Source organism: Micrasema longulum, unplaced genomic scaffold, assembly GCF_059751315.1.
Source record: "Micrasema longulum isolate JH-2025_06_02 unplaced genomic scaffold, ASM5975131v1 h1tg000415l, whole genome shotgun sequence".
NCBI lineage: Eukaryota > Metazoa > Arthropoda > Insecta > Trichoptera > Brachycentridae > Micrasema > Micrasema longulum.
In genome coordinates, this window is record NW_028277615.1 from 917,546 (window position 1) to 989,634 (window position 72,089).

The window sequence follows — 72,089 nt, forward strand, 5'->3', positions numbered from 1 at the left end:
TTTCCTTCCTAGGGAGTCAGGTTGGATTTACTCCCTAGGGAGGTCTACAAACTGTCTACAAACATTTGGACATACTCAAAACATTTATGATTAATTTTGTTGCGTTTGCCAGTATCAAATTACCGAATCATATAATATTTGTATACTTCCAGTTAATATAAATAAATATTTAAATTATTTATTTACTATGTATATTTGTCACATCTCTTATTTTCCAAATGATGTTAATTCCTTTTTTTTTAATGGTAAAGAATTCAAATTTAGAATGTCAAATCGAACGATGCTCTAAATTTAAATGAAGGTGCCCTTAACATTATGACTAAAAACTCTCATGTCTAGTAAACTGTCATGTCTTCTTATGGCGAACTGGATTTCGTCTATACTATTATACACACATAGGTTATCATTAACGTTTTTTAATACTCTTAAATTCTTGCAATGTTTTCATTTATGTTATTTTATAGCGAGTAACGTTGACTTATAAATTAATACCGACGGCGACGCTGGAAAGTAAAAAATTACTAAGCGACATGTAGCAACTTTACAGAAAAGCCAATGAAAAAAAACGTTTTTTTTTTATTATTAAAAAAATCTCATACAAACGTTTTATGTTTGCATGATTTCTACATAGTAAAAATATAAAAATAAAATACGAGATTCTTTATTATTTTTCCTAAAACTACTTTAATATGCTCTTCAGTAAAGTTATTATATTGGTAACATTTTCCTTTCCAGCGTCAATATATTTTTTTAATTAAACCAAACAGTTTAAAAGCACATAATTGTAATAACATTATGGTTTTATAGCAAAAGCGGTTAGAATATTTTAGTATGTTTAACATTTGTCTACTTTATTTTTTATCTTTCTTTTTATAGATTTTATTTTTTTTATTTGACATAATTTTAATTGCAGAGTTTAGGATAATTTATATTTTAATATGCCTATCAATCCCATAATACTGAGATATATTATTAATATTCAAAGCATTAACTTTATGGTCAAATATTTTACTAAATGTTAGTAAACAATTGTATATAGCATATTTTGTGCAACTACTACTATGGTAAACGCGTACCATGGGAATTGCAGGTTAGTGTAATCGGTGTCCTGATGAAGAGACGGGTACGTCTCGAAGCCAGTAAACATAGAAAAGTCAGTAAGTGGTTATAAACAATTATTTACTAACATTCAACATAAAATATTTTATGTTTATTATTTTATGACACATGTATGTTTCACCGCAAAACAGTTAAATCAGCCACTCAACTGAGATGAAACGCCGGCATTCAACCGAACGGCTAGGCCTAAGACTTATAAGTTGAGGATTAATCATTAAGTTAAGTTAAACAAATAACCTTTTTTATTATTTTATTTAAATTTAATCCAACGTTTCGTAAACAAACCTAACTTCACATAACAAAATAAATTTGAAAATAAAACAATTATTATTGTTGTACTAAAATGAAAGAGGCTAAGCAACGTTCAACTCTTTCATTACACGTTCATTCAACAAACAGCCTAGCCATTCAGCTGAATGGCGGCGTTTGATGAACAGCCTAGCCGCTCAATTGAGTGGGTGATTCAACTATTTAGCGGCGACATATATAATATTATCTCTACCTACATTCTTATTTTCATATTCTTTAACACTAATGATTGAGCAACAGAAGACAAACTATTTGATAGAACTGTTCTTGATATTGCTCTGAATTATGCTTGATGTAATTTTATATTGTGTTTATGAAAAACGTTTTATTTTTCTTGCAGAACAGACCTCATTTATTTTTTCATTTTTATTATTTTTTTTTAGTAAACATGTATTTCTTTTTTTTTAAAGAAAAAATACTTTTATCGTGTTACTATAGTTTTAAGTCATTATTTTTGTATTTGTATTTTTGTGTAAATTGGATTTTCAAAATCAATATGGATATTTCGTAGAAATGTTTTCATATATAACTTTAAAAAAGAAAATATAAAAAATATGTCACTAGAAAAACGCAACATTTTGGGGATTGATAGTTGTGACGTCAAGATTCGTGACGATATTAAAAAAATAAATTAATGGTGGGAGCAAAGTTGAAAATGAACATGAATCGTGACGTATTAGGGGCGTGGCAAATGCACTACCCGTTTTTGTGGGAATTCAAAGTTACAAATTAACAAATATTTTTTATTCTACTAATAAGTAGCAAAAATTTATTTGTTTTACTGGACAGTATTTCATAGACCCTTATTACTTTAAAAATATTTTTTAAAAACGTGATATTTCCCTATTGTGACAGAATAAGCCCGCTAAGCAGACATGATTACGTAAAAACAGCATAGTAATATATACAAACGCTATCATCTTTAAAAATCTTCTGAAATCTGAAGATAAAATGTACTCGTATATTTAAAATTATATAAACTCTTATAAATAAACAATTACAACAGTGTAAGTCACTCTGCGAGCACAAGAGTTAATCTCTTTTTTTGGAGAGTTACAGTGATAACATTAACTAGATGTATAAAGTAGATCTGTGTAGAATTTTTTAAAAACATGTACCTTTTATAAAATTTATTGATAAAAAATATGTTTTTATAAAATCATATTTTTTAATATTCGTAAAGCTTGAATCCCTTCATTAATTATGATCTCAGTGGAACCATAATTCAACAAGCTAGCTACCAGCAATTTCTGAAAATAATAGTTTGAATAATGGTCTGACTTCTGACTACAAAAGTTTTATAATTTTTTTTTCAATCATACAAGAAACTAAATAAGCAATGATGTCAATAATCCAAGAGACTGAATAAGCAATGATGTCACCAAGAATCTACTGAATCCTCTACTGTTTTTATTTTAATTATATTTCCTCTTTTTTAAATATACCGAAAGGACCCGAAATAGTGTACCAGGTTAAATATTATTACTATGGTGTAATTATTTATCACAATTTTAAAACAATAATTTCTTAACGTTGTAAATTAATGCACATCACTTTTGTAAAGGACCCTTGAGTTTAAAAGCTATCATATTACAAAAACAGTGTAATATAAGTTATCCGTAAAAAAAATCCCTGTAATTATCACTAAGGTATAATTAATTCATATTTTTTTTTTTTTTATTAAATTGAAAACATATAAAACATAATTAAATACAATATTCCCAGGGAGTTTTTAAAAAAAAACTCATTTAGGGACATACAAATAACAAATTTATTTAAAGACATTTTTATATTTTAAACTATAATATTATTTACAAAAGCAGAAAAATTAAAATTATGATATACTACAAATTAAAAAGGGTATGAAAAATACTTGAAAATAACAAAATAAACAGAATACTAGGCATGGAAATAAATTCAAAATAATGTTTACATTATGCAATCTGGGAAAGAAAATTAAAAAAGTTTAAAAATTACTTTTAGCAATATAATGCGAGCAACAAAATGAACGGAGCAATAAGCACAGTAAATGATAATAAAAATATGTCAATCGAAGCTAAACTGGCAGTGCACAACCGAGTTTTAGTCCCAACACTTATGTATGGAAGTGAAACATGGAACTGGCAGAGGAAGGATGAAAGCCGAGTGAACCCGGTCGAAGTGCGATCTCTTAGACGAATGTGTTGAAAAATCAATGTATAACAGGGTTACGAATGATGAAATCAGACGAGAGTGTAAATCTGAGTCGAGTATAATTGATAAGATTGAGAAAGGGTCTCTGAGATGGTTTGGTCACGTAGAACGAATGGACGACAAAAGAATGGTAAAACAAGTATATATGGCGAAAATGAACGGTAACGTGAGACGAGGACGACCAAGGAAGACGTGGCATGATCAGATAAACCAAAATCTTAAGTCTGGTCATGTCGAAAGCAGACAGAACCGAAGGGCGTGTATGACAAGATGTAGGAATGTGGAAGAAGCTAGGAATGTATACCAGGATAGACGTGTGTGGCGGTCCATTCTCTCTGCCTATCCCTACGGGGAAATGGCGTGATGGTAGTAGTAGTAGTGATTATCTTAATTCTATGAGTAATTATTTATTTACATAACCAGTAGCATGGTTTTTAGTTGATCTACATCGTAAATTTTGTCACAAAAACCCCGACATGGTTAAAACCACATAAAAATCACGTAAGAAAAATAATTAAACATTTAATGCATTACATAAAGAGTTAATTACATAATACATTTTCGTTTGCGTATTTTCGTAGTTAAAAGAATGCTGAGGTGTATAAATCAATGGTTAAGAATATTTTCTCATGTAGTTTGAGCAGAAAACAAAACATTGTCAAAAACTCAATGACGTTTTCTCAGGTTGAGTTTTTGTATTTCGAATGTTTATTTACATTGAACACTCAGACATTGATATTATGTAAGTATGCGTAATACAAGTATTAAATTATAATATTATCACGACGCTTAAATACAAACACAATAAACAACATTAAACCATTACCGCAAAATAATACCACATAGATAAAGTGTGACCTGCGTGGTCAGGTTGTATTAGTAATGGAATGGGCAGGGTCGAGGGGAAAGGGGGAGTAAACAGCTGATCAAATCCCGCCCAGACCGTCTCACTGAGATAGTAAATCTACAAACTGGAGCCATCTCCCTCCCACCCGTAGATGAATAGAGATAAAAGACGAGCTTTTCAGGTCACCGACACATTCGAATAATTTGTATATAAAATGTTTGTATGCGTGTCAACAAGTTTGTTTAGACCTTTTATGGGCAGATTTCTAGAGATATTTTAATTTTGTATTTGGCTTACTAGAGTATTCTGAATATGTCTTATCGCGTATGCATATGGATATTTTTGTATGATATTATTAATATCAACACTTTCTTTTTTGTCCAATTATTATTTTTAGACTGTTGTGTAATGAATAAGAAAGCTCTTAAATATTTAGATTTGCTGCGCGGTAATATTTCTTATAAAGGAACTACGAGTACTTATTTTATGTTTTTGAATTGTGCGGTTTGTTTAGGCGGCTTAAATTTTGAACAGGCGCGTCTTGGCGCCGGCCATTTGATTCATAACAAACTCATTGTTCTCCTATATAAAAGGGGGACACGTCGAAATCTCAGTTTGATTAATCAGACGGTCAAACAGTCAGTTAGATAAGTGGACAGTGTAACTCGCGCCGTTCCGTAATCCATAGGCGGAGAGAACAGAACGCCGTATCACTCTGTCTTTGCATACGGACCTCGCTTCCTCTACGTTTATACGTTTTATCTTCGCACTTTACTCTTAATTACATTATTCTACGCTAATCTAAAGAAATTACTGTTGTGGGGGAGACCGAGGAGAGTTGAAACAGTTTTTACATTACCTGGTATATCTCAGCCTTAAATAAATCTACCTCAATGGAATGTGTATCTAATTGTAGCTAATTTTATACACTACAGAGGTCAGGGTTAGTTGTAACAGTTTGGTATTTGGGGGTTATAATTATTTTTTTAATAAAAACTGTTTTTAAAAATAAGAAAATTTATTTAGAAAAATACGCGTGAAACAAATTGAACTGCTGTGATCAACCATTGGTATGTTCACAAAAAAATAGTTAGGCTTCATCGTGCAGTAATCATAAATTATAGTAATAGTCTTTCGTACATATTGATTCGGCATTCTGAAACATGAAAAAATAACAATTCGGTGTTCGAATTCACATCACAAAATAATATAGTAATAAAATAAATAAAAGAGGAGAGTTGAAACAAGCTGTTCCAACTCTCCTAGCACCAAAAAATTAGGCCTTGTTCAGAATAATGACTTTTACCTGTAAACTATAGACGATCTTTAAAAAACAATATCACGCTTTGAAACTTGAATAGTCAGTGTACATTGGGAATATTAACACGTCAGCGTTCACGTAATACGTATCAAATAACAGGTTATCAAAATACTGGCTAAAAATTTACTTTTGGTATTTTTTTTCCATCTAGATGTCGTGTACACACAATTACTCTGTCTAGACTGCTGTTGCCGACTCCATCAAGTGGCACGTCAAAAAACATTAAATGTGCGATGTTGGCGAACTCGCCACCGATCATAGATTTCTCGAAATCGCCATTGTTTCAACTCTCCTCTGTTGCAACTCTCCTCGGTCTCCCCTACCTACTACTAAATTTTTCAGAAAAATAACTAAAATTTAATTTAAGTTTTTTTTTTCTTTCAGACTTACACGACTGCCAAGTTCCAGAAACAAAAATATTATACAAACTTTTATACCGTGAAAGAGAACAATGACCATTTTATAAAAAGAAGACTGTATCGGACATCGCCGCTCGTATGGCAAAAAGACGGAATGCGGCGGCAAGTGCCGATCGTTTAAAACATCATCAAACCTAGCGGCCCCTGTTGGGGCTCACAGGCGGAGGACCGCTCTACACGAGAAAAAATGTTCGACTGAGCGCTGATAAATCCTTAGACCTCGATGGCAGCTGAAGCTTCGCGAATCGTCGCCAGGGCTACGCGCAGCGCTTCAACCAGAGCGGCCGGCACCGGTGTTTTTGCAAGTTTTTCCATATGTTAGTTTTCTTGCTTATTTCGGCTAGTAGTCTCGATTTTGTAATCTAATAAGCTGCCCCTTTAATAAAGACGGTTAATTTTGTCACTTGCGAGGGCAGACGTTAGATTATCGAGACTCTAGCCATAAATATGTATAGGATTATGAGGTACTAGGCCTCACTGAATCCCACTAAAACGTGTTGCATGCTTTTAATCGGTGTCAAGGATCTTTTCCCGTGTTCTTTATGTATTAATTGGGACACGGGTATGATGCCTAAATACTTAATTTTTTTGTAAAATATATACAGAGGGTGTTATATGACTTTAAAAGTACTGATGTAAAAATAAAATATAAAAATTTCCAGTCAATGAGAGAGCGTCCTACGCGTTAATCCGGGGCAGCCCGACCCCCTCTCGCTCTCTCCTGCGGCTTAGGTATACTGTCCGGCACCCTGTCCGACAGCGACACGGTGCAAATAATTTAATAAAACCTATGTGTTTTTTAAGAATGAAGTTGTGTAGAAATCAAGCCTTAGCGTGTTTTATTGGAAGTACGCCCTCTCCGCCTTCGACTCCTCCGCCTGCCCTTCTTGGAGGATATCACCGCCGACCCAGCCAGAGATGCCTATCTCATCCGAGATAGCCGGCCTACAGCAGCTACAGAGCCATCCCTATCTACAGTTCAACTATACATACGGCGAGGTGTCGTGTATAAAGACTTTATTAAAGAAGGTATTAGAAGAGTAGAAACGTTATTACTAATTATATATATATACAAACCTTGGTAATTCTATACTTACTTTATTTCATCCCCAATTTTTTTAAATACATAAAAAATATGCTTTTTTGTCTTTGTTTTCGTGTCACTTATTATGAATGTGCACCTACGATTTTGGAACAGATGAAAAATTAGTATTCTTATGAGTAAAAATGGAGTGTAAATGCCCAAACTTATTATTTTTGTGCTTAGCACGTTTGTGAAGGCAAGGCAAACGCATTAGTCAAAACAGCCAAATATCAGCATTACGACGATTAAGATTTCTTTTGAGGGCCAAATTTATTTTCGTTTTAAACTGTTTCCTCTTCAAAGTCAACAAACCTTATTATGTAGTGAAGATCCCTGTATTTACTCTCTGTCATTGAGTAAACATTATTTTAATTGGCGATGTAAAGGAGATTTAACGACAATCGTGTTGACAATATTGATATACGTAACAGTTAAAAATTTTCATCTCTTGATGAATGATGCAATGTTAAACGAGTATCTTGTTTAAATTTATTTCAACAGAGAGGGAAAACATTTTTGAGAAGGGAATATGGAAGTCTAGGCATTTACAGGGCTTATTACCTATCATTGGCTGGTTTAAGTGGCCACTTTACACACTGTGTAACATTCACCGTTCTGCCCATGTTTGAACATCCACATTTCATCAACTCTTCTATCTGTTGACTTTTGTGAAGTAAAAGAGCTGAAACCTTTATCAATGCCTAGACTTCCATATTCCCTTTTCAAAAATGTTTTCCCTCTCTGTTGAAATAAATGTAAATATGAATAACTCTTTAGGGAGGAAATCCAGCCAGTCTGCAAGCATTTGGACAGACTCAAACATTGTTGAGTATCTTGTGATTAATTTTTTCTTCAAAAATAGAGAAAACCTTCTCTCACTTTGGTCATACTTTTAGCTCCATGTTATGTTGAAATTTTAATATTTTCATCAAGTTTAATATGATGCTTCTCAATGCATTCGATTACAGTATTTGCAATATCCTCAATAATCCAAAAGGCAATAGTCCTAGGAGTTCTTCTATAGAACCCGTAGACTATATAAATTGAACAAAAAGTGTAACTTGCGCTGTGTGAGCCGCACTCGAGTGGCTAAAGAGCCGCATGTAACTCGCGAGCCGCGGTTTGCCGACCACTGTTCTAGATAGATAGATGTATAATATTTATTTAAGGTAACGTTTGTGTTTAGACCTCTGTTTAAGTAAGATTTTAATTTGATTTGACTGATTTTAATACTCGCATTTATTTTTAAATATTAATTTGACAAAATTGTGACTCTTGTCGAACTATTCTCACTGAGGAAATTCAGCGCTACGAGAAATTGTATAGAAAAATGGTTTTAAAAACGCGGTAAATATTAAAGCATTTGATTGTGAGGCGAAGTTTCTAAAAAATGTATTAATAAAATTACGTTTTGAAAAAAAAAGGTTCTGATGTGGTCAACAGCTGTTTAGAAGAGCCAATTAATTGTGTATTGTGATGAATTTACGGTTTCCGGGAAGCCATGATGAGCGTGTTTTTATACGTAGGGGGTTCTCTTTTTAAATGTCAGCTCAACCCACCGATGACAATTCGTGACGTAACGGGCGGAGTAATAACAAAACTTTAAAAAATCATAGCGATGATAATATGATACATAAAAAGCGAAAAAATTTTTAGCTGGGTTTGATAGTTAATTTAAAAAGTAAAAAAAAAACGCGGAGCTTCCTCTTTGTTTTGCCTCATGGGGCCATGAAAACGTCTTAATAAGGTGAAACAGGCGAAACATTAATGGTCTGATTTTATCAAAAACTAAAAAAAATACTTATCCTAAAATCAGTGTTTCATTTAATACTTATTTTAAGTTGTCTTGAAGTATGTTTAATAGGAATGGAAAGACTAAGATATAATATTGAAAGGAGGATGAGTGCCCGGAACAGGGTGAGCGTTGCAATTAAATAAAGTAAAGTTTTGAAGGTACAGAATATGATATACTATCGCCTGGTAACAGAGGACTTCATGCATTTCTACAAAACGCCAATATCACATAAGCATGAAACGCGCCAAAAAGTGAGAGGAAATTTCATAGAAAGAAGAGCTATAAATGCGTATGGAGAGAGGACCAGAGCGTATATACTCCCTCGCATAGTAAAGAGACTCCCGGACGAAATGAAGAATAGTGATATAAATAAAAACAAAGTAAAATTGGTTTTAAAAATCTTTTTCTTAAATTCTAAGTTTAGTGTGTAAAAAAACAAAAATTAAAAAAAATGGGGAAACCAAACAATTTAAAACAGTGTCAAAAAAAGTGTTTGTTATTTTTTTTATATTTCGTTATCAAAAAAGACTTGATTTACTTGTATTTTTATTTTTTTAAACTTTTATTTTATTGATATATTTAAGATTGTTTATATTTTATGTAAACATTATTATATTGTGTTACCAAAATGTATAAAGAGAGAAATCCCTGCAAAAAAAACTTCATGGATTTTGCAGTTTGGCGGGAATTAAAAAAAATTGTTTAGAAGAATGCTTTTGTGAAAAAAAAATCAATAAAAAAAAAAACAAACCATGCAAATAACTATTTGTAGCAGGAGGAATTCAATGGAAAATCATTTGTTTTTAATTTTGTTGATTTGCCTTCGCGTTGCTGCGAATATCCTAATAAATCTTTTTAACACATTCTGTGGTATTGTCCCTTTCCCCCTCTCTATGAATACCAAATGAAGCTTCTCGCTACTATCCGTAATTCTTTTATAGATCATGTCGGATAACAGATCTGGTGGCTTCCAAAAGAAATTTCAAGACATTTTCGAATTAATCATGTCCAATCAATTCAATCCAAATTAATGAAGAATTCACATCCCTCTTTTCATCAATCCAATAAACTACATATTTTGTTATGTTTTTCTGGACGATGCCAAGACTACCAAATTACAGAGAGCTCCTTCGGGCAAAACGCAATTTTTGCGCCAAGGAGACAAATCCTCAGATGCCGTGTGCGGTATGTGGTGGGCAAGCTGTCGCAGGAGGCAAAACTAGCCGTTCGCAATGCGTCCTGGTGCCTTCCAAAGTATGAAATTGGAAACACAAGGATGAAAATTGTCTGAATGCTGACTAAATGCGATCTTTTAGGTAAATGTGTGATAAAACTAAGCATGGTAGGTGCACAAACCTCCAGGGCCGTACATTACGTAAAACTGAGACAAGCATTATAGACAAAATCAAAAAAGGAGTTCTGCGTTGGTTTGGACATGTAAAAAATGGTCAGTGAAAGAACGTCTAAAATGATTTACTATGCGAATTTTGATGGATGCAGAAAACGAGGAAACCAAGAAAGACATAGCATGACCAAATTCAACAAACAACGAAAACGGACATGTCAGGCGACCGTCTGTATGCAATAACAGACGAAATTGGCGTTCTATTCTCTCTGCCTACACCTATAAGAAAAGGCATAGTGGTTGGTTTTTTAAACTTTTTGATTTCCGCTTTATTTCCATTATATTACTGTGTATTAATGGTGTCATTTATGTTTGTAGATTATGTAAAGCAATGGTCCCGAAATAGACCCCTGTGGTACCCCAAATTCCCTCGGTTTGTTCTACCGACTTGTCATCTCGACGTCATATGATCGAATAGATCCAATGAATGACCCCGAAAATTTAATCCGCGTTCCTTACTTCATTAACATTTAAAATAGTTCTCACTTATATTTTAATTATGCTTCTGTGATAAAAAGGGCCCTACTTCAAAGCGATTATAAACTCCAATAAATCCTAATTCAAGCTAAAAATGCTTACTGGAAGATTTTTTTTGTGACTTGACAATTACCAAGACGGTATGCTTAACGATCGTCTGTATTTATCTACTAAGCGATTACGAGGCCAGTTCCTTTAACGTCTCGATACGTACACTAAAAAAAAAAGTAAAACAGATGGAAAAAATATAATAACTAAATATATTTTTTACAGTGGCAGCATTTTACGGCTAGATGCTATTGTATATTAATAGGACAGCATCTAGCCACTGCATCTAGCCGCTCGTTTTCAAAACTAACAGTTATGTCGGAATTTAATTCGACTTCAAAATTTACTTATTTCTGTCTCATATTTTTAATAGGCTTTTAAGAAAAAAAGTGCTAACCTCAGAACGATTAAAAATTTCAATAAATCGTAATACCTACCCAAATCTTGAAGGTGGTCGGCGGTGTATCTTCATAATCGCTCGAGAGAATTTATCTTCGACTATACCATCATGGTGAAGGTATGATGTCCTTATCTTCTCATCATAATCGAGGCCCTGCTATCGGGTGGCGCAGCTTGTTATTCTTATTTTATGACTAAATAAAATATACATACCCAATCCGCATACAATCGTGTATAGAGAATGCATTGGCACTCCAATTGTAGCGTATTTAGATCATTTTTATTACATAAAAGATAAGGTGATCAGTCTAACGCTTTAGGTGCCAGTCCAGTAATAATGAAATGTTGCAGTTTAAAACCACATTTAAATTGACCAATATCTCAACAGAGACGAAGCATATAACTTTTCGGAAGATATCTCAACCGAGAAGAAGAAGTTATTGGAGAATGTGGAAATCTGGGCATCTTTAAAACCAATATTTCACGTCCATCATGCCAGGTATCGAACCCAGGACCTCAAAAATAGTTGGCGAACTCATCAATTACTACACAATGAGGTGGACTTATCTCTGTTTCTGCCTCTTCAGTCTTCATCGACCTGGGCACAAAATACAAAACATTTATCTTATTTTTCATTGTGATTGAACATTTCAGACTGTCAAAAGTTATTTTTATCAAACAACCTACATACCGTACGGAAATCGGTACAAGGTACAGTCCATTCAAACTGTTGCTCCATGTAGGTAGCAAAAAGTTTAAATATAAATATACTAAGAAGGGAATATGTAATATGTTACACAGTGTGTAAAGTGGCCACTTTAACCAGCCAATGATAGGTCATAAGCCCTGTAAATGGCTAGACTTCCATAATCCCATCTCAAAAATGTTTTCCCTCTCTGTTGCAACAAATTTAGGACTACTGTTAAAAATTGCCTGAATTAGTGAATTGCAAAAAAATATAATAATATGTCATGAACACTGTCCTAATTACGTAATAAAACCAATAAGAAAGTTTCTGTAATTCATAGTTTTTCTTAGTAGATTTTTGTCTCTGATTTTTGATTCTGAGTTCAAAGAATAGATGTCTCAGAAGAATCTTGGGTGTGCGGTGGTTTGACTTTGTAAGGAATAAAATAATAAGAGAACGGACGCAGAAAACTCCAGTGACAGGTGTCATCAAGCGGAGACGATACAGTTAGCTTGGCCATGTATTGCGGATGCCTCCTGAGAGCCTTAACCACGCTAGTCTACTTTACAAAGCATCAGGTTCTCAATGTCCTGGACGTTCATTGCGGACTGTCCATCGGCAGTTCATGTCAGAACTACAGGACGCTAACTTGACTTGGTAGGAGGCATAGGAGCTGACAGCCGACAGATATTCCTGGAGGATCTTCGTGAACACCATATGCTGTAATTAAGGAGCGGACACAGAATGATGACGATGATTTTTGATAAATGTTTGTGTTTATTTCATTATGAAAATCATATAGTCTTTTTAACAAAATCAAATAAAATATTTTACTATGTTTATATACGGTGGCCTCCGTGGTATTTGACTTACGCGAGTTTTGAGTTTGTTTCCCAGTGAGAACACAAAAAAATTAATTAAATGTGATTTTTCTCAAGAATGGGCGTACTGTGTTGTAATTCACCAATGTAATTTGGCCTCAAGGTTTGTGTGATGCATAAAAAAATTAAAAATATATAAACATATGTATATTTATAATTATTGTTTATTTATCTTTTTATTTTATTTATTTATTTATTTTATTTATTTAATTTTACAATACGCCCAAGGGGCATTTTTGTCCTATATTTGAAATATTTAAGAATATGAAAAACAATAAACACCTAATTATTTAACTCGGTGAGGATCCTAGGGGTGCTATTCTGAACCACTCTCGCGGGACGAGAAAACAGTTTATCGAGTGTATTTTGTATGCAAATACACGAGATAATACGGCCGCGAGAGCGATTGTAATACCAGCCCTGAAGTCTTAAAAAAACTGACTATTATTATTTGTACGTCAGTGGTTAGGGTTGTGTTTTTATTGTGTGTAAATTATGATTAATAAAAATATTTTTTTAAAGAAATTTTATTTATATATCTTTAAAAATATAACCAGTATTCAAACAATACAAATAATATTTTTCTTAAGTTGATACATACTTCTAATTGTAAGCAATTAGTGATTAATAGGATTATAATACCTGGCTTTAAAAACTTACAAATAATTGACACTGCCAAATGCAAAGAATCAGATTCAATTTGGCACCAAAAATTTATGTAAACAATCAGGTATTAGATATTTTTATTATTACAAAGACTTTTTTAACTAAATAATTGTTTATAATATATTTCTTTCTGCGAAAACCGTAAATAGCATGCCTTATTTAAAATAATAAAAATTGTATAAAAATATTTTGTGTAAAAAAGGTAAATTCTAAACACAATTTATAGATATGTGAAATCATAGGAAGAATTATCAGTGATGGAATAACCTAATATTAGTATGAGCCATGGTAATTTTGTGTTCATCGCAGGCCTTTATAACAGCTTCATCATTAGTAGAACCCGATGGACTTCCAATGTATTGGACACCATACTAAAATGTAATATAAAGAAACTTATTCAAATTAACGAGGAATATACAAAATAAGAATCTTTTTTAGAAATATATTCTAATAATTTATCATTATTATTCCACTTTCGACGCATAAGACACTGCATTGGTAAACCAAATGCAGCATAGTCGATCTGTTACATGAAGGTAAGGTGATCAGCCTTATGTTTCAAGTGCTAGTCCAGAAACAATAAAATATTGCAGTTAAAAAAACATTTAAATCAATATTTCACATCCACTCTTCCAGGAATCGAACCCAGGACCTCAAGAATGGTAGGCGAAAGAGGCGAACTTATCACCATTCACTTCTTCAGGATTTTTACTTGAGAGCAGTCATTGAGTCGACAACACTCGTTCGGGGTTCCGATTCTATTTCATACACAGAACGGTATTCTTCATCAGCAGACACAGCGAAAATATAAATAACAACATACCTAGTCCTGCCATAAATACTGTTACACGAGATCAAAATTTCATAAAATGTAAACAATATCAGGTAGAGACCTGTAACCTATTTTCAGGTAAAGTATCAACCCTTATGCTATTGCTATAATCAGTCAGTTGTTGAACGTCAACGAGTAAAAATGGACTGGGGTGTTAAAGAAAACCGAATCGCAGTAATCACGTTACACAAAGTTGGTAAGGAGCCGGGAGACATTTTTAACACCCTAAAACTTTTAGGTATAAGTCGCCAGTTTGTGTATCGAACTATTAATCGGTTCAAGAATATTCAAAGTGCTGAAGACTAACAAAGATCTGGACGTCCTCAAATTGTGCTCCAGGAGCTACTAAGGCTGTCAGAAGCAGAAATCATAGAAATCCGCTCCATAAACAAAAAATCTTGCCCAGGGAGATAAATATATCGACTCGAAGTATGTCTGACCTAAAAATGGGGGCTTACTGAAGAGGCACTGGTCATTTGCTTACTCCACCTTTAAGGGACATTAGGAAAACCAGAGCAAAAAAACTTATTTCACGATACGCGAATAATTTGCATCGCAAAATTCTGTTTTCTGATGAAAAAATATTTAACATCGAAGAAAACAACTTCAACAAGCAAAATGATCGAGTGTATGCTCATAGCTCTCGAGAAGCCGCTCAAGTCATTACTAAAGTTCAAAGAGGTCATCATCCAGCAGCAGTGATGATTTGGTGGGGTGTCTCTTACAAAGGGGTTTTCTGAGCTTCATTTTTGTGCGCAGGGTGTGAAGACAAGTGCGAAATCGTACCAAAATGACCTTCTAGAGAAGGTTGTTAAGCCTCTCAATGACACAATGTTCAAGTCGAAACATTGGATCTTCCAGCAAGATTCTGCTCCAGCTCATAAGGCAAAATGCAGCAAAGGCTGAAGATTGGCCTTCTGGAAACACCAGATTTAAATCCGCTGGACAACAAATTGTGGTCAGTGTTGGAGACCATGGTCCGTAGCAGACGACATCTAAATTTGGAGAGCTTGAAACGGTCTTTGAAAAAACAGGGGCCTATTTTCCCACAGATATCGTGCGTGCTGCCATTGACAATTGGCCGTCACGTTTACAGGCCTGTGTAAAGGCAAGAGGAAGACATTTTGAATATAAAAAAAAAAATTAATTAATGGAATATGCATGTTGGCCTAGTAATAAAAAAAAACTTTTGCAAAATTAATTGCTTTTTTATTATAATAAAAACATTTTGTTACAGTATTTATGGCAGGGCTAGGTACATACCTATGTGTGATATTATTTATATCTCAAATGGAGTGTTATGTATTTTTTTTATATTTTATTTTAATTTGCAAATTTAACTGTTTCTTATTCTAAGTTAGTCATAGTCAAAAGAAAAAACAAATAAATTATCTTTACAGAAAATGAAATAAGCAAGCAAAAAAAACATCTTAAAAGAATCACTTTAATTTTACTTTTTTTGGGTCCTAACATTTTTTTAAACTTTAAAAAAGTCATTGATGATGATTTAAGATTATGCCTACGAAGTTATTTATCATCACAAAAAAAATTGAGTTGTTTAAGTACCTGAACTGCACGATCAACATTGTCTCTGAATGGGAAGAAAGCATCGGAAGCTAACGCAACTTTATCCAACTTAGAAACCCACTGAGTTTTCTCTTCTTCTGTCAATTGGGGAGGAATCACTTCATACATGGACTCCCAATCTGATACTGGCATATCAACACCTAAAAGCAACATTAGAAAAAATATATAACAAATCTCTTAGCGGCGAGATTAACAAAACTACGAGCTTAGTGTTTCCCTTTGCATAGTTTACTAAGGTTCTACGGTTCCGTCCATCTTACCAGCAATTCCAGTTTACTCTTCTTTTTTGATGAGGATATGGAAATATTTAGTGTTTTCACAAGTAATGGCCTCTTTGGCGAGGGAGTCAACAGATTCATTCCCCGGAATGCCGTGGGTGACTTGGAATCCAAGCTAACTTTACTTGTATTTCTTTACAGTTTAAGTTGAAAAAGAGACTTTTGATTTCCAGCACAAGAAAATCTTCGGGATGATTAAAGGGAATTGATTGAATTTTAAAAAGGGAGCTCAGGATATTAAAATTAGCAAGTAATTAAATGAGAAAGAAATGTCGCTCACAAAATTTTCACTGTTAATTTTGACCTGTTTCTTATATTTCTTTGATTTTAACGAGGACGTGTGGGTAATTCTTGAAACAGGGGCAAAAAACTCATTTTTAACTTATAAACCTCATTTTTAATTTTTCATTCTTGACTATAAACTGCATCTTGATTTGATAAATAATTTTTTCTTGTAAATTAAAACTTTCATTATTCTCAAAATTTTTAATAATTAAAAAAAAAACTGCCTGTAATACTTGTAGAGTTTTTTCATATTGCATAAATAAAATTCTTAATTGTAATTGAACTTTCTTTGTGAGTGTCACACCAAGGTATTGTTACCTTGGGTGGGTAGGCGCTAACACAATACATCCTCTGCCTGTGCAAAGCAAAAGAAACTTAAAATCAAAAGTGCACTAAATGGGAAAACGATTATTTTGTGACTATGTAAAAGCTTCAATCTTGATTTGCCAACAAACGAGAATTCTGACTTGGCCAGTTTTCCTTGTATGCCCACAATATATTTATTTACACGTCATTGCTATGGATTATAATAATGTCCTGTCATTGTTTGTACGTACTGCCCAGTGATACGATTTTCTCATTTCGTTTTACTTCATACGTAGGTTTTATTGCCTTGACTTCCTTACCGACAGTACCGCTCACATAATTGTCAATAGCATTGGACATATTGGCTCGCATGACTCCATGCTTGAACTTCATTCCCTGAACATTGGGATGCTGACGCAGCCACCAGTTAGCCACCTTTAGGCCAGCAAGGCGAGTGCAGTGGATGCGAGATTGTTGACCCGCACCAATACCAATTACCTGAAGGTAATAAAATAATCAAGAAACTCATTGAATTAGAAAAACCAAAAGCAAAATATTTTTTTCAAATATATTAAATCACTTTTAAAAGCCACAAAAAACACTGAGAGTTATATTGACATTATAAATGTATTAATTTTTAAAGTATTTACAATACATATTTTATATGGTCAAAGGGCTTTTACATTAAAATATGGTACATGCATGCACATGTACATAAAAACATTTATGTTTTAATTTCAGCTTATTCCATAATTTTGATACTTTATTTAGCTAAAAATAATAGTAACAAAACAAATAAACAATGTGTACTAAGAAACAAATGGTGCTAGCAACACTCATTTTTACTTATTTTTAACAATACTGTTTCTTAGTACCATAAGGCAGTGCGATTCCGAACGCTCTATAGAAGTTAAAGGAAGCATTGCTAGCACGTAATTAATACGTAAATTACAAACAAGCAATGCTTTCTCTACCCCCTAGATAGTGTTCTGAATCGCACTGCTGAACTGTAATTATAAATATTTATTTTTTACAGAATTTAAATTTTAAAAATAATTGCAACAAAAAATAATGTGCAGCTTTATTTGTGCATTCTCGCATGTTTATTTAATACTTATTATTGACTGAATAACAACCAAAGACAAAATTATAAAAGACATAGTTAGATTCGTAGGAAATATTAACATTATTGCATACATAAAAAGAGCATAAGGAAAAGAAATAATGAAACATAAGAATAGTAAATAAATAATTACCTGTCCATCTCTTGCATAACAAACGGAGTTACTCTGTGTGTACTTAAGAGCAATGGTCGCCACAACTAGGTCCCTCAAAGCTGACTCTGGCAATGATTTATTCTTGGTCACAATTTGAGTGAAAAGTGAAGAGTCTATCGTTACGTTGTTACGCTTTTGTTCCAAAGTCAGCCCAAACAAAGTTTTGCGCTCAGTCGGAGTTGGAATATATGCTTCATCCATCTGTGAATTTTAATAAAACCACAATAATATTCCCAATTTATAAGCACCCTTTTTATTCCCATCGATAATTTCTCCTCTTTACAAGCTCATATCATCACTGATAAAACCCTCTAAATGACAAAGTTTGAGAAAACAAATTAAATATTAAATGTGGATTTATGTCATTTGTCAAGCTTCATCAACTGATAAAATCCTCTTAATCTTCCGAGGCTTAGTTTCAAAGTTAGCATGTGTGAAAACCCACTAAAAATACATTTTTCAAAGGCGTTTTCTGGTTTGATTGGTTTAATTTTTAATTGGTTGGTTGGAAAAAATTGCCATTTGGCAATAAGCCCGCCAATGTTCAAATAACATTATGTACAAAAAGTTAAATAAATAAAAAAACATTAGATTGGATTTTTCTCAGTAAAAGCAATAATGCATTTAAAGGAAAAATAACATTTTACTTAAACTTTTGCCTTATATTTTGCACTGATTTCATAAAATTTTTCAATGTTGTGGTATTTACAACTTGTAAATAAGTCAATATAAATAAATTACTGTGCTATTGCGGGGTTTCAAACTTGGATTTATAACTCTTAGGCCCATAAGCACACTTTTACAAATAATGTAAATTGCCAAGAGGTATTATAACAGTCCGCTTTGTGAATTAGTGTTCATGTTTGGTTACTATGTATGAACAATATTTTGAGTTTGTCCAAATTTTTGTAGACAAGGACTGGATTTAACTCCCTGAGGAGCTGTTTATATTAACATATTACAACAGAGATGAAGAACATTTAAGAGAAGGTTATTTAGCATTCTAGGCATCTACAGGGCTTATGACCTGTCAATGGCTGGTTTAAGTGGCCACTATACACACTGTAACATTCACCATTCTGCCTATATTTGAACATCTATATTCCTTACTATGTATGATGTTCTGAGTGAAATTCTCGACAAGGTAATCATGAAATCTATTTGAAGGTGTTTTTTACTTCATTCTCTTTCTAATGTAATAATATCCATACTTTTGTCAATTATCAATTTACCTGCAGTACACAATATTTTCCTCCCTTCTTTTTCTTCAGTATGGCAAGTGCCTCCTCTGTGTATCCAGGAGCAATGACTCCATCAGATACTTCTCTTGACAAAATCTTGGCTGTAATGGCGTCACACTCGTCAGATAGAGCGACAAAGTCCCCAAAGGAGCTCATACGATCTGCCCCCCGAGCCCTTGCGTACGCAGTAGCTAGTGGAGTCAACAGTTCACTCAAGTCTGATACCATGCAGAGAGAAGCCTAAAATAAAACAAGTACAGCTTAAATCAAGTTTTGTTGAAAAAATCACATTCTCAAATATAAATGTATGCACATTGAATTTTACTTGTCCCAATAATGATGGAACATCGATACTATTTAGTATGCAGAACATATATATGGAATCAACTCTTATTAATAAAAGGAAATGGGCAGATCATTTTTATTTAAAATGATTACAGACTTTTAGATACTGATGGTGCTGGGTTGTTTTCCGTAATTTATACACCATAAAGACAGAAAAGTGCTACGGGCAATTTGCTTGTCTCTGCTGATTTCCATTATTATTTAGACCTTAATATTTACCTGAACTTTATCAAGTGGTAATCCAACAGCAGCTCCGGCTGGTGAGACATGCTTAAAACTAGCAGCAGCAGGAAGTCCAAGGGCACTCTTCAGTTCCCGCACCAGTTGCCAAGCATTTAGTGCATCGCACAAGTTGATGAAGCCAGGTGAACCATTTAGGGGAACTAGAGGTAGCTGAGATGAGGTGGTGAATAATTGTGCAGGTGTCTGGTGAGGATTCATACCTTCAAACAAAATTTAAAATACTTAAATAGAACTTAAATTTAACATGTCAATTAAATTAAAGCATATAGGATGGTGACTTTTACTAACATCATAAATATATTACGTACATAAAAAAACATCAGTCAAAGATCAATACTATAAAAGGCACCTTTTTATTGTGCAAGAATTTCAATGTGCAAGAAAATCTCAGATATTGGAGCCTTCAAATATTTAATCAATATTTTCTTTCAGCCAGCCTCTAAAATTGTTTGATTCTGAGAATGCCATGGAAGCATCATTAACATACATAGTATAAAAATAGAGAAGTGTGCTTCTCAATTCTTCAAGTTGCAGGTTATGTGCAGTTCTGTATGTAAGCACATAATAAATGTACACTGTATGGTCAACTATAGTTGTATTATATATTATAATGTGCAACTGTGTGACCAATATTTAAAAGTAGATATATTTTTAATAATATGTATTACATTTACATTTTTAGTCATATTATAAGTTTTGTATGATTAGTTATTTTATGTTATGTATAATTTTTATGTGACAACATTTACAATAACAATATTATGTGGAAGCCTCTTATTGGACTTTATGATATGTATTAATAATATAATTGTAACCATTAAATGTCTGTTGGCTTTCCAATGAAATAAAAAAAATAAGACACTTAAAAGGTATCTACGTTTTTTTTATTTTATTTCATACTTTTGTGAAGAACAATAATAGTGATTACACTGTAGAAATATTGATTATTCTCTATATAAACCAATATTTCATGATTTCAAAAAAAAGTTGTGATTAAAAAACAAAAAAAATCAAATTTACCATATCTCAATGTAAGTTGTGACTTTCCAGCAGAAAACTGTTTCCGGAAATAATCCGATATGGCGAGGTCATATTCAGAAGTATGTGTAAATGCTTTAAGGGCCAATTCTTGCCTTGAATAAATTAATAAATTTATGAGAAAAATAAACATGCAGTACACTAAAAAAAGATACTTTAATAATACTATTAAATTCATGGTGAAATGTGCAGAAAAGTATTTTACTGTGGGGATTTTTGCATTCAAAGCTGAGTTTAAAAATCTCTTTGTGATTTTAATACATACCTCGTATCTTTGGAAGTTTTTTTATCAGGAGAAGTGTTCATCTCCTCAATCACTCTTTTATAATCATTAGGATCACAAATAACTGTGACTCTTTCATGATTCTTAGCTGCTGCTCTTAGTAAAGTTACTCCTCCTATGTCGATATTTTCTACAGCGTCATCAACAGTAACATTTGCTTTGGAGACAGTATCCACAAATGGGTACAGATTACAGACCACAACACTTATCAAAGAAAAGTTTTGCTTTTTCATATCTTCCTCATCTGAAGGGATTAATCTGTAATGAAAAAGAGTACATTAATACACAGTAATATTCCAAATTTAGATTTAGTCTTTAGAGACATGAAAGCTTTAAATAAAGTGAAAGAAAAATATCCTGAAAGGCCATTAATTATGATTTTTCTTATATAATTTAGAGACACAGGATTGAAGTCAGAGGAGGCGAGAATGCTGGCTAGCGATAGAGTCTCCTGAAGGCATCTGATGATGTCCACATGAAACACTTAGGAGCGGATGTGAAAATCCAACCAATCAAATGGAAAAATCTAGTAACCAGCAATCCACCAAAGTGGTTAGTAACTACTTGAGATAAATTATATTCAGTTAACACCATTAGTTTTTTTTTTAAAATACATAAACGTTTTTTTTCTTTCCATTTCATGTTTAGTTATTATTCCATCAGTAAAAGAACTCATTGGTAATAAAAATAATAATAAAAAATACTATGTGACATTTTAGAAAATTTAAAATTTATATTATATCTGCAAATAAAAAAATCACATTGTAAATAATTATTTCTAAGATAATATATTAATTACATATATTTATTTAATAACAAAAAAATACATAATTCATTTATATGATAATTCTGTACTTCAGATTTTTTATTCATTGTGGTTTGATTCATAGTCTGCATCCGGTTGGATGAAGAATACAGTTCTCTGAGTGAAATAGAACTAGAATACTGGACATTGTTTTCGACTTGATGACTACTCTCAGGTAAAAATCTTGAAAAGGGATATTGAGTAAATAAAAATCTGCCTCATAGTTAAGTGGTTGACGTGTTCGCATACCATGCTTGAGGTCTCGGGATCGATTCCCGTGAGACTCAACATGAAATATTTATTTACATGGAGGTTTACACTGCAATATTTTACTGTCCCTGGATATGCACCTAAAGCATAAAACCAATCACCTTATCTTTCTGGAACAAATGATCGAAATACACAGCATATACTTTTTCAATGCAGTGTCTTATGCACCATCAGGTGCAGGTTAGGGATTAATGATGATGATGATATTTCTTCATATTTTTAATAGTTTGTAAAATCAAAATTACTGGTTCACTTTTCTTGTGTTTCTTAGACAAATTAGTAAAAACAGTCATGGGGCATTACAAGATATAATATCATACAAACCTCGAGAGAATTCCACCATGAACTGCAGGATGGAGAGTTTTTACGCGTCCGCCGAGCATCTCAGGTGCGCCAGTAATGTCGGAGACATCCATCACAGCAAGTCCGGCTTGGCGAATGGATGTCGCAGTTCCTCCACTCGCTACAAGCTTCAGGCCGCATTGTGTAAGATGCTTTGCTAACGGGATCAGCCCCGTCTTATCGGAGACGCTCAATAATGCTACAGTTGAACAGACAAATGATAAGGAGAAAAGATACAAATATCATAACTTTTAATGTGACTTATTTACAATTTCTATATTGAAGAGAAATATTGAACATATTGAGTGCAATATTGCATTACAGCTACACAGGAGTAAAACCATTCTTAATACTTATGTAAAATATTATAAACCCTTTCCTTGACAATGTACCCTATATGATATAATCTGATTTTTTTTTAATGAACTAAAACATGAGTAAAACAACACACAGTTAAACTACTTTGCCATATTTTTCATTTTTAACTGTATAATCACAATTTGTAATGAACATTGATTAAAACAAAAAAACATATTTGGGATTCTGAAGCCTTTACAACTCATTATATTTTTACTCACATATTTTTTCATTCAGCCAAGAAAAAGGTTACTAAAAACGTTAGCAGACACTGTTTATCTCGTGGGATCAACTTCAAGTTTTTATTGGAATGTGGATGGTTGGAAGTAAATCTGATTTGACTAACATACTGAGACACTTTTGTTGCTGACCGATTTTTATAGGGACACAATATCTCTTCCTACCATAGGACTATTTCAGTTTCACGTAAGCTATAAACATCCTTCACTACCTATGCCTTTTGGACTGACGGCTATACTGCCATCCTTACGAAGAGTACTGTATGAAGCATTTTTTATGACATTTTGTTAAATACAGAGTCGTTATCACGAAGAAAAGATCTTGATTTTAGTCTTAATTGCGTATCAATATTCCTTCAGGAACCATGAAATCCAGGAAGCAAAACCGCAGTAACTAGGTTTTCAGTTAATAATTATTTTTAATTTTATTTTATTTAAGTTTAATTTAACTTTAAAATTTAAATATGAATCTTAATAGATTTTTTTTCTTTTCTTTTGATACAGGGTATATAGTGATGACATGCATTTTTTTTCTTCTACCGCATTTTTCTCAGAAACATGCATGATTGAGATACTGCACCCTTCATACGAAGGGCAGAATAACCATCTTTTCCTAAATGAGAGACACGATTTTTATGGCAATAGCTGGCATGACCGCGAACCTGCTAAGGAGGACCTTTTCTTTAGTCGTCAAATATAATCAGTATGCTTGCTGTTGAAGATTATTATGAATCAATTTCTATATTTACTAACTTAAATACAAGACCCCAAAAGGCACTAGAAGAAGAAAATTATTTATGTAAATATCTCAATTTTGAAGCTATTTCCTAAAAGTCATAAATAACCTGTGCTGGAAAAATAGGAATCAGGTCATGGTAGAGCAGGGTTCGAACCTCGGAACATTAATCAATGATCTCAGAACTGCAACCCACAATATGATTTATTTGTTAAAATAATAACTTTAACATTATAATTATAATGTCCGTAGTACTTAAAAAATATATATTTTCTTGAGTATTTTTAAGTCTGCGTCCGGTTCGATGAGTCGGTGGTTGATCTTGGAGTGTTTTTGACTCGATACCTACTCTCAAGTAAAAATCGAGCAGAGAAAAGTCGGCCTCGTAGTGTATCGGTTGACATGTTTGTCTACCTTGATTAAGGTCCTTGATTCGATTCTTGGGAGGGTAGACATAAAATATTTGTTTATAAGGTGGTTTTACATTACAACCCTTCACTGTCCCTGGACTGGCTCCTGAAGAATAAGACTGATCACTTGACCATCAGGAAACAGATGATCGAAATATGTTGCATTTAATGTTCCAATGCAGTGCCCTATGCACTACTGGGTGCGGAAAGGGAAATTATGATGACGATTTTATTTCCATTGAGTACGCAATTTAAATTTATTTTAATGATATTTATGAAGCAAGAAAAAACAAATATTATTAGATAACGCATAAGAATATGTTTATGTTTTATGTGCACTATTTCAAGATCAAAAAAAAAAATATCTTTATTTTTTTTTTATTATTAGAAGAACAACCCGCTAAGCATCTATTTTAGAGGCTTGTCAGCAGGTGCAAAAGAGACGACTTGGAAGGATATTATGAAAAATATAACACAACACCCAGACCAATTAAGAAAAAATATTTCTGGGTTTTTTTGCAACTGGTGGGAATCACACCCACGACGCCAATTTCAGTTCGCCATCTAACCCACGGCGCCCATTTACAATGATTCAGTAATTACCTATATGTATTCACTAAATTTTATTAGAATATTTAAATTAATAAAATAATTGAGTTAAACTTACCTAATGTTGAGGTCATATTTGTGATCTGTCTCTTTGTTTCCTCAGAATTCAATTTATCAACTGATAATATTTTTTTCACGAGAGAACTGACTTAATTTCAGTAATAAAGTTAATAGCTGAAAGTTCATTGATAAATGCATTAAACATAAACATGTTTACTCAAAGAACTTGTTTATTATAATAATCGCAGTATACATAGGGTGAAACTGATTAGAGATCAAATGTCGAGACCTCAAGTGCAGTGATGTGGTTAATGTAACAAGGGTCATAAAAGCAATTGTTTTTATTTGTTTATTACATTTATCTAATAAAAATACATTGGGATATTTTTTCGCTTAAACCAATGCAAAAATGTTTACTCACTAGTATTTTTTTTAGATAAAGGCAAGTCAATTTTCTCATCAAACACTTTAAATTTAGTTGGAAATAAAATTTAAATACCTACATTTGTAACATATTTATATATTATATTATATGTTCACAAAACTTTTAGTAAAAAAACTTCTAGTAAAAAGGTATTGAGAAAGGAAAGCGTTTAGACAAATCAATGAAGCTGTGATACAATTCAAACCTAAGTAAATACATTTAATTTCTACTCAATATTTAATTCACGTGCTCAAATTGGAATAATGCTAAATAAAAAGGCATGTAAGTCTAAGTATTAATTAATAAAATGTACTTTAGTTTGAGTACATTCATTTAATATAGAATTCAGGTGCGACAAATTAATTCTTCGTGCTACTTACATCGAATATATGAAAAGTTCTTACATATTGTATCACGGTGAAAACTTTCAAACTGCAATCTGACTGGATTTGCTGAAACGAGACTGGTTCAAAATTAGCACACTCAAAAGCACGAATCACAGATAAATTTTGAATGATATGCGTTCATGACGTTTACCAAACCACGGACAAAAATTAAAACCATAAGTAATAATCATTATTTACTTTGAAAAAAGTAATAAAAATAGTTACTCATATAAAACCTGTAACTGTTGTACGCATCCTCGAGTATTACGAGTTACGAGTATGAGGATGTGATTACCCTTTGATTTTATTCGAGCTGATTTGTGTATTAAATGACTGTGCTGCTCAACTTTTTCAAATTGTTTTCGATTGTGATTTATTTGACATTGCGGAATTTGGATAATAAATAGTATTTTGAAGAAACTGTATTTTTTTCTCCATTCGCATGTCAATCTGAGATTGGCGAGACCATAGACGCGAGAATCCTGCGTCAGCTGGCGTGAAAAAATGAATTATTCGAAAACGTTAGTAAATTTAAAAAATACAGTTTTTACACATTTAACTGATTATGAATTGAAAAATCTGCCGTACTCAACTTACTTAAGGGGATACCAGTAATTAAAAATAAACTCTCCGCCTTTTAAATTTGATAGGTACGGGAGTACATTAACATTTTTGGAAAATTATCGGCCTCGTGGTGTAATGCCCGAGAGGTTTTGGGTTTGATTCTTCACATGGTTCATATGAAATATTTATTCAAAAGGGTGTTTTCACACCATAATATTTCATAGTCCATGGACTGGTACCTGAAACGTAAGACTGATCATCTTACCTTGATGTAACAAAAAAAATCAAGATGCGTTGCGATTGGTGTACCAATACAGTGCCCTAAGCACCATTAGGTGTGGAAAGGGAATGACGATGATGATTTGAATACACACGTGGGCTGAAAAGTTAAAATATGAATAATTTCTTTAAACCTTCTGGAGCTTTAAGTAAAAGAAATACGAGGTGGGTTTTTAAATAAACTTTTGTGTTTTTTCTTAAAATAAAGCGGTTTATTAACTATTGTAGAATTTTTATCATATCACTTTACATTGCAAACGTCAAAATGATAAAACGAAAGATGCACGACTTAAGATGCGGCTCAGTGAAAAATGGGTAACCTTTTCAACTTATATTACGTATAAATTAATTAAATAATATTTTAGTTTAAAACTGAAAGTTAAACACTGAAACAAAAACAGGAAAATAATAAAATAAGTCATCTTGGAAGAAAACAAATATATTCCAAAAGTTAAGCAACAACTTTTTTACCTATGTTTCAACGTTGTTGATTTATTTATTTTGCCTTTGGGAAAATATTGAATGCAAAACGCATTTTAGCAAATCATTTAGTAATTCAATGGAGAAAATTTGTTGATTGGTACAGTAAGAAAAAAATCTACAACCAATACTAAAATTATTTTACTAAAATAAATTTAAAAAATAATAGAACGTCACAATTTATCTTCGTTTAAAATGTATGGGAAACTAGTAACGCTTTTACATGATCAGTAAAATATATACTCTATGGCTTTAACAATATTTTGACAACTGACAGTTTTTCCATAGACAAAGCCATATGGCATGGTTTCGAGCACGTGTAAACAAACTGTGGCTGGGTTGCCTTATTTGTCAGTTTTTAATTGAAGTGTTAGTAATATAACATAAATGGTGAACTATTCAATTGTTTAACGTTGGTTTTTATAAATTTTATTAAGTATATGTCTTCTATAAACAATCACACAAATATGGATAGCACTAAAGTTATTCCCGAAGGCTTCAAATCGTGGAAAGATTATTCGCAACACAGAAAAAACCTTAAGCGAAAGTGGAATGAAGAAAAAATTATTAAAAAAATAGCTAAAACGGAAGAATGTAAGAGAAAAGAAGAAGCTTTAATTGAAGAGGAGGCTAAGAAATCGAAGGTATCTAATGTATCTACAATCAGCATTGCAGTGCCAGGTTCTATTTTAGAGAACGCTCAATCTCCGGAATTACGGTCATATTTGGCGGGACAAATTGCTAGAGCAGCTTGCATTTTTAGTGTAGACGAAATAATTGTTTATGACGACATTGGAGATAAAATAAATACAAGAAAATCCAAAATTGACGATATTGACGGAACAAAAATATCCAGGAAAAGTTGCGTACAGCTCGCAAGAATATTGCAGTACTTGGAGTGTCCACAGTATTTGAGAAAGTTTTTCTTTCCAATACATGAAGATTTGAAATTTGCCGGAATATTGAATCCATTAGATGCTCCGCATCATTTACGAGCTAATAATGACTTCCATTTCAGGTATTCTTTTCAGAATTGCTACTCTTCATAACTTATTTTTACAAGCGTGCCAGATGTTATCAGAATATCCAGAAATCTGAATAATTGGATTAACCATTAAAGTACGGCAATGTCTTGGAAGAAAATGCAAAATTTACTCTAAGATTGCATTTTTATTGCTTTCGAAATAATTTAGCGAATTGAAATCACATTGAAAACTTAAACATGTCCAGCAGAGTTGATGAATTCAGTGTTTTTTTTTGTTAATATACTATTCAACTAAGCCAAAAAAATGTTTTAAATGTTTTTATTTTTATTATTAAATTGTTATGTATTATCAGCCCTATGATGTTTTAAAGTTTTGTTTTTCGGAAATTACTCCGCGTATGATGTCTCAACTTCTATTCCCCTTCTTCTCGATAAGTTGTGCTGATTCCTCATTTGATTTCTTATTCTTATCAAGTAGATCGTTTTTTTATGCATTTTTAAGAAATTTCACTGTAAACTATTTTTTACCGTGCGTAATAATACATTTTTTGTATCCAATTTCCCATAAGGCTGAACTTCATTACTTTGACAAAGAAACTCCCTTATTTGTTAGTATAACATCTCCTTTATTTTTTTATTTACTATTTAGAAGATCCTTTACATAAAAACAGGATAACACTATTTGTATAATAATTACTGCTAACTTAACTCCAATACTGTTCATTATCTTTGTAAATGATGTAATAGATATTTTCGATGATCTAGAGGTATTGTTGTTTCCTCACAATATATAATTTTTTTTAAAGTAATAAACACTGTCAATGATTGTTTAACTCTACAGAAAAATGTTGATAAATTGTTTATGTGGTGTTCGACAAACAAGCTGCAACCAAACATTAAAAAATGTCAGATCATGTGATTTTTTTGAACAAATAATTCTAATCTTATTTGATTCTTATCGCAAACGATAAATTAGTTTCTGTTTCTGAAGTGCAAGATCTAGGCGTTATCTTCAATCAAAAGTTGTCTTTCGTCAGTCACATAAACTGCATAGCCAATAAATCCCTAAAAATGCTAGGCTATATTTTGCGAGTGACAAAAGATTTAAAAAATATCACTACTTTGAAATTGATGTATACAGCATGTTTGGTTAGGAACCAGTTGGAATACAACTCAACTATATGAACTGCGTATTATAGTTCTCACCAATATACTCGTGAAAGAGTTCAAAATAATTTTTTATACGTTTACCTTAAACTTGGAATCAGATATGAATTTATTAACTATGACTTTCTATTAAAAACTTTGAACTTGTTGAAACTAACTGAAAGAAGAAAAATTATAGATTTACTGAATTTATTTAAGATTGTTAACTGTACATGGAACTGCCCAAATCTATTAGCACTCATTAAGTTCAAGGTACCTGGACGAAGGACTCGTCAAGTACCTCCGTTTAGTTGCAACAATTTGCGAACAGTATACCTCATATAATGCTATTCTGAATCGACTCCATGTACTTGGCAATAACTATTCCGACGTTGCTGATATTTTTAACATAAAGTATAGTTTATATAAGTTAACTCTATTTAATCATTTCAAAGATGGTGAACGGTAATTTACATTTTTTATATTATATTGCTTTCGATGTTTACTTTTGTATGGGTACTATTCAGTGGCGGTATTTCCATAGAAGCCCATAAGCCGGGCTTGTCTATTAATTTTATTTCAAAATTGCCAAATCTGGACCAAACGCTTAAAAATAATTCATTTTGTTGTTTAAATTTCGCACCGCATAAGAATTAGAGAGCTGTTCGATGTTCGTACTGTTTGCATCCCGAGATCCGAACCGTATGAAATATGTTATTTATACAAAACTGCTGTGTTATTGTATTTATGTAACTTAATACTTTTCATTACAATATTTGAGTTTGTCCAAATGTTCGCAGCCAATGACAGGTCATAAGCTCTGTAAATGCCTAAACTTCCATATTCCCTTATTTAAGGTATTCTCCATCCCTGTCTGTTAATACTTTTCAGTTTGATTTTTATGTTTTTCACATTATATTGAAGTGTTCATATTATTTTAAATATGTATCTTTGTAAGGTAAAAAGCACTCTGTGCCGTGTATATTAATAAATAAATAAACTTAACTGTAAGCAGTGAAAAATTTTTTTTAAAGAATATTTAAAAAATGAAAGAAACGAAAAATAAATTCATGATATCTCAATAATAAGATAAAATAAAATAGAAATACAAAACAGGAATACCAAAATTTAAAATAGAAATATGTACATAATAAGCATAAAGCCCCTTTGAAACATTCTTAATATTTATATACATTTTATTCATATATAAACTCCTGATCGAATAGCCATTCTCTTATTTTGCCCTGGTCTCTTTTGGTAGTGTCATTTCGAAGATCGTTTGGCAACAAATTGAACACAACTGGAACCACATATTTTAGTGTTCCCATATTTATTACATATCTTTGGAATCACTAAACCGTCATTATGTGCGAATCTCGTATTATAACAATGTTCTAATATATTTTTGAATTCATTGCTTTTTTTGTTCTGAAATGATGCAGAACCACAAAAGCGCCGTAATAGTTCTACGTAGTACTCTTATTATTCCTCATTTTGTAGATATCATAGGAGACTATTTTTTAGCGATGGAATACTGTAAACTCTGTATCATTTTTATGTTCCTAATAGTTGAGTGACACTATATAGCCTCCACAAAGAAAAAATAAATAATTCTCAATGTACTTTTAGGCAGAATAAAAGATAACAAAAAGCACTAACTAGAGTCTGTAATCTATCACAAAGGTTAGATATTTTACAATCCCACTTGAAATGTATATTCCTAAATATTTCAATTCACTTTCAAATTGAATAATATTGCAGTTACGGGGAAATGGAATTTTATTATGTAGACGGTTAACATTATGGGCAGTGAAATTTTGCAGTGTATATTTTTTAATGTGAAATGATTTAATATGCAAACATTTAGTTTTTTTTGCATTAATAATGAGTCCAAAATCATCAAAATTTCTTCCCATCACCTTATTGATTAATGACTGTGTGCACAATAATAATATATCGTCATGATCGTAGAACAACAACGCATGTGATTTTCATTAACTTTGCACAAGAGCGGTTAATTTTTTTTTGACACATAACAACTCAATAAGTACAAAAGTATATCCTTTGAAACATGGGTTAGTTACTTATATTTTTTTTTAAACCTGGAGTATAAAGCCTTTATAAAACCTTTTCAAGATCTAATATAAAATAAAGTCAATGTTGCATTTTTCACACATCAGTCGTTCTACGATCAAGACAATATATAGTATATAATTGCGCCCTTGAGGTATTATATTACGAAAATGGCGCTTTATAAGTTATCCATAATAATAATAGTAAGTTTAAAATGATCAATGTCATTTATAACCATTAGCTGTTATTAATCACCTATGAAATCACCTATTAAGTAGGAACCTACACAGATTCAAGATAAAAATAGACTTATTTAAATTATTTTTTACTTTCAAACAATATATTTTTGAATTCTGTTTGCTTTTACACTAGCCATTCCAATTACTTGCTCTCTCGTTCTTCGTGTCTTAAAGATATTATATATTATGCAATCAATGTTTGGATTTGTTTTCTAGGGAGGGAGTAACGATGAATAAAAATGTAAAGCCTGGCAGGGGATCACAGGTGAATGTTGGCCTATTACAAGATGTATCCGTTGACAAACTGATTACACCGAGTATTCGTGTGACTGTTCGAATGCTTCCTACTCCTCCTGGAAGTAAGAAGCTGCGCGGTAAAGTGGAAAGCTTGGCAACTCCGCGAGCTGAAACCGGCGTATACTGGGGCTATGTTGTGAGAATCGCAAACACTTTGAGTGAAGTTTTTTCTAAATCTCCGTATAAGAATGGGTGAGTCATTTGTTGGATTCATTAATCACAATTCGGTACTTCTTACCTCCACTGGTATAATGTTAATCACACACATCATATAATCAAAACGCATTTTTTTTTACAGATATGATGTTACCATTGGCACCTCTGATAAAGGTGTGAGCTTGGACAGTATATCAGAAAAACAAATTAAATACGACCATGCCTTAATATTGTTTGGTGGCCTCCAAGGTATTGAGGCTGCACTGGAAAGTGATGAACAGTTAGCCGTTGATGATCCAAGTCTTCTATTTGACCATTATATCAATTCTGTTCCAACACAGGGGTCTAGAACTATCAGAACGGAAGAAGCAATCTTAGTAACAATGTCCGCACTTAGAAACAAGATTGATCAGAAAAACAAAGTTAAAGAGTTTACTTTTAGTGATAAAATTGCGCAGAGTTGTGACTTAGCGAAAATGAGTAAATCTGAAATAATTAAGGATTCAGAAGGGAGAAAACTAACTGTAGAACAAGATGATTTGAGTAGATTTGATTAAGTTACATAATTCCTTTAGGTATATGAAAAATATTTTATGTATTTTGCTATAATACTTATTCAATAAACCTGTATTATTTTTTAAAAAATACAATTTTATGTAAACATACATTTTAATGTTTCTTTTTATTTATATTACAAAGGAAAAGTTAACATAGCATTGTATAAAAACAAACATCCTTATTAAAATATCACCTTAGCATTATTGCCAAATATTGCCAAATCGTACTTAAAAATTATTTTGTAAAGTATGATCAAACTGGAATATTTTGAGCTAGGCCCATTAAATTCTCCTTAATTTCATTATGCAGAGGGAAAATGCATTAAAACACTCTGTTTGGCACATTGGAATGTAATAGCATTGAAAGTTATGTACCCCAGTTATCTCACAAAAAATAAACACTAAAAAATGGATGGCTTAAACATTGCATTTGTGGATGGAACTTTCTACTGTATTTTTGAGATTGGCAATTACAGATCTTGGATCTGGAGATCCTGTTATTGCAGTACCAGACACAATCATATTAGCACCAGCCTGAAATAAATAAACAAGAATATGAATTATTTCCTGTTTTGTATTTAATGCAGTGAAAGAAAATAGAAAGCAAAATAAAAACCCAACATTTTTTTAATTAAATAGATAATAATACATGTTTACTATGTAAGGCCACCTTTAAATTAATAAAGATTAAAAATAAATTTGCCATGCGTTGTGATAATAAAATTATAGGAATATAAGATAAAAAAGAGATATTCTTACTTCAGCACAAGCACTAATTGTTGATAATCCTACTCCCCCGTCAACTTCAATATCTAGAAGAGGATACTCTTTCCTGAGCCATCGAACTTTCTCCATTTGATCAAACATAAACTTCTGCCCTCCGAATCCTGGCTCCACGGTCATTATTAGCACCATGTCAGCCAGGGGAATGTATTCTGCTACCGAAGTCACTGGAGTGCCAGGCTTTAATGCAAGGCCGACCTACAGATAAATATGCATAGTATAAAGTACAAGTCAGGCATTATCGTCTAGGTGAGTAATGATATGTAAATACAATACTATTTCTTATTTGAAATTTACAAGGGTATATATATTGTTGCCGTTCAGGCAAAAATCACTAACCCTAAAAATGACAATTTTTAGTTAAATATGCCATTCGAAGCGTAAAATTATGTAACCCATAGACTGCTAAACAAAGATATATCGTTCTAAATCCGGGTCATAAAATTCTAACAAGATTGTTGCTTCATTTATACCCGATTCGTGGTGTAGTGGTTGGTGCATATGCTTAATCAGTAAGGTCTCAGTTTGATTAAATTAGGGTTTTAATTATATATATATTTAAAAAGTGAGTTATTTATGTAATACTTTCCACGGTTTCCTGACTGATCATCATAATTTACTGTAAAAAAGGATAAACTATAATATAGACATGCTCTTGCTTAACTCTTTGAAGTGTTCACAGTGGTATAAAAAACGTACCACACATTCGATTAAAAAAAATATATATACTAGAACCGTGGTAAATATTAATTACAACATTGATAATAGGCATTTAAACTGACTGATTTAAAGAGTTGTTTACTTTCTTACTGGCATGATAATTGTAAAATTTATACAACCCAGGAAAAGCGTTTTCCATTTTATTTTATTTACTTTTTTTTTTTTTTTTAATATTTTTTTTATACTTATTAATTAAAGAAGTAACTAGCACAGACAACAGTCGGATATCGCCGGTTCGGCCCTTCTAGCCTCGCTTTATCGGCCTGCAGGCCTCAATTGATCGGCCCTTAGTTGATTAATTAAGATCTCGGGCACTATGAAATTTCACTTCTTTCTAAATGTAATAATGAACCGAGTTGTGGTCCCGTGGCTAGTGTTGCGGACTCACAAATCGGAGGTCTGAGTTTCGCACCCCGTTCTACCACAACTTGGTTCCCATTAATAATAATGAGTTATTTATGGCCCCCAAAATTGAAATAGTTACGTAAATCATAAGAACATAAATTTTTCTTTTTAAAAAAATAACAAAAAGAGTAATAAATCACTCGGAATAAAGCTACCAAAACCAAATAAAATTTATAGATACATAATATACTAAATATCCCCGTGGTGTAGTGGTTAAAATGCATGACTCACGCACGGAAGGTTTCGGGTTCGATTCCCAGTGAGAACACAAAAATTAAGTGCGCCCGGCGCCCAGCCTGTTCTCAGTGAACGATGAAACTAGCCGATGACCTCAGCATATTCCTCCATACAAAAAAGTACACTATATTTTACATCTTTTACCTAGTCGCGGTATTTTAGTATTAAAGCAAGTTTGCAATCTACAAATATTATTTGAAGATTATCTATTTGGAAACTAGTATTTCGAACATTATTTCCGAAGGACAATTTTTCTTAGATGGGATACCGTTGACATATTACGTATCACATAGGACATGTGGCGTTCCAAGTGGCCATTTTTGTCATTATTCATTTTAAAAGGCCAGTGCTTGGGGTTAACATTTCATTTTAATGTAAATATCTGCTGAATGTCATTATGGTATTTCTTAATAAACTTTTGTACAAATTTAGTGTTAAAATAGTGTAGAATTAAGCTACGTGCATCCTGAAGTTAATAATAATTGATGTTTGAGTTGATTTTCACAGAACCACAGAAAAAAATAGCCATTTATAATTATATTACCTGTATATACAAATTGATGAACATTTTTTGAAGATTAACTGTAAAAAAAACACTGCTCGCCATTGTTTCACAGTAATTATCCCATTAAAGGAAACATAAGTAAATACCTTCATTCCAGCTTCGTTTACTTTTCTGCAGACTATGGCAACATCTTCAACTGGTTCAATATGAAATGTGTACTGATCCACTCCAGCATCAGCCATTGGTTCAATCCACTAAAACAAAACAAAAGTTGTGTTGTATAATATAACCCTGTCCCGTACTCACAATCATATTATTGAATCAATCAAATATAAATGTGGTTAATGGTATACGCATTATGAACCATTCTTTTCCAACCAATGTTTTAAGACAATTTCGGCTTTATAGCATTGTACTTACATATCAAATTAAAGATATTAGTAAAAATCAAAACAATTTTAATTGTCAATACAATTGAGATATAGAAAATAAAATGTGTTTAAACTAAAATATACCTTTAAGGGATCAGAAACCATCATATGGGTTTCAAAAAACGCATTTTTAATTTTTGACCGCAAGCACTTGACAACAGGGTGACCAAATGTTAGGTTAGGAACAAAGTGTCCATCCATAACATCCAAATGTAAATAATCAGCTCCGCTGTTCATCAACCTCTGAGACTCTTCATAAAGCTGTGCTAAGTCAGCGTTTAGGATTGAAGGTCCTATTTTACATTTAACAGAACTGGCCATAGCGTTTACCACCCTCGCGATACAAATTCAAATAAATGACACCGAATGTCAAAGTCAAACTAACGTATATGTCAAATAAGTATTGCCACAACTCCTGTTCCTGAATAGCGGGCTGAATATTATTGCCAGTGAATAAACGTTTTGAAATTGATCACCGACAACGATACATTTGTGTGCTTCGTTCTTCTATTCTCTCTATAAAAAATATACTATCTCGTCACTGTCACTAACAGATCAAGGATGACGGCGAACCTTTTTGAGAAGTGGGTTAAGTTTCGTTCATTATTTTTTTAGTAGGTACTGGCTCCGCTAAGTCAGTGACGTCACTTGAAAATAAAAATAAAAACTTTACAAAAATCAACGCGTGGGTCATTTCAAAAGCCTGTGTGGGTCAATGTCTGACCCACGGGTTATAGGTTCGCCATCACTGATCTAGCACTTACAACTAAGTGTGGTAACCGGCAACCCTGTTTTATTTTATTTGGGATTTTTACAGCTATTACATAAACAAAATAAGTAGAAAAATATTAACAATGCTAGTACTTCAAATATAAACTTTAAACCATTCTACTTTTGTCTCTAATAATATATTTATTTTAAAAGGAAATTTAAATAAGATACATCTTCTTCTGCAGCCTTATACTCTCCACTGCTGGATAAAAGCCTCTTCCAAACGTCTCCATTCCTTCCTATAGCCCGCTTTCATCATTCACGTTTTACCGGCAATAGAGGCAATGTCGTCGACCCATCTTTTCTGTGGCCTTCCAACACTTTTCAAGATACATACTTAAAAAACATTTATTTGTAGATATTCATCTGAATATTATGTAGATAGTATGCATTGACCTATTAATATGGTAGTAACATTGACATATTAACATTGTTCCGGACACGCAAAGAACGTTAGAATGGGCAAATGAAAGTGATGTAAATGATATATGTAAATGTGTGAATTAATAAACGAAGCTAGGAACCCGGTATTTGTGTGACTGAGCGCTAGGCTCCCAATAAAGATAAATGATTCGCTTTCGAGCCTGGCCTCAGTAATACCGGGGGAATATAGCCAGGGATTAATCTTTATGTATGTATTTATGTATTTCATGTTTGTAAGGCCCTGAAAAGGGCCTATATTGTATTGCCTATATTGTGTATTGTATTGTCATGTTGCGCGCGTCGCGGCTACCGACGAAATGGCCCGTACGGGCATTGAGCGCCCGTATTTACGCCACCTGCGGCTGGCGGCATGTAGCGAGTGGCGGGGGAGAACTACCCCTACCACTCCAAGGCAGCCGGCGCGGGTGGGATGGCTGACTCACGGAGCCCGACGCGCACCGCTTTATAAGGCGATTATTTTGTAGGAATAAATTAGTTGAGTTCCTAACTCTGAACCTTGAACACGTGTTTTATTCCGTTCTCCGCCCTGTTCGCCCTCCTGCACTTCGCTCTTCGCTCCGCTCTGCCTGCTGACTGCCTTCGCCTCTCTGCACCACTTGGACCGGGTGGAAAGTCCTTTTCAGGGCTATTGAGGTTGACTTGCGGTCGGCGCAGCTGTGCTCCTACCTTCCGACTTTGTCTTTGACTCTGTCTGGGAGGGCGGCTTCCCACTTACGCCGGGAAGCTTGACTGCGGCAGACGCGGGTGACGAACCGGCGAATTAATCGTGGTAACGCGTACGTTACAAACATTAAAACATTTAAGTGAGCAAGTGAAAATCCTGGATGGAAGTTCATTGTAATTTATTATAGAAATAAAAGACGAGTAATACTTTTATCCACATATTTGGAATATCCGGTGACCGGTTTCATCGCTTCGCAACAAGTCTCGAAGATGTCGCGAAAGCGTTGAAACCGGTCACTGGATATTCCAAATTTGTGGATTGAAGTATCGCTCATCTTTTATTTCTAATTTCTATAATAAATAAGATTAACATTTATTAAAATTTCACTAATGTAGTTCTTTAAATAAAATTATTACTCGACCAATGTTTTGTACATGTCCAAATGTTTGCAGACTGGCTTGATTTCCTCCCTACGGAGTTATTTAGATCTAAATTTGTTGCAACAGAGAGGGAAAACATTTTTGTTAGTGGAATTTATTTATTTATTTATTATATCCCTGCCCTAGTTCCACAGGGAAACAACTAGAAATCGGTGCAACAGAGATAAAGCCAATCAAAGTTTTGGCCTATTTTGTCATTCCAATATTAATGTATAAAAAATCGATTTTGTATATTTTTTTCATTTCAATACCTTTAAAATTTGTCCTAGAATTGTATTTACTCAAATTTATTTAATAAAAAAACATTACTTGGTTTTGTTTGGGCTTTTTTTGACATGTTTCTGTGTGGAAATCAGAATGGTGAGTGATAAATGTATCTTTGTTCTATTCCATAGAGCAACAAGTCTGAAATAATAATATTCACTTATTTTATATAAATGTTTTTAATGAATTTGATCATTATTTTGAATGGTATTTGTTACAAGTACATTTAATGAACAATTTGACATTAATTATCTGAATAAAAAAAAAAATTTACAATGGGAGGTGATCTCTTATTATTTGAATTATTATTTGAATTAAGTTTCAATCAAATTTCTGGGCACTTCTATTCAAGCGTCAAATTCGGTTTCAAACCTTGGTGTAATCCTTGAAAGAAATTTGTCTTACACTTCCCATGCTAGGAAAGCCGTGAATTTGGGAAAGAAAAGAAAGACGTTGCACACTTGGCCAGGCTGGGGATTGTCTTTTGAAACTTCATTGGTCTATTATAAATCCATTTTCCTAGGCATCGTATGCTATGCAGCTGGCTGTTGGGCACACCAATGTGAGTTGCAATATTTCAGGTGAATTATTTTAAGCGGACAAAGGCAACCTCTTCTGGCTCTTTCTAGAGCATAAAGGACATGCTCAACGGATGCACTCCCGGTTCTAACGGGCTTGTTTCCTTTAGATCTGGAGGTTCAGCGACGATCTGCTAATTTCCACCTAAAAAGAAGTTCCCCTGTTATTGGTGGCGTCCGTCTACTCCCAACTGAAGGAATGCCTCAATCAAATATTTAAAAAAAGACTTTAAATGCTCTTCTCAATGCTTGGCAATCGCAATGGGAATCTTCCTCTTCAGGGAGGGTTACCTTTCATTTTTTTCCTTCAATCCATCAGTGCTTAGAATCTTCTTGGGTTATCCCCGATCACTGGACTACGCAGTTTTTATCAGGTCATGGTAAATTTAATCAAAAATGATTTGTTTTTAATATTGTTGACTCCCCTTCGTGCTGCTGCGGATATCCTAACCAATCTTCTGAACACATCCTGTGGTCTTGTCCCTTTCCCCTTCTCTATGATAACCGAATGGAGCTTCTCGCTACTATCCGTAGCCCTGTTATAGGTCCTGTCGGATATGCAGATCTGGTGGATTCTAAAAAGAATTTTAAGGCTTTTAAAAAGTTTTCTAATCATTTAGGCGAATTGATCATGTCCAATCAATTTAATCCCAGTCAGTGAAGAATTCAATTCCCTTTCTTCTCAATCCAATGAAGTACATATTATGTACTTCTGGATTACTTTCTTTCAGCACAAAGATGCTAAGGCTACCAGATTTCAGAGAGCTCCTTCGGGCAGCTTTTCTCGTTTGACAACGAGAAAATTTTCCGTGTATGTGAGCATCGCCAAGGAGACTTATGTCCTCAGATGCGGTGTGCGGTATGTGGTGGGCAAGCTATTATTTGAATGTGTACAAATTAATACTTGGAGACAAATTAATTACTGGATTATACCCAGCTGGTCTAATAAAAACATTATTGAAATCTCAACAGAGAAGCTCTGAAAACAAATATGGGTTATCTAGGCATTTACAGGGCTTCTTACCAGAATAATAATACCAACCGTGATTACCTTATAATAGTTATGTGATAACGTCACAATGTTTTAATTAAAATATCTATCTATACCATCACGCCCCATGACTCCCTTGCGGGGTAGGTAGAGAGGAGTGAGCGCCACTCACTTCTATCCTGATATTCACCCTTTCCCTGGGCCTGGGTTCCCTCACATTCATGCTGTTCCTTATACATGCTCCTCTATTCCTATAACAATTTCGGACTTGTTTCCGTGTGGAACTGGGACAGCAATATATTCGGCCTAAGCCAATTACAACAGTTACATGAAAAAAACATAAATATAAGAAACTGAACTAAAAGAACATAAAACTATGTAGCAAAGACAAACAAGGGCAATACAATAATGGTAGACAATATATTCATAAAAACGAAAGACATAAGACTTCGAGCTAAACCATGGCAATCCAACTTCATCCAACACTGTTTTTGTCGCGATAAGATCTATGAAAAAGCTTTTCATTTCGTAGATTTTTTATTGGTAACTAAAATTTAAAAATAAGTTATGGTTTATGTTTCTTGCTATGTATTCTGTTTTTATTTCTCATTTTTCTGAGTTTTAAAATATTTTTATATATAAACAGTCGAACTCGGTTATAACGATCACGGAAATAGCTAGATCTCAGATGTAACGAGGAAACGTTAGTTGACATTTTAGTTCATGGTTTTCTCCGTACAATTATTCACTGTTATAACGAGCTACATCTCGGACATACTGAACAAAAATATTGTCAAAAATTACACAAAAAAACTTCAATTGTTAAAAACATCATTCTCGAAATAAGAACCTAAATAATAAAATCCGAACGGTCGGCTAACGTTAAATATAAATACCGCCGGGCGTTGGGATCGGATTATGTTTATGATAGCTATGTAAGTGTCTAGGTGCCTAATTGGATATTTCACTGACAATATTGAAAAATGAACACACATGGTTTTAAAAAATCCAATCTTTGTGAACTTTAACTTCGCAAAGATCAACAGATGAAAGAATTTAAGGAATATAGATGTTCAAATATGGGCAGAATGGTGAATGTTACACAGTTTGTAAAGTGGCCACTTAAACCAGCCAATGACAGGTCATAAGCCCTGTAAATGCCTAGACTTTCATATACTTTTTTCAAAAATGTTTTCCCTCTCCGTTGCAAGCAATAAAATTATTATTTGCCATAAACTATCACTAAGAAATTCAAGGAATTTGGAAGTCGTCTAAAAAAAGTAACAACTTAAAAAATGCATACTAGGTACAATAATCAAAAATTAAATATTTAAAATATTCATTATTGTTACAGTATAAAATAACAAAGATTAATTTTTACAAATGCTTTTTATAAAATTTGATGATTGTGTTTTAGAACACAATAATATATACTCTCCATCTTTATTCTGACAGCCATTTTTACATTTTATGTATCACAATAAAATTTATTTACTAAACGGCACAAGTGCCTTTTACAATACAAAATATAACAGCATAATGAATAAAGTTACATAAAAATAAAAATTAACATCAAAACTAGACTAATATATTACAATTACGATTAAATAAATTCTTTCAATCTTTTAACAACATCTGTAATAAGTGGTCTCTTTCTTTTATCTTCGAAACAGTGTCGTGCAAGGGAAAACAAATTTTCAGCAGATTCCCATATTCCAGCATTTTTGTCTAACAAAGGCTGAATGAATCCATCAGAACACATGTCATCCACATGCGTGACAATGTCAGTACCAGGTCTTGTATCATCCATTGGTGGCAGGCCAGTGAGAAGCTCCAAAAGAACTACACCAAAACTAAAGACATCCATTTTAACAGAAACATCGCCTCTAAATGCTTCAGGAGCCATGTACGCTGTGGTACCCATTACATTTGACGTTACAGTCTGGTTGGGTAACAACTTTACAAGTCCAAAATCACAGAGCTGCAAAAATAATAATGTAATTTGAAGAATTATGATACTATTATTCAATGAATATAAAAAACGACAATGTAAAGATAAAATGTTTGTTAATAATATTGATGTTTTTTGTTGATATTTCTTGATAAAATTCCATAGTTAATGATTTTGATAAAATTATAAATAAAGTAATCAATAAAACTTCTTAGTTTAGTTTTACTTTTTTATTCATTTGACCGACGAGAGCTTTTGCCTAAGTAAGCATCTTCAAGACTGATAAATTGTTTACAACATTTAAAGCATTTATATTATTTCTAACATATTTTGGAAATAAGAAGATCAAATAAATATTTTAACAGGGGACAGAAAACATAAATATTTACAACTAGTTTGCTAAACAGTTAATTTTTGGGAGTTATTGGACCGAATTGGGATTAAGCATTTATTATTTAAAAGGTTGGAAAAGAACGATTAAAATACTTATTTGATCTTCTTATCTCCAAAATATGTTAGAAATAGTATAAATGCTGTAAACGTTGTAAACAATTTACCAGTCTTGAAGATGCCTACTTAGGCGAAAGCGCTTGTTGGTCAAATTAATAAAAAAGTAAAACTAAACCAAGAAGTTTTATTGATAACTTTATTTATAATTTTATCAAAACCATTAAAATGTTTGTTGTATTGACATGACTATTATATCAACAATGTTTGAGTATGTCCAAATGCTTGCAGACCCAGACTTCCATATTCCCTTCTCAAAAATATTTTCCCTCTCTGTTGAAATAAATTTAAATATGTCTAATATGTATTTAAACACCGAAAGAAGCAGTCGAACTTGATTTTAACAAGTGATAAAATTATTTTAAAAAGTGGAAAGCCTATTTGGTAAATTCACTAAGTGAATTCCATGTTAAAATAAGATATTTTTATAGCTGAGAATAATTTTCAATATTATCGAATTAAATTAGAAATAAAAAACAAATCTGACCTTTGGAATGTTTGATTTGGTAAGAAGAATATTTGCTGATTTGATATCTCTGTGTATAAGGGGAGTAGAGAAACCATAATGCAAGAATTCTATCGCAAGTGCAGTTTCTAGTGCTATGTTATGTCTGACTAGCGAAGGTAGATTTGAATTTCTAGAAATATTCTCTCGTAAAGAACCTCCATCTATATACTCATAAACCATACAATAACTTGGTCCATCGCATGAATACCCTAATAAAGTGAGGATATTACTATGACTGTATTTAGAAAGAATTTCAACTTCGGTTTTGAATTGTTTAGATATGATCGGTTCTCGGTTATGTCCAGCGGGTCCAAAAAGTTTTAATTTTTTTACAGCGACAGGGTGATTTAGTAACCCCGAAGTTAAATATACTGTTCCAAAACCACCATCCCCAATTTTCTTCGCTGATGATTGGTTTTCTTCAAATGACTCAACGAAGTTATTTGTCGCTTTTTGTAATTCGTCGTAAGAGAAGTGCGGAAGGATTGTGTTTAGCGAACTACTTGTAATAGGCAAACTATCATTATTAGTGTTTTTTGAATTATCATTTAGTAATGCGCTCAGTTCTGGAATGTACGAACCTGAACTAAGATAAGTTTCAGGCTTTGAGGCATCTTGTAAAAAACTAATGTTTGGGATGTTTTGCTTGATACTTTGTAACATATTAAAGTCTGGTATGTTTAGTTCAGAACTAGATAGTGATGCATTAGAAATATTCATGTTCACAGCTTCTAGGTTAGTGTTGCTGGAATTGCTGGTATGGCCATTGTCAACAGAATTAAAAATAATTTCACTATTGCCATTTTGAGAGTGAATCTCACTTGGTTCTTCAGAATTTATAGCACCACTTTTAAGTAACATACTAATGGCAGGAATATCAATACTTTCCTTAAAACTATCTGTAACATTATTGGAATCACTGTCTCCTGTCATATTGGTGTCATTATTTGCATCTGAAGAGACATTTGTTGATTTTGTTGAAACAGAGGAAAGAGTAACTGAATTTGCACTGTTATTAGAACTTGCGCTTGCTAATGTGAGAAAGTTATTGCGGTGATCGGAATTTTTGTCAGGTGAAAGTTTATGGTCGAGATTTTTGTTATATGTTTGGGGAATGTCAGTAGTCAAATTAGGATAAGAGATGTTTTCCAGAACACTTTCAACATTGATTTTATCTAGTTCCTTTTTCGCTAGAATATGTGGTAATGATACTTCCACTCTGGCAGCTGGTCCAGTATCTGGTCTTTTAGGCAGAGAAACTAAAAAGTTTAAAAAAAATGGTGAACATTCAATATAAAAGGTTAGAATGCAGAGTTAGTAATGAAGAAAATATTGATACTTTTTAATAATTTATCCGAGACATAATCGGCTGCTCTAAATAGTTCTGCTTGTACCAGAATATTTCGTAAGGTTGTAAGTGTAGGGCGTGTTCTTCCTGATGTGCCCCATTCATCAAATAGGATCGCTGTACAGGGACGTTTTTGTTTGATACTTTCCGATTCTATTAGTCTGTAAGTTAACACAGAATTAAAAGTAAGAAAAACAAAAAATAAATTCTAAGAATGAAATAAAAAGGAATTACTTCATATCTTCGTTAGTATACTTTGGTTTAAAATTTTTACTCTCGAGTTCTTTAGGAATACAAGACATAAGTTTTTTCCAGGAATCGGCACCCTCTAAAATTTGAATTAGACCATAAATATGTCCAATATCCACTTTACGAATTTCAGTAACAGGGTCCATACTTTAATGTTTTTTTTATATAAAAAATTGATAAATAAATTTTAATTAAAATAAAAACAAATTTGTAATAAAACTTTACATATGACACTTATCTGACATCTGACAGGACCAGAGACTATTCGATATACGAGAGGCTCATAGACTAAATTAATAAATTTCATAATATGCATAACTATGGTTCGTGTTTTTGCTGCATTTACAAATTGAAGACCGCTCATCTTGAAATATTTTGACATTAGCATATTTGCAATATTTAAAAAGTCAGGATGAACGTAATTTGTGGTCATGATTTTCTATCGTTTCATATCACGAAAAAGATTTTTTCTTTAATACGAAATCATGAACCGTCATAATACGAATCTTTAATTATTCTGCTAGCAGTCTGCGGCGTAGCTAGTAAAGCTATGGGTGGAAGCCCAGTTGAAGTCAAAATAGAATTCTGGTAATTTTGTTTTTATATAACTCAAAATTGAAAGTGAAACACAAACTTAAAACAGCAGTATTTCACGCGGGTGTACAGAGTCAACTTTTTCAACCCTTCTGATGACATTGTATATTATTATCTCGTGTTAATAATAAAGTGGGGCATTATTTTATGTCCATTTGTGTGTCCAGAGTGCAGATACTGTGTTATAACCTGACCTATAAAATTTTAAATACTGCTGACCCCAAATAAAATAAATAATGCACACATTCTGAATGTCAGAAAATAATAATTTAAATATATCACATGAAAAGAAGATCTCAAAAATAAAACACTTAAATAAACCATCCTATCAGGATTACAAAATAAGAAAACTGAATCTTAAATTATTTTTAAAAATTCGAAAACGTTTTGCGGAACTGCTCTTCTATTTCTGTGTGCATGATCGACTATTTGTTTAATATTTTTTTTAATATATGCATGCCGCACTTACTGTTTTCCGTACCTCTAGTACTAGTGATTCCTATAACTGAGATATTTAAAGAGACCACAAAATATTTAGCACCACCTATTTTGAAATTGTATTAATTATGAAAACATTATTTTTAAGCGGCGTTTGCGATTATGGAGGGCACTGTCTCAGTTTGGCTAAAAAGTTAAGAGAAACCAATCAGGAGATCAAGGTGGAGTGCAATCGTGGAAGACAGGGTAGAAATGAGATAAATTTAGGAATACGTAGTTATCAAACTCCAACAATAATTTTATATTTGATTTTACTTGTGTGATTGCAGGATCTTTTGAAGTCTTCATTAATGAGATCCAAGTTTATTCTAAGCTGCAGACAATGGCCTTACCTGATTTTGATGAAGTTGTGACCAGAGCTAAAGTAGCCTCAGAAACTGGAGTAGTAACTCCAGTCAAAAGTGAACAACCAATTAACTGTGTTTTGTCATAGCCTTTAGATAATATGAATATTTTATTAGCAGTCCTATTTTATCAGAAAATAAATAACTGTCTTATGTTTGATTTCAGTCAAATGTAGTTTTGAGGATGCAGAAAAGACAAACAAAATCATCTTGTGTAATATTTATTTTCTAAAAAATATATGTTTATATCAAGGGTGAACAAATGCTACTTATTTAGTTCCTATCATGAGTAACTAAACAAAAACATCAACTTTACTAACAATATCTAGCAGATACAAAGAGGTCCATCAGTATTTTGAAATTCATCAAAGCGTAAAACTGATCATCTCACCTTTATGTAATGAAAAATGATCAAGATGCGCTGCGATTGGTGTACCAATGCAGTGCCCTATGCACCATTAGGTGTGGAAAGGGAATGATGATCAGAATTTTTGGTGGGATTTATTTTGCAGAAATAATACAATAAAAACTTCTAAAGTATCATCTGGTAAACCTTGATATTTTAAACAATTGTGCTAGTCTTAAAATAAAAATTGAATCCCTAATCTTTGGAGCTAAAATAAAGTGTACTTTCACCTTTACGTATCGTGTATTTTAAAGTTAATAAATAATTATTTGTAAACCACAACCAATAAGAAGATTTTTTGTGTTCTGGTGTTGTTGAAGTGTTCCAGATTGAGAAACCTATTTTAATCACTTTCAATTAGCGATAAGGTTGATTAGTTAAATGTAAACCAATCATGTCCATTGGTCACAAAGATGTTAAAACCTTTCATTTTAAATGCTCAAGTCTCCAATGATTATTCTACACATACCAAATGATTTAAGCCCTTGACCTCATAAAATAAAGTGGAAAAAATGTGCAGGTATATATTTAAAATGTAAATACCTGAAGTTAATCTGTATTCTTAGTCATGTTTAAAATTGAAATGGATTTGTACGTATGATGTTTTGAATCACCAAAACATCATTGTGTACATTGTAATCTAACTAAGAGTGTGAAATGTCCAAATTAGAATTTTGATAGGTGATCCACCACAAAGATAATAAAAAATATATATAAGAATATCGAATATAAAACCTTTGGTTTACTCTGTTTTTGTAGGTATTTAAGAGGAAATGCAGTCTGCTTTTCTCCATACAAACGTATTCCCGTATTTTCTTCCTGGATTATGGTACTAGAGCAGTGATTTTTTTAACACACTAGATATTTACAATTGGCGTGTCTATCGTTTTTCTTCTTTGATAAATTATTTTTTATGGTAGCTAAGATCATCCAAAAACCAATTAAAGCGCCCAGTTTTATTTGCTGTCTTTGGAAGTACAGTATACAAATATGATAACAGAAAATTTCATTCTGAGATACTCTTTCTAAAAAGAAAAAAAAAACAAAATTGTTTCAGTTTTGGGGTGCCGAAAATGGATCAGCGAAATGTCTATTTTAGTTAGGTACAATCAGAGTATCGGGGAGGCATTTGCAAGAGAGTGACAGAAGAACAAGTTCAAACCTCAGAGTAATAATTCACTAGAGAAGCCCTTTAGCTCTATTGCATGGAACAAAATCGTAAAAAGTTTTGGTTTGGTTTTCAGTTTAACGTGTAACTGACGGTTTAAGTTTGAGCTTGCGATTCTCGACACGAGTACATACGGCCCATTGTATTGCGGTGAACTGTAGCTAACTTCGTGGTTGATAATCATATAATGGTTTTTGTCCATATGGTCGACTTTATTAGCCAGGGGCGTGTTATTACTCTATGGTTCAAACACCTATTCATCAAAATTGTCTGGCACCTCATATCCTCTTAAATGTCTTGTGGGTTATATAGCATAAACAATATCACCGCAAACGATCATTCTGTTTTCATTACTGTTTAAAAGTTCGTGTGAAAAGTAACTTCCAAAATTGATTTTTCCTTCAAAATGCTTGGATATGGTTCGAAGAGGCTCAATAGTTTTTTCTCCACTTTCTTGATCTATACAAACCATTTGACACCGAGTACAGGGTCCAATCATCTAAAAATATGCAGTTTATAATTAATAATCAATACCTACAAATAAATAAAATAAAAACCTTGGGATATTTAACGCTTTTGTGGCTATGTCACGTCAGTTATATACAAGGCTTGATGTATCTCTTTTATTTTTTAAATAATGAAGTCGCATTTTGCTACAACAGGCCTAAATTATATGATTATTTTTACAAATTATGGAAAATAGGTTATTAAACAGTACAAATATGTGTAAATTTTTTGTTTTTAAATGCCTTAATTTCAAAATATGTCATCTTTTGTTTAATGCAACATGACGTTATGTATTGACTCCAGAGGGCAGTTTTTTAAAGAAGATTTTTGTATTTTTTATTTAATACACACAATACAGAATTTTATAATAGCACAATTATATTTTTTTATGTCCCGACTTGTTGGAAAATTCTGTGTTAAGTCAGGACTCTTCTATACTAAAATCATTACATTTATAAATATTTTTTTATTATTTATTCATATTTTTTCCATTATAAACTATAATTAATAATAAGAATAATGTGACCTCACTGGGGTTACCCGTGCCGAGGACACTTAAAAAATATATTTTTACATTTGAGAATAAACAAAGAAGACTAACTTAATAAACGGAGATAATTAACACAATGTTCAGACAGTTTTAAACACTACATATTTATGTTTATAATTAGTTTATGTACATTTATATTATTTATATTACAAAACGTACAATGAAAGAACAAAAACATAACATAAGCTATACATTGTGGATGAGTTTAATATAGGTTTGGGCAAATGAGACAATCCATTTTACTTCTGCCTAGCTCCACTAAACATTTTTTTATAGCCTTTTTGAACATTTTCTCACAACTAATTGTTTTAATAGATAGTGGAAGTAGGTTATAGATTTTAATTGAATAATACTCATGACACATCAATATACAAAATAAATAATAAAAATGTATGCCTACATGTCAAAAAATACAATACAGATAAGAAGTTATTTAATAATACACGCTGTAGCAAAGTTAAGGCTGTAGTCTGGTAAAACGAATGCACAATTAGGAAATCATATGATTTTTCCATTTTAAAACAAATGTTTTTTTTCAATCGCGCAATAATAAGAAAATAAAAACAAATAAATTAGATAAAAGCAATAATTTTTAAAGGTATTTTTATCAAAAAATATAATTAAAAGTTTTATGTAACTAAAATATAATTACTTTTAGACCGGCAGATTACGCCATTTCAAATTTAGACTAAACTTATAGTAGGTATCTGGGATCTTAATAAAGACTAAGTATTGAACTAAAATTTGTTCAGACCAGGATTACCGGTACCGATAAGGGCAGGTATGAAGGTCATACAAATGTTAATAAGATATTGTTATAAATAGAACATTTAAAAAAAAAAGAATACAATTCTATAAAAAAAGGTTTTAACTGAAATATTTCAATAATTTTTTTTTTTTTAAGTATTACCGAAGGCATAATTTTACGTAGAAATAAAGGAAAATGTCACAAAAATGTATGTGATATAAAATGCTTGTATTTCTTTTCAAAAACAAAAAAAATAAATTTGGTTACGGCCACTTTCATGTTCAATTTATTATCTTCAAATTATTAGAACAAATTTTAGTTCAATACTTTGTCTTTATTGAGATCCCAGATACCTAAGTTTAGTATAAATTTGAAATGGCGTAATTTGCTAGTCTAAAAGTAACTAAAACTTTTGAGTATATTTAAAAAAATATTGTTTTTATCTAACTTATGTTTTTTTATTTTTTTATTATTGCGCGATTAAAAAAAACCATTCATTTTAAAATGGCAAAATTGTATGACTTCCTAATTTTGCGTTCGTTTTACCAGACTATGGCTTTAAGATCATGTATCTAAAAATGAATATATTTCTTTAATAATTTCGTAATTCAATTAAGTAATTAAAAAAAATAAATTAAAAAGAATAATCTGCTAATCCTCGTTTCTAGAGGATTGTCAGCAGGTAGGAAATAGAGGATATGGAAGGAAGTTATGAATAATAAGACCTTCATTAAGTCATTTAGCATCGACTTTACCCTTGTGTATCTGTTTTTTTTCTCGGGATTATTCTTGGAGATTTGTTTTGTAATATGGTGAACTTGTTTCAAATGTTTTGTTCTCTGCAATATTTTTCGTTATAGCTTTTAAGTGTACATATATTGTTTAGAAATATTAATAACAAGTATATATTTTAATGATAATTAGATACACGTTAATATCAGGACATTCATGTATGTACTATTTTGTGACTAAATAAAAAAAATAGTAATATATTTATATGGTACAATATGCAATTTAAAACGTATAAAAATGCTAAGAGAAGCTTAATTTATTTTTAATGCATTTTATCATTTCTATATAATTTTTCAAATTTACCTGAAATTTTATATTTCCTATTTTTATGGTTTTCCAAGAAAATTCTTCAAATGCTTTTGGAGTTTCTATTATTAAATTTCCTCGAAATCGCCCGGTTAAATTTTCAATTCGTTCATCGAATTCTTGACTTTCTATTTTAGAAGCTAACCATTTAACACTTGATAAATTAATGGCAAGGTATTGGGCTTTATTTGTAAGCGATATTGGTATTTCAGTTCCATTTTCAGCTTTTTTGTATGTTCTGATCTCAGAATCGCTTTGTTTAATCAATCTTAGCCCTGGAATGCCTAAAACATTTGATAACCAGTCGGCTACTGCATTTCCACAGTCATAACCGTCAATTTTATCGCCGCAAACTTTAGATTGACATAGAGTACTTTTAGATCTAGAAGCACTAATATTACTTGACAATTCTATTTTTATATCCTCTACACCTGAAAAGAATAAAACATAAATCAATAATATACGTACATGCGCATTTAAAAAATACAAAGCTATTATTTAACGACAAATTATGAGAGTGAATGAGATAATTTGAGAAAAATTTAATGTACCTACAGATGATGACTTTTGTATTATTTATTTCAATGAAAAAGAGTGAATCATTTTATTAATTTATGTGACGGTTGGGCGTTTACATTTATTGGCAATACATTCAAGTGCAGCGGTGTAATGTAAGTATATAAATGAAGTTAAAAAAAACTAATAACGTAGGAAAGACTAAAAGAAAGATTAATAAGATAAAATAAGGAAATGTATCCACATAGGTATACAGGTATACAGTAAGATATTAAATATATTTACACATATAAACATACATATGCATACATACACACACACACACACATATATATATACAAATAAATATAAATACTATAGAGATACCTAAAAAATATAAAGAAACATTTAGTAAAATTTAGTAAGTAAAGAGTGGTATTAAGAAATTTTATACAGATTAACTTAAAGCCTTTAGAATTTTTAACCTATAATTATATAAAGACAAAAGAACCGAGATGCTTTCACTGTAGTGATCGCCAACGTCGTAGGGACCTAACAAGGTACCTCAAGAAGAAATGAAATCTATCAATTTCACCTTACTTATTACCTAGCCGGTATAGTCTAGGTATTGGTGAATTGAAATAATAATTACTGATTAATCTGATTATTTAAATATGTTTCCGATTTATTTTTATGTATGGGTAGTCATTGCCAAGCTATCCTATTTTTGTGATGAAGTACCTACTTATTTTTTGTTTAAATTTTGATAAATGTATGGTCAATGTACAGTTTAAGATCAATATTTTATTATTATTATTAAGGGTAAAGTACTTTTATTAGGGTTCAAACAGTTTATTGTATGATATTTAGTTTTACTTCTACTTATGAGACTTTCCATAGGATGCCTTATTGTACCCATGGATGACATGATATTATGCAAAAACAGATTTACAGAAATAATGAGGTTTATAATAAACTATTCTCACCTGGAGATGATAATATCAAGGTTTTGTTTTCCAAATCTATTGAAGGTTGAATTATACACATCCGAGTATCGTGTTTTTGAGTGAGTGCAACACCACTCTCTGTTACAATCATCCATTCGCGGTCGTATTTTAGACCCTTAGATCCAATTTCCCAATTTTTATATATCTTGAAAGCAGCACATGACTTCAATGGATAAATGTGAATTTCTCTAAGAATACCTTTGCTTTTTAAATAACCACTTCCAATACTATTATTAGAAATTTTATCTAGGGAAATATTTGGACTTTTAAGTTTTACAAACTCTTTGGTAATAGATTTTGCTGAATCGTTGTCTAAAAAACATTTAACTATCATGTTTATCATATTATCAGCATCTTTTTGAGTGGACATGTAACCAAATGATACACGGAGTGAACCAGTTGGAATTCCGTTGATAAGATCGTTATTATCACCGCAAATATGTCCAGATTTATAGTGCACAAGAAGTTCTTGAGTAGATAGCTTCAGAAAGCGTTGACAAGCTCCTGGATTACAGAAACATCCAGAACGAATATAAATATTAAATAATTCTGCCATGTGAGTAACCTGAAATTATAAAATACATGTACCTAATGGATAGATACAAAGTTGCCACTTTCAGCTTAACCTAATTTCTCCATTTCATTGAAAATATCTATTTACAGGGTGAATTAAATTAGAATCGGTATTTTATTTCTAGAACAAATAACTTTTCATACCATTTTGCGTAATGTTCTTAGATTATTGGGGGTTTTAAAAAGGAATAACTCGCTTACCTTCTATTTTAGAGGTTTGTCAGCAAGTAGGAAAGAGAGGATATGGAAGGAAGTTATAAAAATACACCACAACACCCGGACCAATTGAGAAAAAAAACTTTGTTGGTTTTTTTTTGCAACTGGCAGGAATCGATCCCGCATCTAACCAACTGCGTCACGGCGCCTGTCATGAAAAATGTAAGAGTAAACATTTAAAATAAAGTCAAATAAAGGGTTTAAATCTGACTGGGCAGAAATCTCCTCTGGTGTTCCCCAGGGAAGTCTACTCGGTCCCCTATTATTTCTTATATATATATATAAATGACATTAATGTTTGCTTTCGTCATTCAAAATTTCTTCTTTATGCCGATGATATGAAAATATACACTAAAGTTGAATCTCGAGAAGATTGCCTCATGATTCAAGACGATCTTAATCGTCTTACTGACTATTGTATTGAAAATAAACTGTTTTTGAATATTGATAAATGTGTCTGTGTTACAAATAAAAATTCTTAATTTTGATTACAAACAAAACAATAATGTACTAATGAGAAAGTACGAAATTAAAGATCTTGGGAACGTTTTAGACTCAAAACTACTTTTTGAATCGCATATCAATAAAATTACCTCCAAAGCATTGAGCATGTTAGGTTTCATAATTCGAATGAGTAAACACTTAATAATCCAAAGGCCCTAATTTCATTATATTATATGTTTGTCAGAAGCCATTTGGAATACGCATTTTAGATAAGGAATCCCCAGTATGCAATATATATATATATAACAAGAATAGAAAATATTCAAAACAAATTTATAAAGTACCTAAAATACAAAATCGGTATTTCTTATGTATCAACTCTCACTGCCTCTACCTACCATGGAATCACTTCTCTGCAATACCGCAGAGTGTGTGCGGACCAACTACTGCTTCACAAAATTATGACAGGAATAGTTGACTGTACAGAACTATTTAGTTTAATAACAATACATGTGCCAACCAGGATTTGTAGACGATACCACCTGTTTCATGTAACAATAAGTAAAACATCGTATGGTCAAAATTCTTTTTTTCGTAGGACTTTTTCAGTGTACAATACAAAATTTAAAGATATAGATTACACAAACATCACACTGTCAGATTTAAAATTTACACTAAAAATGCATTATGTAATTTAGTAGACATTATAATAATAACTTGTACATCTCCCTTCCCCTCCTTATCTTCTCTTTAAGCATCCTTGTCTTAATCTCGCCCAATTTACAATAACTTACTGTTCTTAAAAAAAAAACTTTGTTTATTGAAAAATATTTACGAGTACATGAAATTAACATTTTTATATGTATAAACTTATATGTATTTATTTAATATGTAATATATTTTATTTACTAACTTTGTATACTTTGTGGAAATCTGTTATTAGTTCTGAGTTTATACACTATATCTGTTTGTTTACTATAAATATGTATGTAGAACTGTTGATTTTCCAAATAAAATAAATAAATAAATAAAGAAAGAATCAAACCTCTGCATAGCCAATGAAGTCTCCGTTGGATCGTACAAGATTAAAATTTACAATTCCTCCTTGCTGTTTAACGTCACCATATGTTGTATCTGCATAAAACTGGCACACAGGTGTTCCATTAAAGTGATGTAATGACGATAACTGAACATAGAAATATTTCGCCAGATTAAAGGTGTGTAAAGATATCTTTTCCATGATATTTGCACCTACTGTGCTTCGGATCACTGAATTCAGTGCATTGAATCCATGTTTTATTGCCAAGATAGATAAGAACGGTATAGTTCCATCTTCAAAACTGAAAACAAATACGTAATTATGATATTACATACTTTATCATAAACATATATAAATCGTTACTGAAATTAAATAAATATGATAACTTGTTAATAACCACTTAATTTTTTTATTTTTTACTCGTTACTTATTTAAATACTTTTATACAAACCTTTCATGCAGAATACTTCGTTTGACATGAAAATTTTCCTGGCTTAATGCAATTTGAACAGTTCCTCCTCCATAGTAAGACTTATTATTCAGCATATGTCTACTTGTATTTTTAACGAGTAAAGCTCCTAACCCCGTTGGATATCCAAACATTTTATAAAAAGATAAACAAACAAAATCTGGTTTATATGTTGACAGATCCAACATATTTGTAGAGACAAACGAAGCAGCATCCAAAATGACTGCCCATTTTGGAAAAGTTTTCTTAAGTTCTTTTTGTGTAGCCTTATTAAGAATTCCATCGTTTATTTTATATATCCATTTCAAAGGATATTTATATCCACTAAAATTACATTGTGCTGGATATACAAACAAGGCTCTTTCCAGCGATTCTGAAGTGTCAAGAAAATTGTCATGATTTGAGTTTTTATCTTCAGAAAATAATGTAAGGATTTCATCGCGAGTTATGCACAATGATTTGGCTGATTTCTTTGTGATGACTTCTCGCATTCCAAGAACTGATGTGTGATTGTCTTGTAAATAAGAGAAGCATCCTAATGAAGCATTAGGGTAGGTATTATTTGTTCCATTACCATGGATTTTAAAATCAAAAGATTCGGCAACAAGTTTTAAAGCTGCAGTTGCTCCAGATGTGAAAATGATACTGTATTCATCACTGTTGGTGTTAAAATGATTTAATATTTGGAAACGTATTTGATCAATGCAATCAGCAGTATGTTTACTAGTATGCGGGTTAGAGTATACATTGTTGAGTAAATCTTTTGAAACATTTTTTATTTGAGATTCGGCATAAAGCGTTGCTCCTGCATGATCCAAATAAGTTTTACCTGTAAAAAATTTAGAATTAGAATACATACATAAAAAAAAATAGACAATGTTTTCATAATATATTACATTTATTTACATAATCAACTATAATATGTTTCTTGGATTATATATTTACACAATAAACCTATACAGCTTTAAAAAAAAACTTACAGAACATTGCATTAATTAATACCTATTCATTACAAATAAGCTAATAGACAAGTTCATAAATAGTTATACAGATGACACTTTTAATAACATAGATTTACTATTTACTGCGGAAGTTCAGTGCTACGGGAGACTGGATATGAAAAATGATTTCTTACGCGCAGTAAAAATTAGAGCATTAAATTGTGTGACAAAGTTTCCTGAAAATGTATGAAAAAAAAAATTAAATGATTTTGATAAAAATGAACTACTTTAAACGACGTCTCTAGTTCTTTGTGATAGATTTCCTGTTTACGAGAAGCCAACTCACCGAATCAGCAGAACTCACCAAAGAGAACTAGTGACTTAAAAAACTTAAAAAAATCATAGCGCTGATAAAACGATTCTTATTTTTAAATTTTGGCTTTGTTTGAGAATCTATTAACATAAAAACGTGTATAAAACCACTGAACTTTCTCATCTCATAACTCATAAGGTATGCATAGAAATTGGATTTTATTATTTAAGATCACAGTAAAAAAAAAACATACTTACGTCTCATGTTGTGCATAAGAATAAATATTTTAATATACCTATGTATTGTATTATATGCTTATATTGTTTATAAAAAAAAACTATTTTTTTCCCTTAAATCTCAGTTTTTGTTTGTTTTTTTCTTTTTATTTATAGTTAGCGAGTCACTTGCGGAAAACAAGAGCTCGACTCTTTTTCGGCAAGTCTAACCTAAATTGTACATATTTTATTTACATTTTTGTGATTTTTGATTGAATAAAGGTTTTTTAAATCGAAACTGCAAAGGAAAAGTTACCAAGCGTCATGTACTTAGCAACTTTACAAAAGAGCTAATTGGTATTTTTTTCTTTTTAATTAACAAAAAAATCTCACTGATATGTAGGTATTATTTTGGCGTGATTCTTACATAATTCAAACAAAAATTTAAAATAAGAGATTCTTAATTAATATTTTTTTTTTTTTTTAAATTTGCTTTTCTGTAAAGTTGTTACATGTGGCTTGGTAATTTTTTCCTTTCCTGCGTCGATATATATATTTACTAGAAATACTACACACATACCTACCCATAGTAAAAATGCAAATTACATCAGGCTCTATGGCAATTTTCTTATGCTTTTGGATAAAGGCAACTATTATAAAAATACATATGCATTGCCGATTCGTCATAAATATGGGCAAAACGGAATAGAAAAGAAGTTTGGTATATTTTCAAATGGCTATTAACATGATTAATTTTTCCAATTAATCAAGAAATGAAATACATGCATGCCGATTTTCATAAAAAAATAAGTATCTACTTATAATTAAAGCTAGTTTTATGGCAATAAGGTAATCCACTGAATACAGTAATAAAGTTTTCTACGTTTCTTATTAGATTCTTAACATAATGATAGCATAGAATAACACCACATAAGATTACTTATAAGGTTATAAGGAATATGTAAAATATAAAATAAAAATGATTATTCTCTTGTTTTTAAAATGAAGTTGGAATGAATGCCAGATACTTTATACGGCTTAAATTCTCTTTTCATGAATCAGTATTACAGGAAAGAAGGACTAGAACATTTAAGTTGGCAATTTAGTAAATGTAGTTCTTTATAATTTACCTTTAAGTCGTGAAAATTCATATTCCAAGATTTGCATTTCCTGCTTCGAATAAACACTTTCAAATTTACTGCACATTTTGAATACAACACAATTCAATAGAAGTTTTCGTTATAAAACTTTTAAGCTTTGCAAGCCTTGCTTTGTAATCTTATAGTTAGAGGCTTATAATCTCCATATTAATTTATGTTTCTTATCTATGTATAATCTTTATGGTTTATCTAAAGTCATCATACCAAACATAGTTAAAGCCGTATTTTATAGTACTTGGCTTTGGAAGAAAAACTATGGATTTGATTTCATTTTAACCTATAACCACAGACTGAAGATATGTACCCTTTAACAAACTTTTAATAAGTACATACTCATAATTAAAAGTGTCTTGTAAGTCTAAACAAAATAAAATAATATTTGGTGCGAAAAATTCTAGCTGTCGAGAAATATTGGTAAATACTGAATGAAGCACTTGACACTCAACACTCGATAAACTACAACTTAATAGACAAATTTAAAACATGTACATGAATATTCACAAATATCTCAATTATCCACTTATAATTATAGTATGAACTGTTTTTATACTACGAAGTCAAAGATTAAAGTTACACTTATTTATTCTGACATTTCTTACTTCTGTTTTTTTTTTTGACGTAAGTATGTGTAAAATAAAAATGCAACATGATTGTGTGATACTGTGATGATAAACAAAATGCGTCATTGACATCTGTTGTCTGTTTTTACAGACAAAGTAATTTTATGATAACTAATAATCGTGTTAAAGCTTTAAAAAATTCACAGGTGGCGGACAATACATTATAATCTTAATATTTTGTTGGCAAAGTAATAAAAAGAGTTACATAATATATTATATTATACACTGGACCCTCGTTTTACGGTTCCGAAATGACAGTAAAAAAATGAAATGTTTTTTGGAACATTAATTTAACAATGCGTAATAGTGATATTATTTACAATGTTTAAATATGTCCAAATGTTTGCAGACTGGCTGGATTTCCTCCCTAGGGAGCTATTCATATTTAAATTAATTTCAACAGAGAGGGAAAACATTTTAAAAAGGGAATATGGAAGTCTAGGCATTTACAGGGGTTATGACTTATGACCTGCCATTGGCTGGTTTAAGTGGCCACTTTACACACTAATGTAACATTCACCATTCTGCCCATGTTTGAACATCCACATTTCCTCAACTCTTACATCTGTTGACTTTTGTGAAGTAAAAGAGCTGAAACCTTTATCACGTGGGTGAAATTCATACGGCTTAACCAAACCAGCCTTAAGCCAGCTAATGACAGGTCATAAGCCCTGTAAATGCCTAGACTTCCATATTCCCTTCTCAAAAATGTTTTCCCTATTTGTTGAAATAAATTTAAATATGAATAACTCCATAGGGAGGAAATCCAGCCAGTCTGCAAGCATTTGGACATACTCAAACATTGTTGAATCAATTAACTGGTAAAAAAAATGTACATCAATTAAGCCATTCAGTAAATTAAACATAAACATGGAGTCAATGTTATTTCTACCTTTTAGTAGATTTGAGATTTTTAACACTGACTCCATTTCTCCGTAAGCGTAGTCTCCCCTCTCGAGGCCAATCATCCATGCTACTTTTCTTAAGCTAGGGTTTCCTAGGACAGCGGTCCCCGTATTTTAACGGCCGTATTGAACGGTGATGCAGTGGACAGCCGTCGTAACGGTGACTAGAGTGTGGTTTTCTAGGAAAACGGTGTTATCAACACCATTTAACACCGTTTTCCTAGGAAACCACTCTCTAGTCGACGTTACGACGGCTGTCTACTGCATCACCGTTCACTACGGCCGTTAAAATACGGGCGCCGCTGTCCTAGGAAACCCTAGCTTTAGCAAACGATGTTGCACCGATTCAATATGATTTATCTGGCCTACATAGAAGGAGACCAGATCACGTAGGCATATTCTAAAAGAGGACGGGCAAGTGAGCAATATAGCGTTTTAACTGTGAACATATTAGTAAAGTTACTAGATGTCCTACTAACAAAACTTAAAAGTTTTAGTGACTTGTTTATAATAGTATCAATATGTTAATTAAAGGCAAGTTTACAGTCCATGATATCTCCGAGGTTCTTAATAAACTCGACTACATTTCAATTAATATTTTATATTTTGTAATCAAAGGAGATAGGTTTTTTAACTCGATAAAAATATATTATTTTACATTTTTAAACGTTTAATTATAGGTAGCTGGCTTTTTTTGCTTCGCTTTAAATTATCGGTATTGTCATCAGAAACATATTCTATACTTAACAATATTTTGAGTTTGTCCAAAATTTTTGTAGACAAGAACTGCCTAGTATGCAGGTGAAATAATTCAATTAGATGAATCTCACTCGCATAAATAAAGGTTTCAGCTCTTTAACTTCACAAACATCAACAAATGAAATAATTGAAGGAATATACATGTTCGAATATAGGCAGAATGGTGAATGTTACACAGTGTGTAAAGTGGCCATTTAAACCAGCCATTGACAGGTCATAAGCCCTGTAGATGCCTAGACGTCTATATTACCTTCTATTAAATGTTCTTCATCTCTGTTGTAATATGTTATTCTATACTTCCCTTGTTTTTCCAATTTCATACTTCGCCCCCATTCATAAGGGTTGACATTATTATTTCATTCTCCTGCGACAAACATTTGTTAGCCAAGGTTGATTTTAGTGCATCGTTCACACTGTTCCCGACACTCACCCTGATTTCAATATCTTTTTCTGTCTTTCCATCAGTGCATACCTGATATTCTATCATTCATGATCTTACATATAGCAGATAGTCATACTTTCACCCCTTTCACAAACCCGCACTTTCGATTTATCAGCAAAGCCCTCCTAGTTTTTTTTTGTGTAATTGTGTGCGGACCGGACCTACTTAGAATAACATATTTATAAATTTCGATTTACTTACTTTTATTATGCTTTGTTCTACGGCCATTACTAATAAAATATTTACTCACATTACCAAAATAGTTTACACCAGAAAAGTCAATAGAGAAAGTGGGCCATGTCTACATATGTTGTAAATTTTATATAGGAATGTATTTACTTACATTTTCCATTATATTTTTCGAAAAATGGATTAGCAACAACATTAATTAGTTAGCAAAATGTTTTTAATTTCTGTGTGGATTCCGTAATTATTTAAAAAAAAAATATTAAGATATTTTATTTGAAATCTTTTATTTTATTTTGTATGATATTATAATAGTTCTAAGGTCTTTAAACAAAGTAAAATGAAGTTTTTTTAATTCAATACCGATAAATCAGTTGGATGTTCATAAGTTATTGTGTCTACTATTACAAAATCTCATATTTATATAGGGGAGCCTCAGATTTCAAGGATCTGTGAAAAACTTCTGGAATCTTGTCGCACTCTTTGGTGGTATTTTGGTGCTTGAAATCGTTTTTGACATTCTGTTTACGCTCCTATGATTTGTCGAGGGACTGGAAAAATAGTGGTGTCATACAAAGCGTTTTACAACCCATCGGAATATAATGACATTTTGGGTTATATGTGAAAAAACTAAAAACATTCGCGAAAAATATACTTTATAGCCAGTGCGACGAACTTTTGTATGAAATAATGTGTGTTTTTGGTATTTAGTCATATTTTAAACTCCATTTATGAGGCGTAACGACTTAGCCACCTTTCAAAATTAATTACGAAAAATCTGCCAAACGCAAATAAAAATAAAGCGCCAAGCGACAGCGTCGCACCTTCTACCTGTCAACCTTTTGCTCTCGCCTGAGCGCAAAGTGTTGTGAAATGAAGTTAGCACAATACAATTAATTGCTTTTAGAGAAAGCTTTTAGAAGCTTTTACCAAGTCGGGCATCGCGGCACAGGAAGAAGATACATTATTCAACCAAGGATACATCAACATAGCAAGGTGACACGGAAAAGATCAAGTGACATTTTCTTACCTATCTCAGAAGCTTTATATCGTATATATTGCAAATTAATGCCAGAATTTAGGTACCTTGGCATTCCCATACTATTTCGTTCCCAGTTGCTTATGTTTTCATGTAAGGGCTTGTAATTAGTATTAGCTGCTTTCATAGGTTGGCATAAATTTCCCGTACTTGATTACAATATTGTTCTCCTTACATACCGTTTCAGATTAAACGCTTATTGGATATGTGGCGAGAGAAATACATATTTGAATATTTGCCGACTCATCAGCAAAAAAGCACTTTAAGGAGATTTCCCCGAGGCCGTGAAGACGGTTAGTGTAGGAAAATATATTGTTTGAAGAATTTAAACAACTTCACTAGCATTTCGTACAAAAGTTAACTGAAATTCGTTTAATGATGTTTTAAATTATTAATTTAGAATCCCACTTAATTACATTTTTTGGTGTTTTTTTTTTGTTTATTTGAATTATTATAGTAGGTACATGTAAATGATAACTGTACATGATTATAATACGCAGAGTATAAATTTGATCAAACTTCGGACTTGTTGCCTCTGGCAATCTCTTTCAGTCAATCGTAAACAACCACTTATAACATTAAACAGGTATATTTAAACAAATACAGGGTACTTTCATCACAAAAAAAGTTGCATTTTACACAGAAAAATTAATTGCAATTGTTATTTTCCGAGTGTTCATTCATCAATTATGGATAGGAATACAGAGAGAAATTAAATTTATGCATTAGCATTTTAAACGATGCATATATTACTGTTACGATATTTTATAATTTTATCTTATTAATATTATTATTTTATTGATTAATTTGGTGTTTATTTTGTAGAACTTCATGTTTTAACTTATAATATAAGAAATCAAACATTGATTTAAAAATTTGATTTGAAGTGTTCAATTGTGAAAATAAATTTGAAAATTTGATTTGAAGTGTTCAACTGTGAAAGTAAATTTGAAAATTTGATTTGAAGTGTTCAATTGTGAAAGTAAATTTGAAAATTTGATTTGAAGTGTTCAGTAGACTCAAATCAGTGTTTGATTTCTTATTTTATAAGTTAATTATTATGTTGTCTGTGTGTATTCTTATAAATAAAAAAACTGTATATTTTAGTGTCTGTGACACGGATTGCCTCACTCTAATATTTATAAATAATTAAACAAAAATAAATAATTAAAAAAAATATGCAGTTCTGGATTTTTCTAGATTATTTTGTTATCGGCTATTTTGCGCCTCTCCGTGATATTATAAATGCATAAATACGAAACGTAACCGAAAATGCTTTTCGATTATTTTTCAAAATACATGTTTTTAAAAATATTTTTCTTTTATAAGAACGTAAAATGTTATAGAACAATTTTGGAGTACGGCAGAATGTTTTACTAATTGTAAAGTAAATAAACAAATAAAATGAACTATTTTTCATGATTTCTGCATGCACTTCGTTTCCTAATTTACTTAGTATATATATAATATATATTTAATATATTTAGTTTCACTTTAGATTAGTTTGAAAAATTCACTTACCTTAACTTTTGTGTGGTTATGATTTCACACGAGTCTACATAATATAATACAAGACTTGATACATTTCTTTTATTAAAAAAAAAACAATGAAGTCGGTTATTGATATAACATGCTTAAATTATAAGATATAGATTACTAAACAGTTTATACAGGGTGTTAAGCAGACAGTTGTCCAAACAGAATAGGCGGCCAGGGAAGACCATTGCCAACTCGATCAGCTCAAACAACCTGCATTTGTCCTCACCGTCAAGGGTTCTTTTTTTTTCGTTTTTAGAAAAAAATCTGATATTAATATCTTAAACATAAATAAAAAAAGTCACGGGCACATCCGCCAAAACGATATTTTGTTTTTACGTTAAGTGCTGTTCAGTTCTAGTAAAAATATTATTTGGTGCAAGTATCAGCGTGAAAAATAATTATGAGCTATCAAAATTTCTAAAAGACCAAAACTTCTTTAAAATTTCAGTTTGAGACATTAATATCGTTCTTTTTTTTTAACACTAAAAAAAGTTCCTTGACTTTGAGGCCAGTACAGATTATTGAAGAACTTAAGGAATGTCCGGAAAATAAAATTTTGGAAATCTTCCCTACTGACATAATGTAACTTTATGTATTGTGTTCTCTTTAGTGAGGGTGATTTTATTGTTCCCCAATTAAGTTAAGCGCTCTCGGGCTGATAGTGTAGGCTCTAATCATGTTACGTGCCTTCACAAAGCGCTGATGGGAGCTGTGATACATTCAGTGGACTGTTTCTATTGATTCTATATAGGCCTTGTCAGCTTCCAAACATATTGTTTGGCCTCTTGAATTCAATTAAGAGACTTATTGTAGATTTTAACTCGACATTAAAAAACTAATTATGTCGATAGACTACGTAAGGACTAAGGGCAATATTAATTAAATGGCTAAAATAGTTTATTCCAAGTTTAAAATGTTATTTTAATTGAAATATTATCATCTCATAATCACGGCAAATTTATAAGGCGCTATTTTGTGATAGACCATTAATTTCAAAAGCGTTTCAGTATGTTGTTTTTCATGACACATTTTAAACTATTGGAATAATTTGGAAGATTTTGTCTAAGGGCTTTTCCCTTCCTCGAGACATTGTTCCAATTTGTGAAGGTACTGGAAATTAGACATTAAAAAAAAAAGAATCATTGACACACTTCTGGTAATGCGGCTACAAGAGTAGATCCCACCAGAATGCTCGTAAAAGGTTTTCCTGTAATTTGAATGATTAAATTCAATACGTACGACGTTTTCTCAGAGGAATTTATCTTTTATGGCCCCAAGAGTGATCAATGTCCTGGATGAACATATTAAGTTCTCCAAAACGAAAGCCATTTTCAGAAAGAGTTCAAATCTGGATTTTCTCTAAGGGAAGAGACCATTGCAGGAGACTGCTGCGAGATATTGCATAGATTTATATACTATTAAGCGTGCTGTCCAGATACCCTGTGAAATATATGTATGTTTATGTTATAATATTTAATTATTATTTTTTTGCTATTATTTAATTATGTATTTGCTTCCACTTTCCATTGTGTTGTATCCCAACTCAATACAGGGCCCTTGGCCTCATATAATTTGGGATACGTTATTATTGTATTTTTTTTGTATTATTTACGTATTTGTATGAATGAATAAAAAAAAAATCTTGAAGTTGTTTTATAGACTGAATTAATATCACAATAACTCACATAATATAAAAAATACGCTTATTCTTCACATTATTTGTGATAGTGTTATAAGATTACTCCATATTGCAGTGTCCTATTGAGTGTGATACAGAGATGGTGGATTAGCGCTCATAAAATCAATACTTTTGTAGCTTTTTTATTATTTTTTCAAATGTGGTAATATTTCCTGTTAACAAATGAAATATTTTTAAAATGTGTTAATAAATACAAATTAAAACTAAAAAACTAGAAAAACTTACATAATTAAACGCAAATTAATAAAAACCCCAATTTCAGGATTTTTTTTCCATGCACGTAGACAAGTAGAACAAATTAATTACACAATATATGATAAAGCAGACCTAAAATTACCTTAAACCATAGTTTTGTCTGAATGTTCTTTGAAGAACACGCTTAAATAGGGTAAATTGAAATTTTGCTCATATCTCCCGTTGGATTTAATATACAGCATGATTTTACCGACTCGCCTGAAACCTACGGATCTTGTATTTTAGGAGAGAATTGAAACTCACAACAACAACAACAACAACAACAACAAACCATCACGCCATTTCCCCCTAGGGGTAGGCAGAGAGGATAGAACGCCATAACCCTCTATCTTGGCATACAGACCTCGCTTCCTCTACATTCATACATCTTCTCATGCACGCACGCCGATTATTCCTACTTTTGACATGTCCATTTTCAAATATTTGATGGACTTGATCGTGCCATGTCTTTCTCGGTCTTCCTCGTTTTCTGCATCCATCAACATTTGCCATCAACATTTTTAGCCGTTCGTTCGCTGTCCATTCGCTCTACGTGTCCAAACAAACGCAGCACCTCTTTCTTGATTCTGTCAATAATGCATGTCTCAGCCTTACACACTTCACGGATCTCGACATTTGTGCACCTATCATATTCGCCTGAGGGATCGCATTTCGACAGCATTCAACCTACTTTCATCATTATTTTTCCAATTCCATACTTTGCTCCAATACATTAGAGTTGGGAACTAGAACTCCGTTGTGAACTGCTAGTTTAGCCTCCTGCGATAAACATTTGTTTGCCAAAGTAGATTTTAGTGCACCGTAAATTTAAACTCACGAATCATTAAAGAACTGTTGATACGCGTTGTTATAATGTGTAAACATAATTTTTGGTATTTAACATAATAGTCTGCGCCTTGCTCATAAACTTGGTATAAAGTTGCGCCTAGGCATAGTGGTAGAATACGGATATGAATATTATCCTTATAACAGTGGTTCCCTAAGAATGGTATTTCTATCCTCATAGTGTTAAGATAAATGTATTTATTGTATACATCTACTGAATTTGTCATTTAAATCATCATCTAATAAATCTTTTATGATCACTAATTCATTTACGACTAAAAATCCATGTATAAGTAAATGTATTCAGATCTACCTCACATCACATGCGACTAAAATAGTATGTCTGAGATTATACTCAGACCAGACAGGGGTTTAATTCTGATGTGGTTATACAACTCATAACACCAAGTTATATTGGTACCTTAAAATGTACCGAAATGGACAAGGAAAACTGCATTGTTTTTTTTTGCCTTGCTTATTATGTAAATAAACAAGGCTTATATATTATAATCTGTCTAACTACTCTAACTATAGTGAGAGATAATCGGCTGTGAGCTTGTCAAAAAACTTGAGGACTAAGGAATTAAGGAAAAAAGGAAAATGATTACCGAAGCGCTTAATTATTATTGTAGGCATGTATTATGAATGTTAAAATACACTTCTTCTTCTTCACGTGTCATGAAGGGTCCCGCTGACGTTGACGACCACTTGGGAGAAAGCTTCCCTATACTGAAAAGTGCGAAACAGCTCCTCTAAAGCTCTAATCCTAATCCAAACTCAGATGTTTCGAAGTCAGAAAAGCTGTTTTCTTCCTACCCCTCTACGTCCCTCGATCTTCCCCTTCATGACAAGCTGAAGTATGACATATTTATCACCACTCAACACATGGCCAAATTATGAAATCTAAAATAACTCTGACTGATAGATTTTGTGTTCAGGCGGATAAATAATACCCCCCCAGTTCTGTATGTGCAGCAGGGGCGAACCGTCCATATAATCGATTATTTGCAGCTTACCATTATATTTCACTACCAATAATAATGTTTTATAGTAGTTTTAATTATAGGAGAATAAATAAAATAATCTTTATTTATTATAAAGTAACGTCACTGTTTATATCTTCCTCAAAAAAAAAAAAAAACTGCTAAATGCGCACCCAGCGCATTGCCCGGTTCCGATTATTGCAGCTTATTTTTCAATACAAAATGTCTACTGTATTTTAACATTCAAAAACCCAGTGCGTATATTTCCTTGCTTAGTTTACTTGCAGATTACAGATATTATTTAAAGCTTCTCTATTTGGAGAGTAGCATTTCGAGCGTTATTTCCTAAAGACCATTTTCGTTTGATAGTATTCTGTTGACATATAACGCCAGTTTTTTAGTCCGCGCGTTTTAGCTATTGGCGCCTCGCTCGGTGTCGTCAATTTCTTGCATTATTCATTCTCAGTTTAGAAGGAAACGAAGTTGACTGATTTTTAGCAATAGAAATAAATTAATTTTTATTAAGATTTAATTCGTATTGGGTTGTGTTTAAGATTAGTAATTTTAAGCGGTCACAACGGTCACGTGACATTTTTGTTGCAATATTATTGCGAATATTTCTAATGAATGTTATTGTTATGTTATGTTATGTAATGTAATATGTAAAGTTAAAATTATGTACTTTGGCATAAATAAATAAATTTAAATCTAATCTTATTGTTTTTTTTTAATTTTTCAAAAAAAAAATATATTTCGTAAACGAAAAAAACATTTTTTGTTTACATAATGGGAGTGACGTCTTACAATGAAATGTTTACTTGATTTTATATTAGTACCTAAATATTTGCAGTATAAAATGTAAATTACAAAAAAATATACGGTGTTTTCAATCAGCGCTAAACAAAAAGGAATTATGAATAAACTTATTTTATTATCCTTATTTTTTAACATATTTAATTTTTTTAAACTTTTGCATACATGTACTGTCTTAAAATAATGGAGAATATACCTACATATTTCGCAAAGTTATTAATTGTTGTTTGTTTGTTAGGTTATTGGTTAAAATTATTTTGATTAAAAATAAATAGGTATTGAGGTTGGCAGCAGGTGGAGAGATGAAGTTGTTTTTACACAAAACCATGGAAAAAGATTCCGTGTACCTGTGTATACTTTTTTTTTATACGCCTCCACTCATTTGTGAGATTACTTATATGTATATAGTATGTATGTACATGCAGGTACAAATTATGAAAAAAATTAAAGCTTACCTATAAAAAAAGTCACCGTTCGACACTGATATGCAGATAGTCAGCCTTTAGATCTACTGGTCGGCGCGTTTGCTTGAATTACTTGACGTCCTGGGTTTGATTGATGAAATATTGGTTTTCAGGGTGCTTCTACACTGTAATATTTGATTGTTTCTGTATTGGCATCTGAACCGTAAGACCGGTCTTACCTGCTATATAACAAGAATCATCTAGATACAATTCAATTTTTGTTCTAATGCAGTGCCATATCTACTAATGGGTGCAAATAGAATAATGATGATGATAAATACTCCAAATCTGGGTTTTTCTAGCTTTTTGAAAACGCGGCCCCTTTACGGATAAAAAATCAGGCGATCCCCAAGACCTTAATTATACGATACAAACTACTCGTATGTATAATACAATTAATATATATTTATATAATATATATCCAGAGCTTGCAAGGAAAGCTTTGAAATTATTAGTGCCATTCGGTTTTTCTATCTATGGTTATTTATGCCTCAAAAATAAAACCAAGTTTCAGAAAAATGATAAAAAAATAAACATGCAGAGCCTTCTCACTGAAATAATAATATTTTTACTATAGTGTACGACCAAGGATCCTTTTTTTTTAAATAAAAAGACATAGTAGCGTTCTTTTAATTTTTTGTTTTTTTATTTTATTAATTTGCACCACAACAGGCCAGGAGGCCCAATAACAGTGGTGAATTACATCACAGAATACCCAGGCTTGAGAAAAATCATATTTAACTTTTGTGTTCTCACTGGAAATCGAACCCGGAACCTTCCGTGTATGAGTCAAGCGTCTTAACCACTACACCATGAAGGCCACGCATTTACCCTAATATTTCAATTTTGGTGCCCATTTTCAACGATTCCTAAATAACTCGGTAATAGAAAATGAATTTAAAGTTGAGGCAGAGTGGGGTTTGAACTTCGGACCTCTGATCCGAGAGTCCGCAATATTAGCCACGGGACCGCAACCCAATTCACTTGATTTTTACTTTTATCTTGCTTGCGCCTACGACCCTCATGGGGTCGCAACCCACGAGTTGAAAAACACTGCTATAAATAATGTTTTCAGAATAGTAAAAAATGTGTCTGACTTTCTTCGAACTATGGGTGTAACCATCACGAACGCTGCCCTAAAATGGCATTATCAATAATGTGTTTTTCTGTAGTCCATGGATGTTTCCCTCTCACTTCTGTTCAATGTACTTCATAGTCCTAACGCTCCTATGTACCTGCGTGAAAAATTTCAACGCTTATCAGTTCATGGTTTACCTCTTCGTTCTAATTCTCAAGGCACTCTCTTAATACCCATCCACAATTCCTCTTTCTTCTCTAACTTATATAATGTCCATGCGGCTCGACTGTGAAATCATCCCCCATCCGCCATCAAAGATGTTACTACATTATCTCTGTTTAAATCACGCCTGAAGAAACATCTCCTTTCTCTTCCTTAATCTCTCGTTTCCTTTTTCCTCTTTCCTCTCTGTTCCTTTTTCCCATTGAGTAATAGTTTCGATTTAAGGTAATTTATAAACAAATACGTTTATTTCTATTTTTATATATCTTTAGCTTTTTATTTTTTTTTCTGTTGAATATGTTCTGTGACTTGAATTATAAAAATAAAACTTTGATTTTATTGGTTGGTTGGAAGAAGTTGCCATTTGGCAATAAGAGCGCCAATGTACAAATAACATTATGTACAAAAAGTTAAATAAATAAATAAAAAAAATAAAAAAATGTTTTATGTTTTAGATTTTTCCCATATAAAAACATAAATTTTAAATGAAAAAATAAATTACGGTTTTAAGAAAATGTCTACTTACTTCATTTTCATGATACGGCAAAGTAGCTACATGTAAACTAAGGGTTCGTTCAGAATAGAACAGCGGCAGCTCGAAGGAAGATAAAGGAGAGCAGCGCAGCGGGTTGATGAATCTTTCATGAAACGTTAATGGTCAGACGTGCAAACTCCTACACAACGCAACCTGTGCACACTGTGCAGGTGTACGTAGATACTATACTAGAATCACAGGAATAATCTAACAGATTATCACGTGATGTGTTATTATTATTCCTTGTCGGTAAACATACCGACGCTGGAAAGGAAAAAGTTAGCAAACGACATATAGTAATTTTACAGAAGATCCAAAAAAGCTTTTGTAACAATTAATAAAGAATCAAGTATTTTATATTTTTACTAGCGGACCCGTCAGACGTTGTCCTGCCCGAACGTTGGCTTCCCTGCTATTAGCTTGGAAAAAGACTTTTCATTGATTAATAGGTACTTAACTACTTGTTTGTGATTAAATTCCAAAACATAAAATTGATAATAGTAAAATATTTCATTTAAGTTGGTACCTAGGTACTTGTTTATGGTTGAATTTCAAAACATAAAATAAATATTTTTTCAAATATGGCATTCTTTTTGCAAACGTCAAACTCCGGTCGTCTCACCAGCAAAGGGATGTACTTATGTAGGAATACGATTTTTAAAAATGTATTGAATATAAGTGTTAATTTTTAGTGTTCACCAAAAATCCAATAAAAAGAAACAAATGGGTAGAAATTATAAACAAATTAAGAAAAGAATCTGATTGAGATCCACAAAAAACAAATGCTTGTAAACATTCAAAAACAAACATTTTTTATACATAAAAAAACAACATCTTTCCATTTTTTTACAATGGCATTCTCCTCGAATGTAACCCTGGTAGATCGATGAATTAAAAATTAATGCTCCTAACTTATTTTTTACATATTTGATTGAAGATTTTAATACCTCCGAACACGCACAGCGCAAAGATCTATGTGTCTCTGAAAACCGCACGTAAATCGGTTAAGCCGTTTAGGAGGAGTACGGTGACATCACACGTATAGAGGAATTATGTATTTAAAGATTTAATTATGTAAGAAACATGCTCAAATAATACGAATGTACTCGTATGAGATTTTCTTAATAATAAAACTAAAACAAAAAAAACTTTGATTGGCTCTTCTGTAAAGTTGCTCCATGTCGCATGTTAACTTTTTCCTTTTCAGCGTCAATATTATTATATGGGGTGGTAAAAAAGAAACTTTCGTTTAAAACAAACTTTTAACTTCTTAAGGGCTTTCAAACAAACAAACCATCACGCAGTTTTCCGTAGTGGTAGGCAGAGAAGACTGAATGCCATATCACTCTATATTTGCATACGGACCTCGCTTCCTCTACGTTTACACATGTTTTCATGCACGCACGCCGATTAAACAGACTCTTGGGATGTTCGTCTATAAGTATTTGTCGGATTTGGCCATCCCTCGTATTTCTCGGTTTTTCTCGTTTTCTGCATCTATCAATATAAAGATAATTTTTATTTACAAAGCAATAAGAAAAATATAAAGAACAATATAATTTGCATGAAAAATAGATATAAAATACATTAATTTAAACATTTAAGGGAAAAACAAACAGAATTCAAAGATAGTAATACGAAAAAAAATCTGAAAAACAAAGAAGAATAGGTAATGCAAATGAAAAAGAATATCACTTAAACGTCCAGCTGTAATGCTGCCACAACCTGAATTTCCAGCTGTATTCCACTAATTCGTCGCTTCAGTTTGTTTTTGTCCAACAGATCAAAACGAAATAAAGCTTAATTTTTTTAACTAAATGGGCATAAGCAATTACCACAACTTAACACTAAATTTGTTAAAAAACATTATTTTCATTTTAGTTTTATAAATAAAGGCTTTCTCAGAACTCCTGTATACTTAACTCAACTTCAAAGACAAACTAAAGCGACGAATTGCTTGATTATAATATTTTGGTTTATAAACCGGAAGTATACTGAACATTTTAAGGCTGTTTGATGGTAATTTTATGAGACAGGTAGGTTTAATTAATAGATCATTACGTCTTCTAACTGCATACTAACCCCCTGTTTGATATAGGGTTGTTGTCGCACGGTGTCACCGTATCGAAGCGATATTAAAATATTCCTAGGTGCATTATAAAACCATGTTACGATGCAAATTCCATAAAATGCATTTGCATTGCCACCGAAGCTTCTGGATGCATTATTTCGTGTTTTACCGCTCCGTCGTTTGTTTTGTTCGGTTTGCGTGAAATTTTCAATTAGATATTTAATATTTCAATGAAATATATTAACACATACAATACCACTTTATGGGTTGATTTATAAAAGAAATATTACGTTACAATAATATCTACTTTAGTTATAGTGAAAGCAATTTACGGTGACATAAATAAAACAAAA

At 32.0% G+C, this 72,089-nt stretch overlaps 6 protein-coding genes across 14 annotated transcripts; 2 read left to right on the top strand and 4 right to left on the bottom strand.

Annotated features, from left to right (window-relative positions):
• Window positions 1–13,774: 13,774 nt before the first annotated feature.
• On the bottom strand, window positions 13,775–26,100 carry LOC148281731 (bifunctional purine biosynthesis protein ATIC). Of its 4 annotated transcripts, none has more exons than XM_088226192.1 (12): window positions 25,963–26,100; window positions 25,193–25,308; window positions 24,530–24,631; window positions 22,766–22,982; window positions 21,349–21,624; window positions 21,066–21,178; window positions 20,022–20,245; window positions 19,449–19,697; window positions 18,196–18,417; window positions 17,260–17,437; window positions 16,050–16,210; window positions 13,775–14,022 (listed from the first exon to the last, which is right to left on the bottom strand). In XM_088226192.1, the coding sequence occupies exons 2-12, from the start codon at window positions 25,206–25,208 to the stop codon at window positions 13,903–13,905; spliced, it is 1,878 nt and encodes a 625-aa protein (XP_088082318.1). In that variant the 5' UTR covers window positions 25,209–25,308; window positions 25,963–26,100; the 3' UTR covers window positions 13,775–13,902. The 4 variants fall into 4 exon arrangements, with proteins under 4 accessions (XP_088082318.1, XP_088082317.1, XP_088082320.1 ...); XM_088226191.1 differs by having other exon boundaries at window positions 25,939–26,070; XM_088226194.1 differs by lacking the exon at window positions 24,530–24,631.
• A 1,451-nt stretch (window positions 26,101–27,551) lies between these two features.
• Window positions 27,552–32,830, top strand: LOC148281732 (28S rRNA (uridine-N(3))-methyltransferase). Its single transcript, XM_088226196.1, has 3 exons — window positions 27,552–28,285; window positions 31,927–32,199; window positions 32,306–32,830. Exons 1-3 carry the CDS (start codon window positions 27,708–27,710, stop codon window positions 32,718–32,720), a joined length of 1,266 nt encoding a protein of 421 aa, XP_088082322.1. The 5' UTR covers window positions 27,552–27,707; the 3' UTR covers window positions 32,721–32,830.
• On the bottom strand, window positions 32,814–36,336 carry Rpe (ribulose-phosphate 3-epimerase). Its single transcript, XM_088226197.1, has 4 exons — window positions 35,886–36,336; window positions 35,517–35,624; window positions 33,480–33,701; window positions 32,814–33,254 (listed from the first exon to the last, which is right to left on the bottom strand). Exons 1-4 carry the CDS (start codon window positions 36,120–36,122, stop codon window positions 33,138–33,140), a joined length of 684 nt encoding a protein of 227 aa, XP_088082323.1. The 5' UTR covers window positions 36,123–36,336; the 3' UTR covers window positions 32,814–33,137.
• Window positions 36,337–38,599: 2,263 nt separating this feature from the next.
• On the bottom strand, window positions 38,600–44,760 carry LOC148281734 (interleukin-1 receptor-associated kinase 4-like). Of its 5 annotated transcripts, XM_088226201.1 has the most exons (5): window positions 44,502–44,760; window positions 44,259–44,428; window positions 42,899–44,178; window positions 41,745–41,934; window positions 38,600–39,537 (listed from the first exon to the last, which is right to left on the bottom strand). In XM_088226201.1, exons 1-5 carry the CDS (start codon window positions 44,660–44,662, stop codon window positions 39,458–39,460), a joined length of 1,881 nt encoding a protein of 626 aa, XP_088082327.1. In that variant the 5' UTR covers window positions 44,663–44,760; the 3' UTR covers window positions 38,600–39,457. The 5 variants fall into 5 exon arrangements, with proteins under 5 accessions (XP_088082327.1, XP_088082326.1, XP_088082328.1 ...); XM_088226200.1 differs by lacking the exon at window positions 38,600–39,537 and having other exon boundaries at window positions 41,327–41,934; XM_088226202.1 differs by lacking the exon at window positions 38,600–39,537 and having other exon boundaries at window positions 41,327–41,934; window positions 44,314–44,428; window positions 44,502–44,641.
• Window positions 44,761–44,925: 165 nt separating this feature from the next.
• LOC148281736 (migration and invasion enhancer 1) lies at window positions 44,926–46,215 on the top strand. The gene is made up of 3 exons (XM_088226205.1): window positions 44,926–45,104; window positions 45,697–45,794; window positions 45,878–46,215. The coding sequence occupies exons 1-3, from the start codon at window positions 45,067–45,069 to the stop codon at window positions 46,039–46,041; spliced, it is 300 nt and encodes a 99-aa protein (XP_088082331.1). The 5' UTR covers window positions 44,926–45,066; the 3' UTR covers window positions 46,042–46,215.
• Window positions 44,926–57,952, bottom strand: mal (molybdenum cofactor sulfurase). Of its 2 annotated transcripts, XM_088226198.1 has the most exons (6): window positions 57,272–57,952; window positions 54,655–55,501; window positions 54,210–54,504; window positions 51,911–52,496; window positions 50,427–50,860; window positions 44,926–48,025 (listed from the first exon to the last, which is right to left on the bottom strand). In XM_088226198.1, the coding sequence occupies exons 1-6, from the start codon at window positions 57,345–57,347 to the stop codon at window positions 47,831–47,833; spliced, it is 2,433 nt and encodes an 810-aa protein (XP_088082324.1). In that variant the 5' UTR covers window positions 57,348–57,952; the 3' UTR covers window positions 44,926–47,830. The 2 variants fall into 2 exon arrangements, with proteins under 2 accessions (XP_088082324.1, XP_088082325.1); XM_088226199.1 differs by lacking the exons at window positions 54,210–54,504; window positions 54,655–55,501; window positions 57,272–57,952 and having other exon boundaries at window positions 51,911–54,178.
• Window positions 57,953–72,089: the final 14,137 nt, after the last annotated feature.

Excerpts from the sequence above, each read along its gene's own strand:
- LOC148281734 (XM_088226200.1), bottom strand. The coding sequence starts at position 44,662 with ATGGACCCTGTTACTGAAATTCGTAAAGTGGATATTGGACATATTTAT. Across the intron at positions 44,429-44,501 it reads TATACTAACGAAGATATGAA|ACTAATAGAATCGGAAAGTA; the intron begins GTAATTCCTTTT and ends GTTAACTTACAG. Across the intron at positions 44,179-44,258 it reads CTCGGATAAATTATTAAAAA|TTTCTCTGCCTAAAAGACCA; the intron begins GTATCAATATTT and ends TAAACTTTTTAG.
- LOC148281736 (XM_088226205.1), top strand. The coding sequence starts at position 45,067 with ATGGGTGGAAGCCCAGTTGAAGTCAAAATAGAATTCTG. Across the intron at positions 45,105-45,696 it reads GAAGTCAAAATAGAATTCTG|CGGCGTTTGCGATTATGGAG; the intron begins GTAATTTTGTTT and ends ATTATTTTTAAG. Across the intron at positions 45,795-45,877 it reads GTGCAATCGTGGAAGACAGG|GATCTTTTGAAGTCTTCATT; the intron begins GTAGAAATGAGA and ends GTGTGATTGCAG.
- Rpe (XM_088226197.1), bottom strand. The coding sequence starts at position 36,122 with ATGGCCAGTTCTGTTAAATGTAAAATAGGACCTTCAATCCTAAACGCT. Across the intron at positions 35,625-35,885 it reads TGGTTTCTGATCCCTTAAAG|TGGATTGAACCAATGGCTGA; the intron begins GTATATTTTAGT and ends GTTTTGTTTTAG. Across the intron at positions 33,255-33,479 it reads CAATTAGTGCTTGTGCTGAA|GCTGGTGCTAATATGATTGT; the intron begins GTAAGAATATCT and ends TATTTATTTCAG.
- LOC148281731 (XM_088226192.1), bottom strand. Across the intron at positions 21,179-21,348 it reads AAAACTTCCAAAGATACGAG|GCAAGAATTGGCCCTTAAAG; the intron begins GTATGTATTAAA and ends AATTTATTCAAG. Across the intron at positions 20,246-21,065 it reads ACAACTTACATTGAGATATG|GTATGAATCCTCACCAGACA; the intron begins GTAAATTTGATT and ends TTTTGTTTGAAG.
- LOC148281732 (XM_088226196.1), top strand. The coding sequence starts at position 27,708 with ATGTCTTCTATAAACAATCACACAAATATGGATAGCACTAAAGTTATT. Across the intron at positions 28,286-31,926 it reads AATAATGACTTCCATTTCAG|GGAGGGAGTAACGATGAATA; the intron begins GTATTCTTTTCA and ends TTTGTTTTCTAG. Across the intron at positions 32,200-32,305 it reads AAATCTCCGTATAAGAATGG|ATATGATGTTACCATTGGCA; the intron begins GTGAGTCATTTG and ends TTTTTTTTACAG.
- mal (XM_088226198.1), bottom strand. The coding sequence starts at position 57,347 with ATGTGCAGTAAATTTGAAAGTGTTTATTCGAAGCAGGAAATGCAAATC. Across the intron at positions 54,505-54,654 it reads CGAAGTATTCTGCATGAAAG|TTTTGAAGATGGAACTATAC; the intron begins GTTTGTATAAAA and ends ATTTGTTTTCAG. Across the intron at positions 50,861-51,910 it reads CTTGATATTATCATCTCCAG|GTGTAGAGGATATAAAAATA; the intron begins GTGAGAATAGTT and ends TATTCTTTTCAG.